The sequence below is a fragment of the Eulemur rufifrons genome, chromosome 27 (genome assembly GCF_041146395.1).
Source record: "Eulemur rufifrons isolate Redbay chromosome 27, OSU_ERuf_1, whole genome shotgun sequence".
Taxonomy (NCBI): domain Eukaryota; kingdom Metazoa; phylum Chordata; class Mammalia; order Primates; family Lemuridae; genus Eulemur; species Eulemur rufifrons.
In genome coordinates this window covers 27135467-27204548 of record NC_091009.1, presented here as the reverse complement: position 1 = coordinate 27204548, position 69082 = coordinate 27135467, and the positions used below count along the sequence as shown (strand labels likewise).

Below are 69082 nucleotides of genomic sequence, written 5' to 3'. Positions count from 1 at the left end.
GCAATGGCTACCAAGGGGAGGAAGTGGTTCAATTAAAGCAAATGTAGACCAGTCAAGAGCAAAGTACATGGCAACAGTTTTTTTTTTTGATGCTCCAGGCATTTGGCTTGCTGACTTTCTGGAGGGCCAAAGAATGATAACATCTGCTTATTATAAGAGTGTTTTGAAAAGTTAGCCAAAGCTTTAGCAGAAAAAATGCCAAGGAAAGCTTCACCAGAGAGTCCTTCACCATGACAATATTCCTGTTCATTCTTTGCACAAAACAAGGGCAATTTTGTGAGAGTTTTGGTGGGAAATCATTAGGCATCCACCTTACAATCCTTATTTGGCTCCTGAATTCTTGTTGTTTCCTAAGCTACGGCAATTAAGAGAGTGCAGTACAGATATATAAGGCTAGACATAGAGATCAATGAAATTTTATTGAGAGTCCAGAAATAAATCCTTATATTTATGGTCATTTGATTTTCAACAAGGTTGATACCACAATTTAATGAAGGCACAATACTCTTTCCAACAAATGGTGTTGGGACAATTGTATATCCATATGCAAATTAATGAAGCTATACCACTATTCATATCATATATAAAAATTAACTCAAAATGGATCTAAATGTAAGAGCTAAAAGTATAAAACTTATAGAAGAAAACAGTGAATCTTCATGATCTTGGATTAGGCAAGGGTTTCTTAGTTATAACAGAAAAAGCATAAGCACCATAAAAAAAATAGATTGGACAACAAAATTAAAAACTGCTGTGCTTCAAAGAACACCATCAAGAAAGTGAAAAGACAACCCACAGAATAGGAGAAAATATTTGCAATTATATCAGATCTAACTTGGTATACAGAATATGTAAAGAACTCTTAAAACCCAGTGATAAAGAGACAACCCAGATTGAATAGACATTTCATCAAAAAAGGTATATGAAGAGCCAAAAAGCACATAAAAAGATTCACAATATCATTAGTCATTATGGAAATTCAAATCAAAATCACAAAGCAGTAACACTACACACTCACTAACATTGCTAAAATATGAAAAAATAGACAATAATAAATGTTAATGAGGATGTAGAGAAGTTGGAGCCCTCATACATTAGTGGTGGGATTGTAAGACGGTGCAGAAACTTCAGAAAACAGTCTGGCAGTTCCTCAAAATGTTAAACATAGAGTTACCATACGAATCAGCAATTCTACTCCCAGGTATTAAAAGAGAATTGAAGACGTGCCCACAAAAAAACCCATACATGAATGTTTGTGTCATTCATAATGACCAAAAAAGCGGAAACAATGCAAATATCCTTTAATTGATGAATGTATAAATGTGGTATATTCACACAATAGAATATTATTCAGCAATTAAATAAAAATGAAGTACAGATACATAGTACAATATGGATGCACTTTGAAAATATTACGTGAAAGACGCCAGTCACAAAAAGCTACATATTGTATGATTCCATTTATACAAAATGTTTATTGTATGATTCCATTTATACAAATATTATTTAGAATAGGCAAATCTACAGAGAGACAAAGTAACCCAGTGGTTTCCACGGACTAAGGAGAGAGAAATGGGGAGTGACTGGTAATGGGTATGAAGTTTCTTTTCAGGGTAATGAAAATGTTCTGAAATTAGTGGTGCTGGTTGCACAACTCTGTGAATATACTAAAAACCACTGATTATATACTTTCAAAGGGTGAACTTTATAGTGTGTGAATTACAGCTCAATAAAACTATTGCTAAAAATTAAGATGAAATAAACACACTTTCAGATCATCAAACATTAGGGGAAAGTAGAAATAGTTACTTAATGGATAATGATTTTAGAACAAAATGATGTGACATATTACAAAATCATTCCATTCTCATCTACTTTCATTACTACTGTTAATTAAAGAAGAGCTTGCTCAATTAATTCTGGACTTGAAGTCTTCATACTGTCTTCTCATATGACTTATTTTAGGACCAAACTCCTGTTACCATTTTAAAGCAACTTTGAAGTCTCCCTAATTGTTTCTATCTGGGGTACTAGTGTGACCATATTATCAGGTGTTTGTCTTTTAAAATCACATAGTTAAATGGTAAAAAGTTGTTTGTAGCCATGCAGCCTCTCTGATCCAAGCTCTTTTAGTTAGGGAAAGGCACTGAGTGTGACATGGTAATATATAAAGTAATAGTAGCAATATTTTCATAATAGCTAACTCTTTCTAGGATTACTGATGTATCAGGCTTTCTTTCATGTACTTTGTATGTCTTCTCTCATTTAATCCTCACGAATACGTATGAGGTAGGTAGTGTTGTTATTCTCACTCTACAGATGAAGAAACTGAAGCACAGAGGACTCAAGTAACCTACCCAAAGTCACACAGCTAGTAAGTTGCAGAGCCAGGAATCCAAATATAATGGGTGACTTCATGGACTGCATGTTTTCCAGAGCACCTTCCTGCCTCCCAGATACCTAGCCTTGGAGATGGAAACCTGGGATCAATTCTAGGTGGTTCCATTTTCTAACTCCATGAGCTTAGGCAAATCACTAAATTTCTCTTTGCTTTGGTTTATTAATCCATGAAACAGAAATAATGATGTCTGCTCTCTCTGTATCTCATTGGGTCTTTGTGAATATCAGATTGTACAAGCAATTTGTAAAGCATTACACAAACAGCTGGATTATTGGACTAGAGCTGAGACTCCTGCAGCTCCCGCCTCAAAGAAACTCAGCCAGCAGAGCTAGGCAACACCCCTGCACATGAGTATTTGTTTACCGCCATTGAATTACAGTGAGGCTGAAGAACTTTCTGGGGAAAAGGCTGAAATTCTTTACACCTGGGGTTCAGACTTTCACAGACATAGCTCTTGGGCCAGAGCATTTAGAAGCCAGATTACAAGGGGGTTAATGACAATCCGTACCCCTCAAAAATGATTCACCCTGAGAAAGAAAGGAGTCTGGTGTAGTAGGTTGGGGTCAGTAATAGGAATCAATGTCACTGATATTGATGAATTCCAGAGTCCCAGCTACCAGAAACTACCCTATACCAACCATTCGGCATCTTGGGGCCAAGAAGGGCTCGGAGTGTAAATTGAGAAAGCTGTTTCACAGAACCCTGTAACACTCTGGGTCCAGTTGCCTCATTTGGGTGAGTGTGACCTCACAACAATTTTTGGCCGGAGCAAGTTGTCACTGAGAAGCTGGGAGGAGAGTCCCATTCTCACCATCATGGGAACAGCAGTTGGAATTTGCAATAGCTGGCTTGGCCAGTTCTGAAGGCACAGACGAGTTCATGAGAACGACCCCTTTGGGAATTCTCAAAGCATTCTAGGAAGAGACTCTGCAAGAGCCTGTTATGTTTATATGAGCAGATGGAATCACAGAACTTCAAGATTTTTCATTTCTAATTTTTCATCACAGGCGATGGAAAAGTGAACATTCAAGTTATGCTATCCCAAATTATTTTTATTATTTTATTGTGGGAAAACAGAATTCGCCCAAGCAGGATTAAGCAACTAAATCTACTGTCTTGGGTGGCCATCTCTCTGGGATAGTGACTTTTCACGTCAGGAAATACTCTAACATTTTCATGAGTAATACGTTTTCCAGGAGCATATTTTTGGGAAGGCGAAGGCAGAGTGTATGTGGAAAGCCCCACCCACTATTGCTGGAAATAGTTTCTAAGCTTCATCATTTCTTTGACTTTTGATGCTTTCCTGGATCTAATCATCTTAGCTGGGGGCAAAGGCTGGAGGTGAGGAGCCAAAAGAAAAGGAAAAATTTAGTGTAAGAACCTGAGTCATTTTGCATTTCAAGGATTATATACGTAAGCCTTTTCTAAGACATAATCTCTAGTCTCTCTTATTCTGGGGCAGGCTTAGACCTGCCAGGCCTTAGCCTGCCTTTTTTTTTTTTTTTTTTTGCCAGTTTTAAAATCCATGTAGTAAGTGTGTGTGGTGTTGTGTGTGTGTGTGTGTGTGTGTGTGTGATTGTTTGTTTGTCCTGAACTTTTTACTGACATCTTAGGCCATCTTCGTAAGTAGAAGATCCTCTACATCACTCCCACTAAGGACAAAAGGCTGTTCTGCAGATGAGCTTTCCCTCTTCCATCTTTCACCCATTCTGGAACTGTTGTCCCCATTACATGACCCCTGAGTGACCTGAGCAGCCCCTTGCTGAGTCCCAACATGGTCAGCATCGTGCCATAACCTGAACTCGCCTGCTGACTGCATCGCTCACACTGTGCTCCAGGAGAAAGCAGTGCTTTCCGCCCCTTTGCAGATCTTAGTACAAGAGAAAAAGAGAGAGAGACAGAAGTGCCACAAAAGAAGTTCACCTTGCTACAGTGTTCAGGGGTGACAGAAATTCCTTGCAGCTTTTGGGAATGGCATCAGGAAACAGGTCTTGAAGAACTCGTAAAATTTCTAATGCAAATCTCAATTTCTCTTTCTAAAGTGGTAGGTGTTTGTTGAGTTTTTCATGCAAGTTATACAAAATAGTTTAAAGATGAAAATAAAAGTCTGCCCAACCTGTAATCTTTCATATGCCTCCAAAGTAAGCATCTTTAACAAGGTGTGTGTGTGTGTACATACAACATACATACACAGCTTATACATATGTGCATGTACATATACATAGACTTGTATATGCAATCTGCTTTTGACAGTCAACAACATGTCCTTTGCTTCTGTGTCGAGGTGATAGAGGGTGGTTAGAGTTTGGCAGGTGGTAAGGACATCCCAGATCCTGCTGAGCAGAGGTGCAGAAACACAAGCTCAGATTGGCTGGCAGCACGGTGTGCAGAGGTGTGGGAAGAGAGAAGGCTGGGAAGGTGCATGGACAAGGTCTCAGAGGATGTGCTGCGCCAGGTCAGGGAATTTCAACAGTTTTCAGTGGGAAATAGGGAAACTAAAGATTCATTATTCATTAAATAAATCTTTAAAAAGACTTGCACATTATATAAAGCTTGGAAATATATAGATAAACTATAAAGAAGGAAAACTCCCATTATCTCACCACTCAAAGATAATCTTGTTAACATCTCGGGATTTATGTTTCTAGATCATTTTCAACACATGTGCCCATTTTATTTTTTGCAAAAATGGGATCATACTGCATATGCCATCTGTAACTTGATTTCTTTTAACATAAAATGTTATGAGGTTTTTTAAAAAGAATATAAATATAAATTATTTTTAGTGGTGGAATGGCATTTCATTATATGGACTTTTACCTATAGAAATAACCCGTGGAGGATTACATAAAAGGAAAAAGCAATTTAATTATCTTCCCCCTTACATACATTTCATTTATTTGGTTTTGAAATTAAGGATTGACTTGTGGACAATCACATTTGATGAGTACCTGGTAGGCAGGTGTCTCTGTGCTAGGCACGGGTGGTGGGGGGTTACAAAAATGGAACGAAAGAGCAATGAGTGGGAGTAAGTGTCTCTCCTTGCCAGAAACCAAATATGATTTGGGGGCCAAGGAATAATATGATCAGAGTTGTGCATTTAGAAGAATCTCCTAAATGTGGGAAAGGGATTTTATATGGGATGAGACTACAGGAGAATCTATAAGAAAAATGAAATAGGGATTGTCTTCCTTCTTGACAGAATGGGGCAGGTGGCACAGAGAAAGTACGTGACTTGTTCAAGGCAGCAGGGTGTGGCAGCTCTAGGGATAAGATTAAGATGCTCTTATTCACAGACCCAGGACTCTCGCCTATGCTGGGCTAATCACAGATTCTGTTTCCCTGAGGTTCTATGTCCAGATGGGTGGTCATGGCATCATTTGTGAATTTGTATTCCCATGCTAGGGGCACGAGGAAAGCTTAATAACATCCCTGGATGCAGGCCATGTCTCACAGCCTGTGTGCATCGCCTGAGCAAACAGAAGGAACCCTTGGCAAAAACCTCTGGACAAATAGCCTGGGAGACAATTTGACCTTGTATATAATTAGATTTGGGGACCAGTCTAATTATGTAGTACTAACTATACTACTCTACTCACATTAATACTTCTGGCCGCTAAATATGTGGTTTTTTTCCCCCACACAAGCTAATTCTCAAATTCTCAGTGCCCTACAATTCAGTTAAGCTCCAACACTATCTACCTGGAGACAGTGACGGATCCCACAGTTCCTCAAGACTGCTCCCACTTCAGACACCAATCACAAGTCCAGGTTACCACCTGTGCTTCTGCCTAAATAGCTATCCATCGGAGGTTCCCATGACGCCCTCCTCTGGTTTGATCAGATGCTAATTCTAGCTCACAGAGCTCAGGAAAATATTAATAATTTACTTACTAGATTACCAGTTTATTATAAAAGGATATAACTAGGGGCCAGCCAGATGGAAGAGATGCATAGGGCAAGGTATGGGAGAAGGGACACAGAGCTTCCATGTGCTTTCTGGGTGACCCACCCTCCTGGCACCTCTACATGGTCACCAACCCCAAAGCTCTTTGCGCCCTGTCCTTTAGCCATGGAGGCCTGCTCACCTGGGCATGACTCATTAAATCATGAGCCATTGCTCGTCAACTCAACCTTTAGTCCCTCTCTGCTCCCTGGAGGTGGGATGGGGTGAGAGAGGGGTGTGGGGCTGGAAGTGTCAACCCTCTAATCATGTAGTTGGTTTCCCTGGCAAGCTGTCCCCATCCCAAGACTACCCAGGCAACCCCAGCCATCAGTCATCTCATTAGCACAAAAAAGACACTTATCACTGTGGAGATCCTAAGGGTTTTAAGAACTGTGTGCCAGGAAAGGGAGGCGGTTATGTCACAACGGTTAATAAAATTCAGTTATTCAACAAATGCTGACTAAGCTCTTGCCATGTGCCAGGTTCTGAGGGGAATTCTGAGATGGATAAAACTCAGTGCTGGTGCCCAGGGAGTTCACAGCCTGGTGAAAGGAACAACCAGGTTATAGGGAAGGATGACACTGGTGCCATCAAAGAGGGACCAGCAACTCTCCTAGGAGCACAGGAGGAGCGGAGATTAATGCTGTCCAGGAATCTAAAAACTCCTTGTAGGTGTAGAGAATGGATCTGGACAGGAGGAAAGGGAGCCCCCCTTTTAAAAAAAGATTCTCCTTCAAAGCTGGGCATGGTGACTCATGCCTGTAACCCTAGCACTTTGGGAGGCTGAGGTGGGAGGATCACTTGAGGCCAAGAGTTTGAGACAAGTCTGAGCAACATGGCAAGACCCTGTCTCTACAAAAAATAGAATAATTAGCCAGGTGTGGTGGTGCGTGCCTGAGTCCCAGCTACTCAGGAGGTTGAGGCAGGAGGATTGCTTCAGCCCAGGAGTTTGAAGTCGCAGGGAGCTTTGATGATGTCTAGCCCAGGCAACAGAGCTCTGTCTCAAAAAAAGAGAACTAAACAAAACGAACAGGAAAACCCAAACAAACAAAAAATAAAATAAAATAAATTATTTTCCAGAGAAAGCAATCTTGGGTTTATGAGAGGCAGGGATCCATTAGTACCTGAGTTTCCCAGCCAAATGGGGAGATAAAGATTTGTTTTATCTTAAAGATTAAGCACAATTCACTGGAAGAAAAATGATGATGTAACTTTTTCTTATCTTTTCACTTTCAGGAAATTATAATTAATAATGCTTATTACTTCTGTCTTGTAGGGTGTTTGCGTCAGAGAGGGGAGATTCAGGTGTAAGAGTGAGCTCTTTGTTGCGTCACCCAGAAGCGGAGAAGGGATTCTTCACCGTGATTCAGTCTCTTTCTCTCTATCTAGGTTTAGAGGAATTTGTAGGGGATGTGGAATGCAAGTAGATTTATTCCCCAAATGTAAAACTCAGACGCTCTGGAGAGATATACTGGACAGAAGTGGCATGAGATTGTCAAAATAAAATCCCTAAATCTAATAAAGAGTATTTTGAAAAAACTGGCCTGTATGTGAAGATTTATCCTTAGATGAACTTTTCTCCCACCCAATATTTCTGTTAAGGAAACTCCCCACGTTCTATCTTTTCATAGAGATTAGAAGAGCTTCATATGTTGGTCTGGTCCAGGATGGAGTTTGGATAAAAACACATGGACCTGGACAAAAGGAAGAGCCCCACTTTCTCCAATCTCTCAAAGTCTGAGACTTGGGCCTTCCCCAGAGGTGAGCCAGCAGTCCAGGCCTGAACCACCTGTTCCCACCTGGTGGCCTTTGGGCACTTTCTTTCAACTTGCCATCTTGTTTTTTCCACTCCCCAGCCATCTCATCAGTCCACTGCCTCCCCCTCCAATAAGGGTTATCTTCTTACCTGTTTCTGTTCTGATTCCAGCTTATACCCCACAGCCATGGCTTCCCTCTAGTCCAGGGCTGCTTAACCTCAGCACCATTGACATCTTGGGTCACATAACTCTTTGAGGTGAGAGGCTGTCCTGTGCACTGTAAAATGGTCAGAGGCATTCCTGGTCCATTCCACTAGATGTCCATAACACCTCCTGCTTATGACAATCAAAAATATCTCTAGACATTGGTCAATGTCCCCTGAGGGCAAAGTCACCCCATTGAGAACCCCTGCTCTAGTCCTTTCTCCCTTTACTTGGAGCTCTTGTTCATTAAGCATTTACCCCGTGGAAGACACTGGGTTAAGTCCTTTGAGTGTTTTATGCAGATGCTTCTCAAAATTTAATGTATGTAAGAGTCACCTTGGCAGTTTCTTAAAATGCATATTCTAATTCAGTAGTTTATGGGAAGGGCTTAAGCTTCTACGTTTCCACCAAGCTCCCAGATTGTGCTGTTGCTGCTGGTTCATGGGTCACACTTGGTGAGAGCAAAGCTACATGTCTTTGGTGAGAGCAAAGCTACATGTCTTTGCGTCCTTCTGGTCCTAGGAGGACTCTGTTTTACAGGTGAGGAGGCTGAGCCTCAGACAGCTCAAAAGCAGCCCAGTGACATTTTGCACCCAGGTCTGCATGCCTCCAAAGCTGTGCTCATAACCAGAGTCTCAGCTGGTGTTGGCCCAAGGCCCCTGAGTTCTCTGCTGCCCTCCCTCCTTAGGTGATGATGCCATGATAAGCTCCTCGGAGGCTGAGGCCCAGGCACGCGTTCGCCTGGACTGCCCACGTTCGATTACTCCTTCCTCAGACAGTGAGCTACTCACAACCAGAGGTGTACCCTGGAGCCTGCAGAGGTGTAGCCATGACCTCATGCCTCTGTCCTAGCCTGCCCCGAAACAGCTCATCCCGCCTGCCCTCCTGCCTACCAGCAGACAGTCGGCTGGGATTGCAGCTGCCCTGGGGGTTCATTTTCCTTCTCAGCTTCCTTCCTGAGCTGCCTGTTTGCTCCAGCCCTCTCCTGCCTACCCCTCTCTGTTGCTCCAACACTCTTACCCGGTCTTCCTTTCTGTCTTCTCACTGCCTCTTGGCGTCCTCTTCCCCCACCGGTTAGGGACTTTTGGTAATGCCCTAGAATAGATTCTAAAGGGGGAAAAAGTGTGCTGTGGGCCCTTGCCCAGGACTGGAGGGCAAGACTCAGGCCCTCCAGGAACAAAGTCCTCACACTGGTGGCGGCTACAGCAGAACAGGCTGCTGGCCAGGCATTGCACGCAAGTATTTTGTTCGCTTAAGAAACCACGCAACACCGAGCATGCGATGGAGTGCCGGGTGCTGGTGCTTGAGGCACTGGCAAGGATCTGCTAAGGGCCTTTCCCACCCAGTGTCCCCTGTTCTTTCTTCTCCACTGAGCTGGAGAAAGCTGCCCTGCCCCTCACATCACATTCTCTTTTTTTCTCCCTGCCCATTTCTCTTGCCTGGACCCAGGTTGAAGCAAACTCTCAGCGTGGTTGTGCTGGGCCGGGGCAGGGTGGGGGGTGCATAGAGAATAAACATTTTAGGCTTTGTGGGCCGTACAGTCTCAGTCACAACTAGTCGTCTCTGCCATTGTGGCACAAAAGCAGCCAGAGACAACATATAAACAAATGGGCTTGGCTGTGACCATTAAAACTTTATTCATGGACGCTGAAATCTGAGTTTTGCATAATTTTCACGTGTCAAAAAATATTGTTCTTCTGATTTTTTTCCCCCAATCATTTAGACATGTCAAACCTATTTTTAGGTCACAGGGCTAAGCTGTTCTCAACTTGGCAGTGGCAAGCTGGTCTGGCCCGGGGCCTGCAGTTTGCCAGTCCCGGATTCAGAGTCCAGCGTGTCCTGGAATGAGTTCCTCAGGGACAGGGGCAAATACTGGAAATGCTGGATTAGGCAGAGTCAGACACATTCCCCTGCTCCCCACTGGGCTTCTCAAAGTCTTCACTCTTCTCCGGAGCATGGTATGTTTCCAGGAGGGGCCAGCACACGCCAGGCTTCTCCAGTCGACCTGACCAGGAACTCATTTGTTTCGTGCAGCGTCTCGCAAGACAAGCACTCCGTGGAATGTGCTTTGGGAAGCCCTGCTCTGGCTCATGCCCTTGTCTGACACACAGGGAAACGGAAGCCCGAGCTTGCTATCTGGGGATGGGCTCAGAGCGCTTGACGGCTCTGGCACTCCTGATACACCCACATTGCCTGTGTCCCCTGAGTGGCTCCAGGCAGAGCCACACAGTCCAAGGCTGCCCCAGCAGGACACCGGGGCATATTTTGGTGGAGTGATTATAAGCCTAGGGACTGTGGGAAACACTCCTAAAATTCCTGACCCTGACGGATGAACGGAGAGGCACTTACAGGCTGTCCTTAGCCTCCGGGCTACTGTCCCATCACCCACAGGGCATAATTATTAAGTGATTTTGACAGCACGGAGCCTGTTGCACGCTGCACAGTAATAATGTATTTATGTGCATACAGTTTACAAAGCACTTCCGGGTTATTTATGCATTTGTTCTCTACACCTGCCCTCTGGGGAATGTGGAACGAATTTAGAAATTTTATTTTAATAGATGTAAGACACTGCGGCTCAGGGAAGCTAGGAGACTTGCCCCTTGCCCCTAAGTGGCAGAGTCTGAACTCAGACCCAGGTATCATCTCACCTCAGAGGCTGCTTTCCCCATTGCCCTATTGTCTTAAAGTGAAGGGTGACTAGGCAATGAAGTAATTCTCTAGGAAAGCATGACCAATTTCCCTGTCTCCACCTCCCTCTTCTTCCTCCGCCCCTCCCCCCAGCCCCCATATATACTGACAAATCCCCACCAAGCCTTGCTTGCCTGCACACCTTTGCTTTTGAAACGACCTCCACAGCAGGGACAGGAATTTCCCAGCCACAGTGACACCCCTGATGGCTGAATGGTGAGAGTGCTGGCCAGTCTTCCCCTTCTAGAAAAGCACTAGCCACCTGCAGACAGCCGCCCTCGAGTATCACTTATAGGACCTGAGGTGAGCGATGGGGGATTCTTTTTTTTTTTTAATTAAGTAATTTATTTTTAGAGCTAGGTCTCACTATATTGCCCAGGCTGGACGTGAACTCCTGGGCTTGAGTGATCCTCCTGCTTCAGCCTCCCGAGTAGCTGGGACTACAGGCGCCACCACACCGGGCCAGGGGGAATTCTTGAGTACTCCACTTTGACGCACTGGACTGCTGCCTTATCTGGGAATGGGGGTTGAGGGTGGTGGCAGAAGTCACTTTTTTGAGTGTTTATGTAAAGACAAAGCATGACTGTGGGGGAGGAGGCGCTTTCTCCAATTTCACATCAAGGAGAATTGAGGCTGGATTGGAGGGAGGCCAGGAAGGTTATGAGAACCAGAGAGAAATTTTTGAGAGAGGCTGTAAAACCTATGGAGTTTGGAAGAACAGAAGGAAAAGACTTGGAGAGAGATGCAGAAGCACAGACCCACGTGACGGAGGATAGTGGGTGCCAGCCCTGGGCACCGCTTCCTAGCCCAGGTGTGGGCAGCCATCCCAAAGACAGGTCTGTGGTCCTCCTGCCCAGTCTGGGGCGTGAGACTGGTGCTGGGAATCAGAAAGGTTCTTAAATGGTTGTGAAAGTAAATAAGAAAGAAAAGGAGGACGCCAGATGAGAAGGAAAAGAGCAAGCTAGGAAGAAGGGAGGGAGGCAGGCCAAGGGCAAAGGGCAAAGAAGGCACTGGAAAGGAATCCTCTGCATACAGTTATGATAAATAGATAACGATGTTAAGTTCCTCCAGCTTGGAGGCTCTTCACACAGTCATCCCAATGGACATTCCAGAGGAAGGTTTTAAAAGTGACTCATCTGGAGTCTTATTCAGTTACTTAAAAAGTGAATTTTTACAGTGACGTGTGAGTCAGTCAGTGGAGGTATCAGAGTGAGTGTGTGGCCCCTGGCCTGCCCTCCGCGCCCCTCCCTAGGGACCAGGACTAGCCCCTCGGCTCCCTGGGGATGAGGAGTCAGGGATAGCCGCCTCCTGAGAGGGACAGAAAGACCTGCCTGAGTGTGCCTGGTGACTTGAGGCACAAGCACACGCCTAGCTAAGCTCTCCATCCTCCCGAGTTTGGGCTGCCCAGACAAGTTCTGTGGCACATTGGGACCCCCCATTTCTTCATTCTGCTGGGTCCTATTCTGAGTAGCACATTGAGGCCAGAAAGCACCGTGGCAGACAGGGAAGGAGGTGCAGGGGATGCGGGTGAGGATGGGGCGGGCAGGGGAGGGTGGGCAGAGAGACGGCAAGACCAGTGGGCATGAGCTCGAGGGGCAGAAAGCCCCTCCGCCCCACCCCAGGGCACCCCACCAAGGCCACAGGTTTGCAATTCTCTAGCCTGGGGACCCACCCCAGTCTCAGGATTCCCGTCTGTGTGCCCCGAGGTTGGCCTGGCAGACCCAGGCAGAGCTATTCTGCAGTCGCCTCAGGGGCTGCCTGCTTTGTCTCAGCAGACCCTCCGTCCTCCCTGCCGATGGGCTCGAGAATGCAGGCGGCTGCCCTCCCTTGCCTGAGCCTGATGCTGCTTCTCTGGAGCCAGCTGCCCGGGGCCCGGGGCCAAGAGTTCCGATTTGGGTCTTGCCGAGCAAAGGGGGTCGTTCTCCAGGAACTGTGGGAGGCCTTCTGGGCCGTGAAGGATGCTGTGGTAAATACAATAAAGTGTGCTTCGGACCCAGCCGCAGGGGTTGTCGTGGAGGAGGGATGATATTTTGTGACTACAGAGCCCTCTGCAGCTTGCTAATCAGCTTCCTGTACAATAATGCTGTGAGGTCAGAAGGCGCCACAAGCCCTGCTTCACACGTGAGGAAACTGAGGCTCAGAAAGACGGGGTCAGCCTCTAGGAGGATAAAGAGAGCCCAAGGGAAACACAGAAGAGAGCTTGATTCATCCAGGCTTCATCCTGGATGGACTCTTCGGCTCTAAATCCGAGAGCTAGAATGAGTGGCTGGGCTGCAGAGAAAGCAGATCTGGGGGACAGCCCGTCCCCCCTGACACGCCTCCTCACCATGAGGAATATGGAGGTGAAATCCTGCCCTAGGGGTTCTTAAACCCAGATCAGACAGGCCTATTTCCTCCCGTCTCAGATGACACAGGAAGTCACAAGCTCTCTCATCAAGTTGGTGTTCAGGCTCTAAGAACTCCTGGGATCCCACTGGCCCCTGGGAAGTCAGGCTGGCTGGTCTTCCGTGGCTGAAACCTTGCAACCCCTCCCCAGGGGCCAGCTCAGCACAGCCCTTCCTGGGTCCTCCTTTGGTCCCTCTGGCTTCTGAGATCTCCCGGGCGGGATAGATTTAGGGGTCTAGGGAAGCAGCGCATATTTGCAGGGTTGGTTTCTATGCTGACCCCTAACCTGGAGACATCTTCTCTTTCTGTCCCCAAAGCAAGCTCAGGATAACATCACGAGTGTCCGGCTGCTGCGGCGGGAGGTTCTGCAGGACGTCTCGGTAATCAGACCCTGGGGAAGGACAGTGCCTCCCTCTGTGGGGCTGGTCTGCTGTGGGTGGGGGTGGGGCTGCCTTAGGGGAGGCTGGCCGGAGCCCTTCACTTCTGCCCCGAACTGACCTCACACGGGAGAGGGGCAGGCAGGGAAGTCGGCGTCCGTCCGGGGCTATCGCCGTGTGCTGTGCGTGCGCTGTGCGTGTGCGGTGTGGGGAGCCGGTGTGGACTGGGGCTTGTGAACATCTTTCTCCATTTAGCCAGAGAGTTGGCACCAACTCTAATTTCTCTTTTGCTGTGTGGGCCCAATGGGCATCTCTTCAGGTTCACCTCCCTCTGCCCTCTCCATCCTTTTGTCTCCCCCCTACATCTCCTCATCGCCCACTTTGTCAGTGAGTGGGCACAGCCAGCTGAGCTCTGACCCCTGAAAGGTGTCAAGCTTCAGGAGCTTGAGGGGGACAGAGGACGTTCCTTCTCCTCATTTCTTCTTCTCCCAGTCATCTTCCGGCCAACTCTCAACCACCAAGTCCACGTCCAAGTCCAAGTGCTTTTCAGGGTTCATCACCTCCCCCATAGCTATTACAGAGGCCATGCGGTGTAGAAGAGAGAGAATATCAACCAGGTGGGCGACCAGGAGTCCTGGGCGCTAGACCTGTGTCTGCCCCTGACCTGCTCTGTGTGACCTTGGGCAGGTCCCTTCTCTCTCTGGGTCTGGGTTCCTCTTGTAAAACAAAGGTGCTGCTAGAGTAGCCCCAAAAGGCTCCTTCAGATCTAAGGCTCATTCATCTCCTAGAAGATCTCTGCCTCTACTGTGCTTATTTTGCCTTGGGTGACACGTGGCTGTTCCTCCAGGGGGCCGGGTGGGCAGAGGTCTTGGCCCCAGAGTGACCCAGATCCTCCCCAGGATGCTGAGAGCTGTCACCTCATCCATTCCCTGCTGAAGTTCTACCTCAATACTGTTTTCAAACACTATTACAAGAGAGCAGTGGAATTAAGGACCCTGAAGTCATTCTCTACTCTGGCCAACAACTTTATTGTCATCAAGTCACAACTGCAGCCCAGCGTGAGTAGAACAAGAACTAGGAGCCGCGGGCAATGGTGTGTGTTGAGAATTCGCCCCTCCCCTTATCTGGTCCTGGCTTTGTTCCTCCTCAGGGAGTCACAGGTGTCATGGGAAAGAGCACAGTCTCTGGACACCAACAGCTCTGGGTTCAAGTCTGGGCCTGCTTCTATTCGTAGTCAGCTAAGGGGCCCTTGGCAAGGTCCTCAACCTCTCTGGACTTCAGTTTTGTTTTCTGTAAAGTGGGGATGATCACTCCTGCCTGGTGGGACTGCTGTGAGAATTAAAGCAGGCAGCCCCTGCCACAGGGTGGGAGTTTGGCTATTTCGAGGATGCGGGACTCAGCCCTGTCCTCTCAGGCCTTAGGAGCCCCCCTGGCATCGCCAGGAAGAGTGCGGGGAAAGCTGGCCTCTGCTCCTCCCTAACGCTTGGCACAACTTTCTGTCCCTGTTATCCAGCAGGACAACGAGATGTTTTCCATCAGTGAGAGCGCGCACAGGCGCTTTCTGCTGTTCCAGAGAGCGTTCACACAGGTAAGGCCAGGAGCGGAGAGCTTGCCCACCTAGCAGAAGTAGGCCAGCCTGAACTGTCACATGTTTCTGCCTCAGAAACCTCACGCAGAATTTAATGTAGGGGACCCCACTAGGCTTGCCCCAAAGCCACCTGACTTAGCAGGAACACAGGTATATTTGCATCGATTACCATATATTTTGTATAAGCATCACAAGCTAAGTGGTCTTTTTTCCTGCCAGTTTTCAAGTTAAAATGCTACTATATTTCCCTGCAAGATTATTTCACTGTCGAAGACTTTCCCTGTGAGAGTGTTTTATGGGTACTTGGGCTGAGGAACTGAAGTCAAAAGTGAGGGAGAAAGAAAGTAGATGCTTCATCCCCATCCCATACACATCTGCGGTATTTTCCATGATGTGCAAATGGTCTAGTTTGTGAAAAAAAATATGAGAAATTATATCACCTTTTCCCAAATTAAGACAACAAAGAAAACCCAAATTTAATGCCCAGGCCTCCTCCAAAAACATATGATTTTGATCACTTTTTTGAGGAACAGATACATCAGCCTGTAAATAAATGGTGAAAACAATAACGTCCGACAGGAAGGGGGCACCTGGGCTCATTTCCTCGGGGGCACAATGGGCGCAGGTGCTGGGCCTCCTGCACCCCATGCTGGAGGCTGTGGTCCTGTTGCTGGGGCCACCGTCTGCTTCCCCGTCCTTACCCACTGCTACTCACTGGCCCATTTGTCCTCACCCATGAACAGATAAGCTTGTATAGATGGGGGACAAATGATAGAGAGGTGAGTTCATTAAGGTCATCCCAAAGGTGACCCAGCCCATGACCTAGAGTCAGGCCTGTTTTGGGGAACACCATTCTCATAGCAAACATGCGTGGCCTTCAATTCTCCTTTCCTTTTAGTTGGACATAGAAGCAGCTCTGACCAAAGCCTTTGGAGAAGTGGACATTCTCCTGACCTGGATGGAGAGATTCTACCACCTCTGATGCAGGGACCAGCGTCCTCTCCGCACCTGTTCCCTGTGTCATTTCAAATGGGTGTCCCTTCCTGCGCTGTTCTCTGGGCACTCCACCCCCTTGGAACAGGCTTGTTATCAAAGACATTATTCTTTAAGCAGCCCCAGCGACAGTCATGGAAGGCGCCTTTGGATGCTGTGAATAGTTCACAAGGTGGATTCCCGTATTTATTACAACTCTATTTAATTATTGCCAGTGTTTGAACTGAAGTTATATTTATTTGTGAGACTGTAAGTTCCACGAAGGCAGCAGAATACAGTGCCCCGTGCTTCTATTTTGTCCCCATGATCCTTGCCACAGTAGGTGGCAGTGGAAGGGTACTCAGTAAATATTTAATAAACTGGGTTTTTTGCTTGTCTTTGGATTGTCAAGGAATGATGGGGGATGCTGGGATGACGTAAAATTGAACTTTGGGGCATGGAAACCACACTGTCTTATGACATCTGCAGGGACAGCACTGGGATGGGGATGAGGGACACCAATTTGAAAAGTAAATGATGAAAGAGAAAGTATAGGTTAACGTCCCCGGCATGAAGCAGATACCCACTAAACATTTCATGTCCTGCCCTTGCTCACCAGCCCACCCCACCGTCCCTTTCCTTTGGGTGCCCTGCTGTTCTCATTCTAGGCATTCTTCCCTTGTCTGCCACTTGAGAGGATGCCAGTGTCAAGCTGACATTGCTGATGGAGTCACTGTACCTGGACGTACTGTCCAATCTGCGATGACATTTCCTGTTAATAAAAGGCAACACAACTCAAGTCTGGCAGCCTTTCCTTTCTACTTCTGGGCAAGTGCCCAGGGAGACTGTGCTGTCTATCTGGGAAAGGCCTTCTTCCCAACAGCAAGACTGGGCATTCTCCAGCCTCAAGCTCTGGCTGAACTTCGTAACTGCCATCAATCTAAAGCTATAATGTCCGACTATGACCTTGCTCCAAAATCTTAAGGGAAAGAGTATATGTAGGAAGTGAGATGTCTCTTCTTCCACAACATCAGTGCTACTGCAGAGCCCCTGGCCCTCCAGGAAACCCAGATTGCACTCCCTCCCCACCTTGCTATATGTCGTCTGCAACTGGCAAAGAGATGGGGGATATTTCGAAAGCAGAAAGATGCAATGGTTTGGGATGGTTAAAATCAACCAAAGTTTAGATAAATGCACAAATGTCAATGCCAGGCTGTGGAAGAAGGATAAGGGGATGACAAAGATGATTTCTAAAAGAGGGGAGATGCCAAGGTCAGGGTACTTATGTGCATCAAGTGAGGGGGACAGAGTAAAGAGGGTTTGTGGATATATACGTATATCTCACTAACACTAATGAGCCTGGTTCTGAAAATTTAGAATGCATCATCACATCAGAATAAATTGCCCTTACCACAGAAGCTGAGATGAGTAGAAGCTCACTAGCAAGTGCCAACTTTTGGATCAGAGCAAAGATGTTCCCAGGAGTGTTTTCATGCCAGGCCCTCCCTAGCTCCTGGGGCTGGGCACGTCCTCATGATGCAGACCGAGAGCCTCCTACTTGTGTGAGGCCTGGGAAGGCCCCTGAAGCAACAGCTATGTCTCTGCTCCAGCCTGACGCCATGTGACCTAGAGCCAGTGCTGCAAAGACCCTGTGATGAAAGACATTGAGGAAACACTCTACGAATCCCATAGCCTGTCAGTTGGTTTGGAAAGGAAGCCAGCGGCACTGGGACAAATGCTCTGCATACCCAGAACTCCCCTGACAACCACAGGGGGCTGCAAACGTGTGTAAGAGGAGCTGAAGGCAGAGTCATGCTCAGGGCACAGATACATGGGGGTGAGAGTTGAGGTGGGGCATGGGAGGTGATGAGGGCTCTGAGGACAAATGGAGCGGATATTGGAAATCAGCAGAGAGAGAAGACTCATTGGCAGCACTGTCCGGGCCCGGGGGGACAGCCGGGGAGGTGAGTAAGGCAGGAATATTGATGTAGTCATCTGAATCGGTGTCCTCCATCTTGGCATCAGGCAGGTGGTAGAAACTCACATATTCACAGCTGGTCTTCAAAGACGAGGCGTGGAGCCAGGGAGCTTCAGAGTCCTGGGGAAAACCAAAGAAGCATCACTGTATCTGGGCTGGGTGATTTTTTCTCTCCTGGTGGATTTCCACAGTGGGCAATGGGGCACATGGGCATGGTTGCTGAGCTCCATCAAGTGGGCCAGCCCTGGGGATTTGCAGCGTGGTGTCTCACCCTGGATAACTGGAAAACAGATCTAATGTGGGCAGGAAACAGCTTAACTGGGGCTCAGACTAAAATCACGTGGCTAAGCACAGGTCCGAAGGAGACCCAGCTGCCAGAGGAATATCCCCTGGAGATAAGATGATGTGACTTGTGGGATAAATATGCATCTTCTTAGGGAGTTATTCCAAAGTAGGGTGAGTCACCCTCTGCCCCTCTGTAAGGGCTCACAGAGGCTGTGATGTGGCATGACAGTGCATTCCAGGAAGGGGCCGGGAGGTGAAGGGAAGGAAGATGGCAGACCCCGTGGGCACACTGGTGCTCCTCTTCCCCAGACAGAAATTTCAGGATCATCCACCTTCAGGATGGTCAGTTCTCAGATGACAGGGCTGTGCCAATGGCCCCAACATGGCTCAATGACTGTAACATCCACTGAAGGCCACGGTGGGGACCATCATGTATTTAAACACAAGCTCTGAGAACCAGAAGTCCAGCACCCTGAACATAGTAGGTATTCAGTATGTATTCACTGAAAGGAGCTTTTACTTTTTATATTTTACCAAAGAGGGAGGCAGCAGCAGCTTGCTTCAAAAATGTATCTTTCCATCAGCCAAGGAAATAAGAAGCCACAGAATAGAAAGGAAAAAGAAGAGAAAGGTGAAAAAAAGAAGTAACAGTGAGAGCAAAGAAAACTGGAAAATATAATAGATGGGCCTGGTGAAAATGTCAGAGAGGACAAGGCTCAGTCAAGTAATGAACAAAAGAAGCCAATAAGCACGAGTGGGCACCACTCTACATGATGACGTAGGACCACACGGTCAAGGAAGACCTGGATCCCGGAACAGCTCAGGAGGTCAGACTGAAGCAAATACATAGCACGTAACAAGAGAAGAAATGACACACGAAGTCGGAGGCGAGACAGAGAAAAGAGAGATGACCGAGATGCAGTTTCCAGAGTGAGAAGTACGGGTGGTAATAGCCGAGCTTCCTTTTGAGGCTGAGGATGGGGAAGAGGACGAGACAGCGGAAATCCTTGATGTATGATGTGATTTTTTGTTTTGCTAAATTACATGAATGTTGAACAAAAATGAGCAGGCCCTCTGTTAGTTTTTCACACTGTCCTCTACTATGTTTTAACTAATTTTTTTTTGTCTGATAATAAAGATGGTTTTAGGTTTGTTAAAGCAAACAAACGGAAATCTATCTTCCCCTGTCAATTAGAGTTCATCATTTGAGATTAATTTATTTGGCTTAAAAAATAAAAATACTCCCTGTGAAGACTAAAATAATCAGTCATTAAGCGTATGTACCATGTTGTAAATGTGTTCCATCAAGTTTTTTGCCCCTAATATTGGGAATGAGAGTTTCAGGGAGGGGAGGCAGGGAAAGCTCTGAGCAAGGCCCAGGCCCAGGTCTGTGTGGTCACAGGTGTGCTCACAGGGCATCCCAGAGAAAAGGGTGGTGGGAGGGTAGAGCAGACAGGCACCGTTGCACTGTGCCCAAGCTGGGGTGAACCTTCTCTAGCAGGGGTGGGGAAGGGCAAGCTCGAGAAGCTGGAGGTGACAATGGCAGAACTGTTACTTGTTGCTGGGTACCGTTCTCCCCTCTTTAGCAAGGCACACGATTGCCCAGACAGGGACTACATTTCTCAGCCTCCCCTGAAGATACTCCGCTAAGTTACAGCCAGTGGGATGCGAATGGAAGTGACGCGTGAAAGTTCAGGGTCAGGGCTTAAGGAAGCAGCTTTCTCTTTCTCCCTCCTGTGGGTTGGGATGTGCACGTGCTGCTGGTGACTGAGTATTGACCACGGGCCAGGTGAGACTCCAGGGCATGGTGGAGCAACAAGACAGAAAGAATTTGGGTCCCTGAGTGACCACGTGGCTCAGGGCACCTCTTCCTGTCCCTCTGCGTCTGAGCGCCTATTTGGGAGGAAAATGGGCTTCCATCGTGTGAGCCCTGTCTTTCAGGGTCTGTTGCATTGCTTAGTCCACATTCGAATAAAAACAGGGATTTTTGCCACACTTAGCTTTTTTCTGGTTCCTGAAGTAATAGTGTTTTAGCCACTGTGGGCTACTTTAGGGAATAAAATGCTTTCTCTTCTTAACTCAGGAAAACAAAGATGACGGATACAGGCTTTCCCCGTCCATCAATGGCTACTGACGGACACACGCCTTCCCTATGTCCATTATAGATTTAAAGACGAATCTCCCTCCCCCAAGGTGTTGAAGCCCGTCCATATCGCTGCCCCATCGTCCTCTCGACCAGGCCCACCTGCCTCCGGAGATGGATAAACTACCTCCTCTCATGGGCGTTCTCCCTCGTAGGAAGGTGAAACTGTCCGGGCAGCTTCCATACCCTCAGGACCTCCTAGAAATCTGGTCTCTTCCACGTGAAAGCCCTTCGCGTAATTGTGGAGTTACCATCTCTCCCTCTCTGCTAAGCTGCCGGCACCCAGCACCCGTTTGCCCCACGACAACTGCTGGGCTAAAAGCCACGCAGCCAAGTGTCCCCCAGCTCCTGCCAGTCCGTCTCCCGACCTCGACAAGGGAGGAAACTGAAGCAACGTGTTTGCCGGCTCCCAGCCCGGAGCGGCGGTGGAAGAGCCGGCGAGCGCCAGGTGCACGCCCCGGGCTGCCAATCAGTGGCGGGGCGGAGCTCACCTGCGGCGGGGCCGGGGGCGCAGAGGTTCCAGGGCCTGGGACGGCGGCCTCCCCCTCGCCTAAGGGAACGAGAGGGCGGAGATGAGGGCGTGGCCGAGGCTCGGGCCCCACCCGGCCCCACCCAGCCCGACCCCGCGGGATGCCTTGGGACCCAGGCGCAGGCCCTGCCGCGCCGCGCCCGGCGTTCCCGGGGCCTCCGCGCTCACCTGCCGCGTCCACCGGCCGGGCGCGCCGCGGGCAGGCGCTGTACACGTTGTTTTGGGAGCGCAGCCGCCGCGACGTGCCGGGCCTCTGCGCCAGGGGCCGCTGCGAGGCCTCCAGGGCGCGCATCCTCAGGGCCAGTCGGCGGACTCGCCTGGAAAGGGCTTCTCGACAAAGCCACAGGGACAGAGGGAGAGAAGAAAATGGCATCAGGGGCCCGTGGCCCCCGTGGCCCCCCTCCCCGAACTAAAGGCTGCCCCCTTCATGCTTGCCAGTGTCCGACGTGGGGATGCTCCGTGAAAGTGTGCAGAATGTACGAGGCACAGCCTTGCCTTCCAGCGAAGACCAAAGGGCCCAGGCCGCGTTCCTCTCCCCATTTCCAGACCACTGACCCCCATCCCACTTCCTTACACCCCAGGCTGCCCTTCGAAATGTCCCTGGCTTTTCCCTGAAGTCCGACTGGGGGTCTGAATGCTCTGGGCGCTTTGGGCAGCTCGGCTCTCCAACCCAAAGCCCGAGCCCAGGCGCTCACCTTTCCTCCTTTGAACCGCCCTTTTCACCAACAGCCCCAGAAGGACCAGCAGGCAAAGGCCCAGGGTGGTCGGGATCAGGATGTGAAATCCTGGGCCTTCCCTCCCAGACTGTGAGCCACGGTTGGGTGCTCTGGGGAGGAAAGGAAAGGGAGAGAGGGAGGAAGAGAAGCTTAGTCAGTGAGGTAGGTTAAGGAAGCGCCAACGTTGTTTGGCGATGACTAACAGGTGTGTCCCTTCGTTAACAGAATTCACCCCACTGTGCCCCCAAAAACTTGCCTATAGAATCAGGAAACTCGGGTTCAAATTCAGGCTCTGTCTTTTACTGGCTGTGTGATCTTGAACAAGTCTCCTAACTTCTTTGAGCCTTATTTCCCCATAAATGGATAGTAAAACCTATTTCACAGAACTGTCACAAGGATGAAACAAAATAGCAGATATAAAGGATTTAATGCACCAGGCCCATAGCAGCGTTCAATAAATACCGGTCCCCTTCCAATGTTTGATTTCTTCACAAGATTATTCCAAATATTGAATGAGCTAATTCCTTTCTCACAGTGCTCCCTCTGCCTAGGAGGTCTCCCCTCCGCTCCATTTTCTCTACATATTGAAATCTTACTTTGCTTAAAGCGACAGTGCATGAGTCCACTTTTCTTCCCCTCCCACAGTAAACCAGAATCAATTTTTTTGTGCTCTGTGTTCCTAATTCTTCTGCTCATGCCCTTGCAAATCTTATCACAGTCAGACATATGTTAGTAAGACCAGGATATTGCATGTTTTCAGTTTTTTACATCTCCAGAAAATAGCACAGTGCTGGGAACATAGTAGAGACTTAGAATATATTTGTTGAAATTTTCCTGATACCTTCTCCACTGATAGGTTGGTGTGATTTACTGAACTAGGAATCAGGAGTCCTGGTTCTGTTTGAAACCACTAGCTCTCAGGGTTTCAGTTTCCACACTTATAGAACCCAAATGATGTTGGAGGTCCCTTTCCTCATAATGTGTTTGTCTTTGCTTTTGCAAAAATAATTCCTGCCATTACAGATTTTCTTTGGAGTCCGCTATAATGCTGCCCCCTAGTGGTTTGTTTCAGTACTTCCTGGACTGCCCTCCAGCCTTAAGACCAGTGCTGTCCAATGGAAATATGTGAGTCACATATGTAATTTTAAATTTCCTAGTAGCCACATAAAAAAAGTAAAAGGAAACAGGTGAAAGATAATTTTAATATTTAAGAGTTTCAGAGTTAATTTTACTTTTACCCTCACTTAGTTCTTCCCCATCAAAACAGATTTGAATGAATCTGAGTGACTGAAAGACTTGGGTCTCACTTCTTTCTACAGGGTCAACGCTGGGGCATGGACAAGTGTCTCCTTGCTAATGGGACTAATGAGTTAGTTAGAGGCCATCTAGAGACAACGCCAAGGAGGCTCTCTAATAGTGGACACTGCAGGAAGGTATCAATGGGTCTCCCAGTTCCAGCCTCCTTTGCCCGAGGTCTGGCCCATCCTCTGTGGACTCTTACCTCTGCCTGTGCAGCCTGTTGTGGTGGTTGTAGCTGGCCGTCCGAGGCCCGAGCAACCTCTCCTGAGCTGAGGTCTTTGAGGTTGTGATGGACGGTGGGAGGGTTGGGGGCTTGGTAGCTGCTACTGAAGATGCTCTGGAAACTCGAGGGTGGTGGATGATTAGGGTGGTGGGGGAGGGGTGGTGGACTGGAGGGACCTCAGTCCTTTGAGCCTGTGTGGTAACTGGAGGAAACAGCAGGATAAAGTGATCTTCCATATATAAAGTCCAGTCTCCAGCAGGAGACTGTCTAGACCATCTCTTCCTCAGTACACCCTTCCCTTTCATTCAGACTACCTTTGTTTTTGCAGTCTTCATGGCCTGAAACACCTAGTCAACTCCAAGCATATTTACTTCCAATACCATTTCTTCCAGGAAGCTTTCCCTGACCTCCTAGGCAGAGGAGCTTGCCCTCCTCTGAGCAGGGGTGGGGGGAACCTTGTTTGTAGTTCTGTTCCCACTCTGCTTTGTGCTGTATGTGCGTGCTTATCTATTCTCTCCCATCCTACACCTGTCAGCCACAACCCTGGCTATGTGATCTGCTCAGGTACACCATCCCTCTTGGCCCCCAGCAGAGTTCCCTAGCGTAGTGATGTTCAATTAATGTATCTACTTCACAGGGTATGTGGGAGGATATGAAGGGAATATTGCATATCAAAATGTATTTAAAGCTGGAAAATGATATCTAAATGTAAAGGTATGGTTAATATGATCATCGTCAATCTTTTAGTTGCAAAATAAAGTTGTTAAAAATCACTAGACACCAGCAGGTAGAAGACAGCCCTAGGGCGAGCAGGAGGCGTGATGACCTCCAGCTGGGAAACGTCTGCCCAGTGTTGGTTTCCACAGTCATTCATAAAAGAGCAAGATTTGTGAATGGAGCACGCACTTCATTGCTATGGTGCCACCTGGTGGTGATATGTAAGTTCTGCGACTAGGGCCGCGTGTCCTGGCTGTAGGGTAGGCTTGAAGGGTATGGAAAGCAGACTCCAGGGAGGGACCCTCTCCGAAGGCAGGGAAATACACATCTGAGACTCAGCGCGGCTCTGCCAGCCACTCTGTGAACTGAACACACCCTGTCCTCCGTTCTCACCATGCCACAGCATCTTCCCCACCTGTCTCACCCTCGCTGTGTGAACTGACCTTTGGATATGAATTTGGAAGAACTGGCATGTGTAGGCGCCTGGAACCAAGGGGGCGAGTGCAGTTGCAGAAATTTATGAAACCATTTTGGAGGCTCGGGCATCAGCTCCTCTTCCCAGAATGGCTCATACTCTATTGGAGGCAAGAGGAATATGTTGGTGGTCTGGGGGGGAGACCAAGTCTTGAGGAAGGGACTGTTGGCGCAAGCTGAAGCTCGCTCAGCAGGGGTGGATGGCAGTGAGGTGAGGAGGGCAGGGTCCACCAAGAGGGGCAGAAAAGGAACTGAGCTGGAGGCTTCCCTGAAGGAAATACTCATCCCCCCAGCCCAGTTGACATTCCCTGCAAAACCATCGGAGGCCGCTGGGATTCCCAGGATAAGCAGACACTCTGGGGTTGAGTAAGTGCTGCTCTGGTAGGGAAGTCAGCAGAGGAAAGGAGAAAGGTGGGTTCAGGGAAATAAAGGATCAGACCACAAAGTAACAAGTTTGGCTCACAAATGCGGCTTGATATATGGGCATCTTTCCGTTATATTCATCCCTGTAATTGTCCCATTTCTCATGGGACAATTACATAGGACAGTTATGTCCTTTTGCTTCCAAGTTCCTCCTATCTCAGAGCCTCTCCCCAACCTCAAGCCTGGAGTAGGGTGGGCACTACAAGGAGAGCACACATCTTGTTCCTCTCATCCACTTTGGATAGAAAATTCTGTGGACCATGAAATTAATGGACTATGAGGTCTCAACTAGGTGGATCCTAATTTTGCAGCTAATATGGCAACAGTGTAAGAGTCCGGGGAGTGCTGCAGTCAGATGGCTGAGTGGAAACGTTTCGGGGGGAAGGCGCTGAGCCTGCAATCAGCTGAGGTACCTACCACTGTGGATGCTCAGGGTGACTTTCTGGGTCTTCCCCTTGTCTGTGTTTCTGCCCACCCCACAGGCATAGTCTCCGCTGTCATTTTCGGTCAGCTCTGTCACCTCCACGAAGAACAGATTCTTGTCTGGGCACAGCTCCAGAGTGACTCGGTCCCTGTATTCCTTCTTGATGAAGTTGGTGCTGGACACCACAGTACTACATATACCAGAGCTACTTGTCTCCCGGCACAGATATATCCTCACTTCCGTTTTAGGAAGTGGGCACTCGATGATAACGGATCCGCCCAGCTCCCCCTCCACGTGGACTTCTGGGAGGATCTTCAGAGCCCCAGATACTGCAGGGAGAGGAAGTTAATGCAGAGGAAGCTGCAGCGACAGCTATATCCCACCCCCGTCCACTTCCCCAGCTTCAGCCCTCCCTGCAACCCTAGCCCAGGCCCCAGCCCAGCCCCACGAGTCCTAGCCTCAGCCCTACCCTCCTTTCCACTCTCAGCCTCAGCCTCAGCCTCTTCCCATCCCCAGCCCTACTTGCAACCTCCAGCCAGCTCCACGTCTGTCGCCAGTCCTATGCCCAAGCCTTAACCTGACATCAGCCCATCACCAAACCCAAGCCCATGTGGACACAGACACCAACCCCCTGAGAAGATAGTCAAAACTGCAATGCCCACTCCAAGGAGAGATAATAGGTCTTGGGTGACCCCAAACAGCATATGGCCCCCAGGTGACTTCAGCGTGGTGTGGGGAGGGTGGTACGGTCCTGCTGCAGCAGGCTTTCCTTTCCAACTTGGCCTTGCTCAGATCCATCCCTCCAGCCATTCATCGAGAGTTCTATTTACTAAATCAGTCAGCAGGTGTTCACTGAATGCCTGTCCTGTGATAGTGAGCTAGCTGGCGTCCCTGCCTCGCAGCGCGCGTCGTGACGCGCAGTGGGTGGTGCCAGTACACGGCCACTGCAGCAGTGGATAAACCCCATGACAGATGCGGCAGGGGGCTCCTCGGAGGGAGAGAGCAGGCGCACCTGATCCCGCTGTTGCCGGCGGTGTAGCTGGAGAAAGGCTTTCTGGAGGGGGCGATATCTGGGTTGAGACCTGAGGAAGGGGCTTAAAGGCCAGCTGGGAGAGTGACACAACTCGTCTTGGAGGCAGGGAGCACAGGAGGGAAGCAGGGCGAGTCAGAGTGTGTGCATGTGTGTGCAATTTGCGCACACTGCATGCGTGCGGGGAGCATGTGGAGCCGGGGGGGATAAACGACGTGGTTCCTGAGTCCCTGACATCAAAAAGCTCATGCTTTGGGGGACAGAAGGCGGGTCTAACAGACCTGAGCCAGCTACAGAAGAGGGTAAGCCCATGTTCCATCGATTGTCAACTAAGTGGGTCCCAGTAAGTGTCTGCTTGTTTCTGGGAAGGGGGTTCATAGGGTAGAGCGTGTGTGTATTGAGGTGGGGCTGGAGGGCTGGGGTGGAGGAGGAGAGAGTCCTCCAGATGGCAGGGACGGTCCCCATGAAGGCTGGGACATGCGAGAGCACATAGCATGTCCATGGGTGGAGAGAAGTTCACAAACGTGCTGAGATTTATCCGCAGACCACGCATTAAGAATAGCTGCAAGGAGTGCAGTCCCGTGAGAGTCAAGGAAAGCGTCAAGAATAGGTGGGCTTGAGGCTATGGGATAAGGGCGTCGTAGGCAGGGGGAAGAGTGCACATGATGGCAAAGAGCTAGAAACAATCGTGGGAGCCGGGGCGGGCCTAGGGGAGGGCGGAGAGGGGCTGGAGAGGGGCTGGAGAGGGAGCACTTACAGGAGCACGTCGAGATGTAAAAGTGGAGCTGATGCTAACGTGGTAGGAAGAGGCCACCCAGAAACACAGCTTTGACACGGACACCCCCACACGAAACTCCAAGCGCTGCTTTCAACCTGCCAGACACTGAGTCCTGTGGTAGCCTCACAAGTGGAACGTGGCCACGGAAGGGCGACTTGTTCATAAAGTGTCAATCAAAAGACAAAGACCCAATCATGGGGGTGGGTCGGGGAATCACCATGTGCGTCCAGACAGCCCCACCTGTGTGGGAAGCTGAGCCCTGAGGGTGGACACGCATGGAGGTTTTTGAATGAGGCTAAGCCGGCCAGGGATGGGGTGTGAATGCTGCTTCCCCAAGAGCAAGGTGTTATCGAGTGAGCAGGGGCAAGACAGCAGAGATGGGGGACATCGCCTACGCAGACGCCTCCTGTGGCCTCAGTCTGCTCAGGGTCGAGCTTTGGGTGGATGCCTGGCTTGTCCATCCACATCCTCCACTGCACACCTGAGACTAAGATGTGATGACCTGGTCCTACCCTTAGGCATGGTGATTACATCTGTCTAGGGCGGGGCCTGATTTTAAATGAGCAGTCCATGTTCCCTTGCGTTTCTGCAATCCTGGGCTATCGAACTACATTTACAAATGATTTGAGGGAAGAAAGGGAGGGGTGAGAGAAGGTATCTAAAGGAACCAACCTGTTCAGTATTAATATTTTAGAGAGCCTACTAAGTAAGTGACGTTAATGTCTGAATTGGTGACTTGATTTTTAGTGGTAATGGTAGGGGAGAGGGAGCTATGGGGTTTAAAGAGTCACTGTTAATATATAACTGGATGTAAATATAAGTTTGGAACATAAAAAATCCCGTGATTTTCATAATGCAAAATAAAGTCAAGGTCCAGAGGGCCTTGGCGGCTGGGGTTGCTCTGGAGGTCGACTCTGGCTTCCTTGTAGTGGTGATTTTCTAGAGGACCTCATCAACTCAAATCAGAGCAAAATCTTGTGAAGAGGAGAGGTGTCCTGAGATTTTTGTGTTTATCAAAAGGGGCGTGGAATTTTTCTTTTTTTTTTTTTTTTTTTTTTTTCAGAAAAAGGATGAGGAGCATCCAACTCCGCTTCCCACATCCATATCCAGCAAGCTGGGCGTATGCAGCCTGCTGAATGAAGTGTCCACCTCCTTTCAGGGGCCGGTCCCTCCCCCTGTCTCCCAAGTCCGTCCTTCTCGCCTGTTTTAGAACTTCTCACCTGCAGTGCTCCCCTTTCTCTCCCTGACCAAGGGATGCTCCTCTCCCAGCGTTGCCATAGCTTACACGCATGCTCCGGTACTGCCCATTTTTAAAGACACCCCAGTGACCTTTTCCCTCTCCTCCACCTGCCAACCCACCTCTCTGTTCTCTTTCTCAGAGTCATCAAAGTCACTAAATCAAACTTACTTCCACACCTCCTAATTTCTTTTCAATCTACTGCCATCAGAATTTTGTCTCTAACATTCCATTGGAATTTGCTCTTGTCAAGTCACCAAAGTTGCCCTGTTGCCACATTCGTTGGTCCCTTCTTTGTCTCACTCACCCTGCCAGCCGCAGTTGGCAGAGTGGAGCCCTCCCGCCTTAGGACACTGCCTGTCCCGGCTTCCCTGGCGCAGGCTCAGTGGCGGCCACCTGTCAGACTCCATCTTCCTTCCTCTCTTCCACCTCGCCATGTTGGGCTAGCCCAACGCCTGCGACTTGGGCCCATTCCTGTCTCTGTGCGACTTGGGCCCATTCCTGTCTCTGTCCTCCCTCCCTCTCTCATCTCACTAGCTAATGTATTCCCGTGGGTTTTAATGCCAATTCTATATAGATTTTACCAAAATGTGATCTCTGGTCTTATCTTACACATTCTGAGCTCCAGACTTGCCTCTCCGACCTCTCCACATAAATATCTCAGATATATTCCAAACTTGCACGGCCAGAAAACCCTTTGGATCTCTCTTCCCAAACCTGTGCCTCCACATGTTCCTCAATGGTACCATCATCCACCCAGCTGCTGATGCCCAGAACTCAGCCCCATAATAAATTTTAGGGGGGTGTGTGTGTGTTTGTGTGCTGAGTCATGACATCAAGTGTATGTATTTGGTATTATTATGAATGTATGTATGATTGTTGTGCATCAAGGTGAAAAGCTTTGGAAGTCCACACCGAGAGATGCCGCCCTGCTTTATTATGGAACCCCACACAGGGCTCCAGGCAGGGCTGGAGGTGCCAGGCAGCTCCCCACCCTGTGGCCAATTCAAACCTCACTAGAAGCCTGAAGTGTTTCCCCATGGTACTCACCTGGTAGGAAGTAAAGTGACCAAAGCAAGAGGACCATGGTTCCTTCCAGAGCAAGGTTGCATCCAGGAGCCCCTGGAGAGGGGGACAGAGGCCCGCTGCTCACCCAGGAATCCTTCACAGTCCGGAGCTTGAACAAGACTGCCAGCCCCCACGAGGAGCGAGGCTTGAAAATGAGGAAATGACAATCTGGCATGTTTGCTTATGCGTCTCAAGCTAAAAGAGAGTATGTGCAAACCACAGCGGAAGTCAGGAGTGGAGAAAACATGTTGTGTTCAGTGACAATGGGTCGCCCGGTTCAAAGGGCCTCTAGGAAGTTCCTCAAGACTCTTAGCAACTACCAGGCCTGATACTTCTTTGCCTTGGCACTTTTTTCTCAGAGGGGCCTCCTGTGCTGTGTATTAACGTATATATGTTATCACCGGCTCCCCACTGGCTTTCCCCACCTGACAAAGGCTATGGACAGAAGCTTGGCCCTGGAGTCAGAAGATACTGTGTGGAGTCCTTACCGGTCACCAGTGAACTCATATTCACAAATGTTTTACCACCTACTCTGTGGGGATACTATATTTTGAGCAATTTACTACTGTCCTCTTTTCTCTGAGCTTTGATTTCTTTATCTAGAAAATAAACGAAGGTGGGAGTAGCGGATCCCCGGCCTCCCTCCTGCAGAACGTTGCTCCTCATCCCTCATCCCCCCAGCGTCTCCGTAAGGCGCTGTCCTCTGGCAGGGCCCAGGCCTCTGCCCAGTGACCACAGGGGCCCAGGTCACACGCAGCTCTGCCTGAGGTCACAGCAGATGGGCAGTGCCGTGCCTCAGGACCCTGAGGGGCCGAGGGCGAGGCTCATTGTCTGGTGGAGGGAGGGATGTCGGGGCCACAGGGTGTCACGGAAAGAGCTTTGGATTTGAGTCAGGAGACCTGAGTTCTTGTCCTGGCTTGGCACGTTCCAGCTCTGGGCAAGCTGCCCTGGCCTCTGTTTTCTCATCAGCGAACTAGGGCTGGCCCCTGCCCTGCGGACCTCGCCTGGCTCTCGTGAGGCCGGGCAGAAACCACACGCGTGGTGGTGCGAAAGAGCCTTTAATGCGGAGACCCGCAGGCTGTTACTTAGTGGAGGATGTTTCCTTCCTGGGCCTCGGTTCCCAGGGCCCCATCCCCAGGTGCCGCAGCCTCTGGTGCCCGTGGAGGGGTCGGGCTACTCCCACGCTGTTGCTGGGAGGCTGCTGCTAACAGAGCCCTCACCACTCCCCGCTCGCCCCCGCATGCCGGGTTTGTCACATGCTCTCCAAAACACACAACAACAACATCCGGGGTGGAAGGCGAGGGTGAGGCGCGGAGCAGGTGCAGAGGAAGCGTGTGTGGGGGCAGGCAGCCTGCCCTGTCCCCTCCCTAGCTGGGTCCCCAGTGGCCCAGAGCAGCTGTGGTTGTGATGTCTTCGAGAGGGCAGTCTCGGGACCCGGTGGTTGGAGTGACTGCCCACCAGAGTTTTCAGCTGGGATCAGCGGGGCCTTAGAAGCATTAACCTTTACGATAAGCCTGCTTATGATTTTCTTCTACAAGAAATGGCAGAACTTTGATGACTAAGATTTCTTTCCTGAATATGGCCATATTCCTGTTGGTGTTCTAAGGTTAAAACCCCAAATATGTGGGAATTTGGGATGAACTTTAATGCGATTTATCAGCAAAAACCTAGACTATTTTTATTGCAGAGACTCCCCTCGTAGAGTTAATCATTTTATGGAGGCGGGGGTGGGGTGGAAAATTCAACTTGTTTCTCTGCCTTGGGGACCAGCTTCATAGACCAGAGCATGGTCAGTTCCTCTCTCTGCTGTTTAATAGTCTTAGGAGAGATACTCAGTCGTGAGCCTTTGGAAAAGTCTTGAACAAATTAGAGATCCTTCTTTAAGCTCTATAAAACAAAATCAATTGCTATAAACATATTCCTAACCACAGTTGGGTCTTATTAATCTATGGCCATATAGTTACATAATGGGCTTTTAAAGAGAAAAAAAAAATCGAGATAATTTAAGAACTTGGGGAAGATTTCCTTGCCATCAAACGTTTAAGTAGTTCCCTGAATGCTTGCTGGCTGCTGAGCATTGTTATTCGTTTATCATCGTCAATGCTACAGTTGCTTGTTACTCCCCTGTACTGGCTGAATAGTGTCCCCCTGAAATTCATGTCCACCTGGAACCTGTGGACCAGCTTTCTTCTTTAAAAGGGTTTCTTACTGCATAAGGAACAGGTGGACTTTGGGCAGTACGTTATTATACTTCCTTTATCCATTAGGAATAACGTAAGGTGCCTGTGCCATTAGTGACATCTCTTGGCTGGTGATTCTAGGGACCGGCATAGGCTACACGAGCTCAGGATCAGCTTGCTGGTCATTGGCATTCACACGGAAGTTGCACCTTAATCCGCTACCATAGGCGCGGCCCTTTGGTAGGTCAGAGAGCAGCTTCCTGGGGGGTGAAACTGTGGTAGGTTCTGACACACGTTGTAAGTTTGCTTCTCCTGGAATGATTTGCTGTCATTGCATGAGAAGCTAGACACACATCCCCATCACAGAGAAGAGAGAAATGAACATTCCTGATGACCGCCTCTCCTGGCTGGGGAGGAGCCCAGGCTCTGACCATGTTGTGCCTGAGAATTGGGACTGGGCACTGGGGTTGGTGGGCTGCAGGGGAGACCAGAGGAGGACTGGAGTCTGAGTCCTAGGCAGGGGCAGGCTTGGGAAGCACACGGCAACCAAGGCATTATGTTCAAGACCCGGGTGGGAGCGAAGGTTCACATCAGGCAGGGTGGCACCCTGGGGAGACCTCTCTCCCAGAGAGAACTCTCCACACGCAGGCCCTGTGGAAGGGTCTAGAGATGAGACAGGGGAGCAAGCTGCCAGTGGGCAGTGTGGACATTCCTTAGAGGATGTGACATGGTTTAGTGCCAGAACCTGGGCATGATCTCAATAGACCCTTTATCTAATCACTGTCCACAAAAGAGACTTTGGATTCAACCAGTCTAAAACCTAAGTTATCATTTAACTAGCTTCTAGTTGGTAATCTTGTAGAAAGAGTTTATTCATTTGGTTACCTCTGTTTTGTTTAGCAGCCTCTTGATCTTGGAGGGTACCACAGAAAACTATGAGATCAGGGTTAAGTATTCCATTTATGCTTTACCAAGGTTGTTATTCTTTTTTAATGCTCAAGAAGAGTACTGGCTGCCCAGGTGCGATGGCTCACACCTGTAATCCCAGCATGCTGGAAGGCTGAGGTGGGAGGATCACTTGTGCTCAGGAGTTCAAGACCAGCCTGAGCAAGAGCCAGACTCGTCTCTATTAAAAACAGAAAAATTAGCCGGGTGTGGTAGTGTGTGCCTGTAGGCCCAGCTACTCAAAAGCTGAGCCAGGAGGATCGCTTGAGCCCAGGAGTTTGAGGGTGCAGTGAGCTATGATGACGCCACTGCACTTTACCCAGGGTAACAGAGCAAGATTCTGTCTCAGAAAAAAAAAAAAAAAAAAGCACTGTTTACAGCTATTTTCGGTTTATTCCACTATTCCTCTACAAATAATCTTAATTATGTTCTATAACAGAGAACTTTGGGTCTTTGGGTCTTGACCACTGGAGTAGACACAAAACTCTTCTCTTACTGAAGGTAACCGTGGTTCCACCTTTAGGCACTCTCCTAGCCCCCTCAGACCAGCCCTGGAGGTGGGGGAGCCTTTGGTTTACAGACACATCCTGGGATGACTAAAAGTGGGACCAAAGCAAAAGGCTCTGAGAGGGCCGTCTGGGAGACAGAGTCACGGGGAACAAATGCAGCCTGAGCCTCCTCGGCGGCAATCATCGTCTTTAATTATTCATTAAGTCACATTTCTGATTCATTAGCAAGTGCCAGCTTGTAGGTGCTGGTTGAAAGACAGAATTTAGAGGGAAAAAGACATTAAACTTGAGCTCTTTGGAGAGCAGCCCCTTCCTGGCACCTTCAAACACCTTCTTTTCTTCCCTTCTACTTGGAACTTCTCAACTGTGAGGGGTTGTGAGGGTTTGGCCGTTCTTTAGTCTTAGGACCATGTGAGTGGCAGGAAGGGAGAAAGGATCATCTTCCCTGAGCTGGGACCTGGGAAAGATTAGTCTTCATTTCATTTTTCTCTTCTCCCTCCTCCGTCTTCTATTCCAAGACTCTGCCTCCAAGGGAGCAGGGGCTCTTTTCGAGAGACCCCCGGCCAGGAGGACAGGAGATGCTATATCTAGCTCCTCTCACTGGGTGCCCTTGAGAAAAATGTTTCACCTCCCAGGACCTCAATTTTCTGACCTGTGAAATGGTAAGAATGTGTGCGTATAACTACCTGTGCCCATCATACACGGCCCCTAATGCCTTAGGGCTGCAGGTATTTTATGCTGTCTCCCAAGAACGGCAGAGGTGAGCACACCTGGTGAGGATTTCAGGCCCCAGTGAGCATAAATACCGTGAGAGGAGCTTTGGTTCTTTCCGTGATGTTTACAGAAGTGCCGTGAGCGGGGTTTGTGGCATGTCTGTCTCAGCATCTAGCAGGGCACCTGGGTTCTAGTAAATATTCAAACACGTCTTTTGAATGAAGGAAAGAAGAAGAAAGAGAGGAGGGGAGGGTGGGATGGAGTGGAGGGGAAAGTCCCACTGACATCCCATAATAAGGGTGCAGAGAGGCTGTAAATTTCTGTCCTTTCTGAAATCAGCTCCTCTGTGGGAAGCCTCTTGCTTTCGGGAGGCCCCACGAGGACCGTATTCTCTGTGCCTGAGGGTCTCCCACTAGAAATAAGCTGCGGGCGGAACGCCTCACGCCACCCAGCCCAGCAGGAACAATCAGGCCAGACTTTGATGCCACTGAGGAGGGGACCAGCACGCCTCTGAGGACAGGTGGGAGAAGCCTAGGTGGGTGTGAGTGCAGGCAGTGGAGTCCCCTGGAGTGAGGGCCCCAAGGATCATTGTGATTCTGCAGGTGATTGTCACAGGTGGAGGGAGAGTCAGCGGCACGGCCTAGGCTTCCCTGGGCTTGTCCTGGGCCTCGGCGGCCACATTGCTGGCCTGGAGCAGGAAGGCGGTGTAGGCCATCTCGGCTTCCTCCTTGGATGACTAGGGGGCAACAGGACTGAGGTCAGTGGTGGGGGCGTTGGCTCAGCGGGTGGAGCCAGGAGGAGGGATGCTCTCAATATCCTGAATCCATGACCTTGGCCTGAGCAACACAAGCCTGTGTGGCCCACTGTCCTCAGCCCAGCCCCCGCACTCACTGTGAGCGACAAACTCTGAGAAATGGAAAGTTGCAGCCTCTAAAAATATCCCCCTCTGTCTCACTACCTCCTTCCAACAGACGAAGTGGAACCATCTCTGTTGCCTGGGCCTGTCCCCGGAAGCTGTGCCCACTCAGTCCACGGGCAAGGTGGCCTGGCCTAGGCCGGTGTCAGCTGAGGTGGTCTATGTTTCTCTACTGACCCAGAGAGGTGCTTTTCGGCACTGCAAGTCCCGAAAGGCCGTCTCCAGGACTAACTCATTCGCCTAATTGTGCTGCATGCCAGGACCTCTGCTGTTTCAAGGGCAAGCGGGTGTGATGCAAAACATCAGGGCCTCCGACGAGAGGCACAGGTGTGGTCCTTTTCCGGCCCCCGGGCCTGCGGGAGGCCTGAGAGGGTAACATACAACTCAGAGGCAGGTCTGGTAGGATTTCAAGTCGTGTGGCACTTGGTTGAGGTGGGCAGGGGCTTCAGTGACCATCAAACTACCCACTGTGAGCGAATGTCTTTCCGGCCCCGGTGAAAGGCTGGTCCTGAGCAAACCCTCGAGGGAGGATGGGTGGCTTGGGGTCCACGGTCCCCTCAGGAAGAGCACCCACGTCATCACAGCACATTTGATCTTCCCACCTGTGACTGCGTCTTTCATGCGCTGGCCTTCCTCACTTCCCAGTCTCGCCCCCTCCTGCAGACTGACAGCCTATAAATGCAACTCACCTCCCTCCTCAGCCTCACCCACACGTCAACACCCCACAATCGGTAAGATACGTCTCTCCCTCAAAAAGTCCTCCTGAAGCCTATTTACCCCACCTTCCCTGTTCTGTTCCCCACATTGAGGCAGTTCTTCCTGATGCCTGACTGCAGTCCCTCATGCTGCATTTTTTTGCCACACAGTGGGGCCCTGTTTTCCCTCCTCATCCTCACCCTTTTTGCCTTCTTGGGTTCTTTGGTTTCCATGCTGCTCTCAGTGGTGGTGCTGAACTCTGTGTAAAGAGAGGGGGTTTGTTAGCCCTTGATAGCTTCCTATTCCCACCCTAGACGTGGGGTCAGGTCCAGTTCCGTTTTCCCAGGGACTAAGCATCCCCTTGAGTGACGGACGTACCATCCTTTCCCTCGAGGGAAGTCTCCTGAGTGACTGCAGAGGCTCCCATGTTGTCATTGGCTCCAAATTCCCTGGAATTCTCGAAGTCCGACATGCTGATGTTTGTCCTGTAGCTTGCAATGGAAACCCGGTCTGTCGGGAGAAAGAGGAGTTGGTGGAGGGATAGAGCCCCGGGCCTAGGAGCCCAGGCGGTGCCGCTCCTCTCGCGGGAGGGCTGAGGGGAGCGGGCCTGCGGGAGCTCACCTCCGACCAGGCCCCAGCAGACGGAAAGGGTCTGTCTCCTCCCCAGGCCCTTGCCATGGGGAATCGAGACACGACAATCCCTGACCTTAGATTATTGCGCTGTGACCCACAAAGCACAGCCCCTCATTTGGCCCTCACATCAGCTCTGTGACGTGGTCATTATCATTCCTGTCTTGAGCCCTGAGGAAACTGAGGCACGTGGCAGGGACGCTCCAAAGTCACACAGCCAGTGACTTCTCAGACTAGGTCACAGCCCTGGTCTTGCGAATCCTGGTCTCCTCGTCCTGGCGGTGCCGCCCTGACCTTACACCCTGAGCAAGGGGAAATGGCTTTCCAGAGACAGCGTCTGGACGGCAGCACTGAATTTAAGTTTTGGGTGTGTGTGGCTTTGTCATTCCCCGCGCTGCTTCCTCAGAGTCTTTGGTTTGGGTCTATGAAAAAGAAAAGACCATGGCAGCCTCCTCTAAGGGCAGCTGGGCCTGGACTGCGGGCTTGGGCTTGGGGGCGGGGGGCGGGAGGCGTCCCAGGGACTTACCCACGTTCTTCCTGTGCCGGGCTCTGGCCACCCCCACAGCCACAGCGCCCAGCGCCAGCACCAGGGTCAGGGGCACCAGGGTGGAGAGCAGCACCTTGTGACTCCCGCCTTTTCCCTTAGAGCTGGAAGGAGGAGCAAGCCAGTTAATCAGTGGACGGGAGCGCTGGGGGCCTCAGAACGCGCCTGGCTAGTTTCCTCCCGGGTTTATACACTGTGTCCTCCTGATACAGCTCCCTAGCTCTGTTCTTCTAAGAAGCCAGACACGGCAAAGGCAAGGACTGGGCCGTCCCTGCACGGTGGCCTGGGACACTGAACTGAATTGTACGCACTGCCGCAGCCATGGGAGAAGGGCAGGGGGTGCCACGGGACCCTCCCAGGCACAAGCAGAGCTGTCAGGGCTGCCCCCCTACTGTCCCAGAGGTGGACAGGCCTCCCTCCTTGGACCTGGTGGCCCAGCCTCAGGTCCTCAGCCTCTAGGGTGTTCTCTGAGGGGACAACCCTGAACCCGTCCTCACCTGCTGGTATCCGCAGATGCGCTGCTCCCATCGGCTTGGTCGCCCACATCCTCCACCACTCCTTCCTCGGCAAAAAGCCTGGGATCCTGAACGGCTTTGTTCTCAGTCTCCCTGAGCCTCGGCTCTACCACCTCCTCATCCGGAGCAGCATTTGCGTTCTCTGGGCTGATGTTGCGGGACTCTGGAGCAGAGCAGGGCGGGGGCTGGGTTATGGGCTTTTATCTGCATTCTTACTCCTTGAGGTTAAGGAGTCTAAGGAGTAGATTTCACTAGGAATCACAGGGTCAGGGTTAGATTTCAAGGCTGCAGGGGTGGAACCCAGGATGACAGAAACCGAGCAGTGAGGGCCTTCTCTGGCGTGTCGCAGAGGCTCTCTGCCCCATTACTGCCAAATTCATTTCCACCTTCAAGGCTCCTTGCCATAGACCCAGCTGTGCGTCAAGGCTGACCCTTCACTTAGGGCTGGGGAGATTTTTCACAGCTTTGGAACCCTGCCCCAGGCGTCCTGGCTGCAGCACTGGGTGTGACAGCACTGTCCCCAGGCAGTAGCCTGGCAATACCCCCACACTCCCCGCCCCACAAAGTGAGCCATACCAGGGGGACACAGACACAATAGGACTTCCAGGGGGACTAAAAATAGCCTCATTACAGGCAAAGCATTTCATGTGACATTTTCAAAAGACGTGAAATGCAAACTTACTGGATGCAGTTGACTTAATTTTCCTGACCAGACCTTGTACATGAGGGTATCTGGCTCTCTTTCGAGAGAGAGCTTTGGCAGAGGGAGGGAGGATGAATATATTGCGTATGATAGTGACTCTGAAAGTTCTAAAAATAGAAGAATATCTCTAGATATAGAAGGGACTTCAATCTGGTTTGAAGGGACAACTATGGGACTTGTCTTCATCCTGAGGTTAAACAGCAAACTCTTTTGACTTAGTTTGTGTGTTCTTTTGGGATGTCCTTTTTGGAAGGCTCAATGGACTTTGTGGGGGCTAAATCTCCCCCCTCCCTCCCACTGCCCCCTTCTTGTAGCTGAACCTCGGGCCAGGCCTGGTTGAGAAGCTCTTAGGCAGGGGCCTTCGAGGAGTCTTGCCTCTGAGGTCCCATGGGGCCCAGGCCTGGCCCTCAGAGACTCACCCTGCACCTTCTCCTCAACTGCCACATAGACAGCGGCCGTCTCTCCGTAGTGCTGGCCCTGCTTCACCCCACACCAGTACCAGCCCTCGTCTGCCTTGGTGACTGGGTTCAGGGTTAGGGAGACGATCCGGCTGTTCTGGTCGCAGTTCACAAAGGCCTGGCTGGGGCCTTCGTCTTCGGTGGGCAGGGCCGGGCAGCCCGTGTTGCTCCACTTGCACCAGTATTTTTCATGGGAGTAGAATTTGCACGGGAAGTGGCAGGGCAGCTTGAGGGACTCTCCCAGCACAGCAGTGACATTCTCTGGTACCTTCAGGTTCGGTTTTCCTGGAGCAGGGAGGGAAGAAGAAATAGGCACAGAAGTTGGCACCTGGAGATGCTGTAGGGAAGTGACTATCGTGGGCACCTTTGTCCACATTTCCTCTTTGGAGAGCACTGCAAATAAATACATTATTCTGAATACCCAAGAAATGTAGCTATGTGCTTAAGTGATAACTATTGTTGATGACCTCCACGGTCAATCCAGAGCCTATCACAGAACATAGAGCCTTGCACATCGACGTCGGTTTGCTTTCATTCCTCTTCCTTCTCCTCTAGACTCCATACAAAGAGCTACCTTCAATGCTCGACTTCAGTTGACGCCTACAGACTGCATAAAAGAGGCCAGTGTTTTTGATAGTAGGAGGTGCTATGTGTGGTGTATTATATGGAAGAGCGTGGGGTGCTTCTTCCAGGTACGGAAAAGTGACCTCTGGACAGGTAGGCTCCTTCCTGAGGTCTGTGCCATCAGCACAGATGCGGCTGAGAGGGGAGGGAGGTGGGCCGGGCTGTGCTGCGGACTGCAGAGGTCTTGGGGCTTCCTCCCGTCCCTCTTGCCCCAAGTCAGCTCTTACCTTCAATAACCTTGAGCTCCACAGTGGTCCTCCAGCGAATGTCGCCGTTGGTCAGACACCAGTAGAAGCCGGCGTCCTGCGCGGTGAGCTGGTTGAGGATGACGGTGTAGGTGCCGTTGCCCGGCTCCTCGTGCAGCGCCAGCCGGCCCTCGTATTCGTCCCGCACCAGCCCCTCACTCTCCACCAGCAGTGGGCAGCGGCCGTTCTGAGCCCCGTCCCAGCGACACCAGTACTTGAGCAGGCTGCTTTCCTTCGGGTTGTAGGGGCAGAGCACGGCCACGGAGCCGCCTGCCACGCCCTTCACCACGGAAGCGCTGCGGGGGATCGTGGTCTCTGGAAGCACAGACAGAGGTGGGATGGAAGGGTGGCGGCGACACAGGACTAGCCTCGGACAACCTGGGCAGCCGCTTCCCCAGATCCCAGCCACGGCAGAGAGCGAGGTTTAGGCGAATCACCTCGCCATTCTCAGAAAATGAGAAAGAACTTTCCTAATGTCACAGAGCCTGTGGCTGGAGCCACCAGGACCAGACTCCAGTGACTTCCACCCTCTGCCTGGATACCTCGTTCCTTCCCTTCACCTTATTCTAGGCAGAAAACGGAAGGTGTTTAAGGAGAGAATGTCAGCTCTTCTCCGCTGGCTTCTTACAAAATCGCCACATCAGTTTTTGTCTATTTATTAGCTCACCCCGCTAAAGTAGCCAGACACATTGTTTCCAAACCAAGGAAACACATTTAGAATGGTGTGGTTTAAAATGGAAACTATGTGACAGATAAGTTTAATTGTTGAGCACTTGCCACAGACACCTGGTTTGGAAAATAAAAATGGTTGAGGACCCTGAGGGGCACCTCAAAAAGGACAGCTGTCCCCAAGCAGCTACAGTTGAGGTCTGGAGAGAACCCGGGGCCACTGAGGGCGCACGGGACTGTGGTGGGGACCAGAGCTGGCTGTAGAAACGCTGTGCAGGGAACACGAGTCCCTTACAGAAAAGTCACAGGGACGGACACTTTGAACTGCAAGTCCTGCTTTGCTGCTTCTCCTGAGGGCGGCTCCATGCAGAGTGCTCCAGCGGGGGACAGAGCAGGGACGTCATTATTCCACCGTGTCACAGCTCGCCAGCGTACAGCTGAGTGAGCGAGACGTGGGGAGTGAAAAATAAGCCCGAGAGATGTGCGTGTGCAGAATGCAGGGGCCGCGGCCCTTCCTTCCCGGGAAAGCTTCGCGAGCAAGAGAAGCCAATCCTTTTCCCCCTGTGAATGTGAGGGACGAGGCACCATCTGCTCAGGCCGCAGGAGGGGACAGAGGCCCGTCATGAAACCCGCACACTCTACCAAGTCTTGCTTCAAGCGGGAGCTTTGCTCTCCTTGTTCTTACTAAGCAGGGAGAGCCGTCAGAGGGCCCGTAGGAGCTTCCACGAGGCAGAGCCTGCTTTTCGGCTGCCTGGGCTGCATCCAGCTCAGGGCTCGTGGGGAGTGGGTGCTGCCGACTGACTGACGGATGTTGGTGGACAGACCCCGGGAGCTGAGCGAGGCTCTCCCCTGCTCGGCTGCCCCACCTTGCCCTTCCCCCGGCTCACCTTCATTGACGAAGAGCTGCCAAGCCTGGATGGGCCAGCCATCCTGCAGCAGCCCGTCAGAGTGGGCTCCGCACAGGTAGCGCCCGGCATCCTCCTTCCTGAGGCCTGTGATCAGCACACTGAATTCGCCGTTCTTGTCCTTGGGGGTGAGCAGGATCCTGCCCTCAAAGGACGAATCCCTCGTACCCAGGGTGTTGATGATCACATCGCAGTTTCCCTCCTTGCTCACCCGGCACAGAAATTTGGCCACATTTGCCACCTCAGAGCCCAGGGCACAGTCAAAGGACACCGAGCCCCTCAGGTCCCCATAAACCAGCTCAGGCTCGGGCTTAAGCACTTGGAGGTCAACGTTCTTCTTATCCGCACTGGAACCATCCCCGGCCTGGCAGACGTACAGCCCAGCATCGCTGAGCTGGAGTTGTTTGATGGTGATGGCGAACACTGATTGACTGGTACCCTGAATCGTGAGGCTTATTCTGCCGCTATATTGGGAGTTCACATACTGATTGGTGTCGATGATGAGTAGGCAGTTCTGGCCTATCTGCTTGCACAAGGACTTCTTACTCTGAGCATTCGCAGACTTGAAAGGGCAGTTGATGGTCACTGTTCTGCCCACGTCTACTGTGTGGACTTCAGTGTCTTTTAGGAGCCCAGGATCTGCAGGATGAGGAGCAGGGGGACAAGTTGTGATTCCATTCTCTTGCAACATAGAGCTATTTGTTATTCCCAGTGAGGGTCTGGGTGGGCCCACACTTGGAATGCCCTCTTTCCCAGGAGGGCACTCTCAGAATATGTCTCCCAAGGCCCAGCTTGACCGCCGCCTCCTCCATGAAAACTTCCCCCAGCTGGCGCCAATCTCTCCCTCCTCTGTGCTCTCTTAGTACCTATGTCTGCTTCACTTACTACATCCAGTCTAGCATATGGTTAATTATGTTCTCCATGGACTGGAAGTTCCTTGAGGGCAGAGACGTGTTTTTCTCATGTGTGACTCCCCTGCTGTGACAAGCACAATGCCTATATGTAGTAGGTTTCCAAATTCACGGGTGTTGAAATGCATAGAACGAATATAAGTACAGGGTGGTGGATTTCAATGTATTGCAATAGAATTTTCGAAAAGTTACAAGTCCAGACATGGAATGGGCTATTTTGCGATGCAGTAAGTTTCTGGAACATAGCTGCATACCCATCGTCCACAATGTTCTTCTAGACATCCAAGTAGAGTGAACTCTAAGCTCTCTTCAGCTCTTAAGATTCTGTGGTTTTATGAATCTCCACCACCACCCGAATGACCTCTTCATTTAGTCCACAGATAATAGTATGCATATCCCAAAGGAGCAAAACATATCTTTGGGAGTCCCTCCAAATTTCCTCCCTTAAGACTTCCTTCTCTTTTAAGTTGCCCATGACTATCTAAAATGCCCTCGTTGCTATATCCTTGTCAGAAAGAGCTTTCTCCCCTTTCTCCTTCTTCAATTAGAACAGGCCTTTTCACTGACTCATCCAGGTCAGACCTTTAGGATCCTGATCTTTGGTCAAGAACTGATAATCTAATTTATGCTGATAGTGCTGATGGGCTAAAAAGATGTGCATTTTTAAAGATGCCTTCTGATAGTCCAAGACTTGATCTAAAGGTGTGTCAATGGTAGGAATTTACGGATCCCTAGAAATGTCTCCCTGCCTTTTCTGTCTCCTTAGGCTCATAGACCTCCCTTCCTACATGTAACAAACACAGGAGAAGTTGTCCTCCTAAGCTAGAGCTTCAGTAAAGCCCTAAGAAGGAAGACCCAGAAAGGTTTACCCACTGCCTCCAACTGGCCTCTCCTGTCTTGTTCCCATGTCCTATTTTAAAAAGTCTTTGCCTGGGGAGGGAGGAGCCACCTTCCGACCCCTTGTCAGGACACCCTTCCCTGTCGGGACGTTCTACCTCAAGCCCTCCCGTGCACCCAAGATGATTTCCTTCTGCCTTTCCCCCTGAAGTCCAAGGAGCCTGGATCCTTACCCTGGCTGACCTCCAGGCTGACGTCAAAGGACAGGCCTCGGTTGTTGAGGCCCAGGCCACATTTGTAGCGCCCAGAGTCATTCTGGGATAGTTGGGCAATGTCCACCACAAATGTGCCGTTCTCCGGGAAGTTAGTGAGGCTGGCTCTGCCCACGTAGTCGCTGGAGACGTAGCCCTCCGAGGAGATGAAGGTTGTGCAGCGGCCACTGGCTCCCTGCCGGCACCAGTACTTCCGGGTGTGCCGGTTGACAGAGGTGGGTGGGTAGAAGCACGTGATGGACACTGAGTTACCTTCCACACTACTCACCTCCTGGGGACCAAATATGGGACTCTTCATGGAGACCACTGTGGGGAATAGAAGACAGAGGCTTTCTGAGGCCCGTGGGAGGCAAAGCCTGCCGAAGGAAATCTAGACAGCCCGCCCCGGGGAGGCGCGATTGTCTCCCTGACACCCAGGCCCTCTGTGGACGGTTTTCCATATGCTACAACTGGAAAATTGCTGTGCCTGGGTGAAATGATTGCTTTAATCATCATTAAATTCTAATTGTGATGCATTAATGATAAACATTTTAAGGACGATGGAATGACAAACTTATGATATCCCTCGTTTCTTTAAAAAAAAAACGCCAATTTTTTAGGGTATTATCTGTTATTCCCTTATATTTCTAAAAACACTTTGTAGAGATGATTTTCTTTTTTTCCCAGATAAAAATATTAAGAGCAAGGAAGGATGAGAGATTTCCCCCAAATTCCATAGCAAGTCATAGAGATGCTTGGTTGGAGGTCAAGGTCTTTTTATTTTATTTTTGTAGAGATGAAGTCTCCGCCTGTCACCCAGGCCGGAGTGCAGTGGCATCATCATAGCTCACTGCAGCCTCAAACTCCTGGGCTCAGCGATCCTCCTGCCTCAGCCTCCCGAGTAGCTGGGACTACAGGAGCACCACAATGCCTGACTAATTTTTCTATTTTTAGCAAATGACTGGATCTCATTCTTGCTCATGCTGGTCTAGTTTATTTTATTTTATTTTATTTTTCTTTCTTTCTTTCTTTTTAGTGAGACAGGGTCTCACTATACTGCCCAGACTGCGTTTTTATTTCCAGAGAAGATCCTTCCTCAGACCGCTGGCCTTGCGGTTAGAAATCACCATCCCTGGCCCTGACTACCAATGCTCACCCACCTATTTTCAGACATGGCCTTTCTGCATTGTCTGTGTAACTCCCCCTCAAGGGAGCACGCCTTCTGAGAGGGACACCCTTTGGGATGAGTCTGGTTTCAGTGTCCCCAGGGAACTGGACCCTGGAGGGGGCTGGCATGAGGGGGTAGAGCCCTGCCGAGTTGGCAGCGGGCAGACGCACCTGGAAAGGCAGCCAGCAGGCAGGCGAGCAAGAAGAGCGTCATTGCTGGTGGCTCCTGAGGGGACTGTGCTGCCCAGGCTGACTTCTTGTGAGACGCTGAAAGACAATAACCACAAGGAATTGAAGCTCCTCTGTCTTCTAAGACTAGCTGACCTTAGAGTTTCGGTGACATCGGTTTGGCTTCGTGTCTCCAGCAACTGACATGAATCCTGTTGAGCGAATAAGTGGCTCCACGTCTCCTGTGATGGCTCAGTGTCCCGTCATCCTACAGCACTTACTGCTCCTCGGTACTCACAGGCAGCTTTTGTCTTCTCAACTGAGCTGCGGGCTCCCTCAGGGTAGGGACATCAGTGTCATTTGTTCTACATCCCTGCCCAGGGGTCGCGGTCCCAGGCACACTGTAAGACCTCAGAAGTGGCTCTCTGGATGGTGGGTTACTGCCAATATGTGACCCCATCTTTCTGTTTCAGCTGCCCTTCCTGCACCCCTGCCCTCCCTACACCCCTGGAGCGGCTGACATATTTCATGATGTGTTCAGATGGGGAAACTGAGACCCACGGAGGAGATCTAATGATCACTGAGGTTGTAAGTGTGATGAGAATGCTCATAACCCCACCAGTTGCTCTCTTACCCTGTCCCAGGCACTGTGTCAAATAGTTTACGTGTGTTATCTCCTTTGAACTTGGTATCAACCCTATGAGGTGGGTATTCTTATCCACATTTTGCATCAGAAGAAACGAGAGCTTAAAACTTAAGTACTTTCCTCAACGTCACACAGGGGTTCAGTGTGTGGTGTTGGGGGTGGGCAGAGCGGGGGTGGCGGATGATTTGAGCCCAGCTTCGTCTGACTCCAAAGTCCACGTTCTCAACTTTTCCACTGTGCCGTCCGTGCCCACCTCAACCACGACAGAACGCTCACACCTAGGCTGGCTCCTGTTACCTGCAGAGCCCGGCTTCTTATCAGAGCCCTGTCGTTTACCCTAGTTTATCTGAGTTTTATAACTTCCCTTGAAATAAGATAAATGGATACAATCACGACCATTTTTATGGATAAGAAAATTGAGATCTGGAGACATTTTGAGATAACTTTGGCTACATAATAGGCCCCAGGTTTCCCAGCTACTTGGTTATGGGGTCAGGGTTAAAAAACGTAGGTACTATGTAGTCTTATGAGTCCTGCCTGCTGAGGCCGGACAGACAGCGATGGAGAATCTAAGATAAGACCCCTCAGAGGGTGCAGCCCAGTGGGGTTTGTCACCACCCCGGACACAGCCCAGGGCGGGGGAGGCTTGGGGGCCCCAGGGCCCGGCCTGATAGCAGCTGTCTTCAGAACCCAAACTACAGCCTAGAGGGGAGGAGAGGAGGAGAGAGGGGTCCCCACTCTCCCACAGACTTTGACACACTTTAAACTTTGGAGTAGACTTGACAAAGAGAGTGTGAACCTGTAATCAGGCCCATAAAGATAAGGACTCCAGGCATCCGCTCCTGCTCCCAGAGCCTCCCTCGATGGCCTGAGCCAAGGGCAATAGAGTTGTTTATCTTGGTGATTTCTTTTCTGCAGGGGGATTTCCCAGCAAAGAACCGTTTTATTTCCTTGTGGAGATAAAGGTATTCTGTTCTCCGGTTCTCTGGAAGTGTATAAGTGGAGGGGGTAGGGAGAGATAGGGGTGTCAGATGGCAACTTCCAGGCTCTCTTGAGTCTGGTTAATTGCCCTAGGTTTTTCTCACCAGGACAATGATTAACCCCCGGAGTGGGGCCTTAGCCAAATGCCAGTTAGCCCCACCATGAATGCACTCAAGGGACCCTAGACGGGGTATCACCTGAGTGGGCACCGCAGCAGCTTCCAGCAGGCTGGGAAATCTGTCTTCTCTGCAACAGTTGAGATGGGCTGGCTGCGAAGTCCTGGGGAGTCTACCGCTTGTGCTGGCCCTGGGTGGGTGCAGTCACAGGTGGGAAGACAAAACACGCCTGCTTTGAAGAGCCCAACCCAGCAGTGGCTATCCTTGCTTCTTGTCCCTGTCCTCACCTCTAGATAAGCAAGCTTCCTAATATCTCTGTGAGACAGGAGGTTGGGGGGGGGGGCTCTTCCCATGGGCTGAACTGGGGGATGAAGCCCCTTCTCTGGATCGGTAAAGTGACTTGCCCTGGGTTACAGAGTCAGATGCCAGGTGTTCCAAGGTGACAGTCCTGACTTTCATCTCAGACTTCTCATTCCGTGGCATGTGTGGTTGGCTCTGCTTGTCCACATAGAGGGGGGACATGTGCGTGGACCCATTACCCTTTGCACAGTCTCAAGCCAGGTTAAGAGCATCAGTGTGCACAGCTGGAGGGGCCAATCTGGCAGAGGGTGACCTTGGCAAGAACATGCACGGTCAGTCCCAGGGGAGATGATGGGCAGAAGAAGACCCCCACGCTCTCAGGAACTCTTCTTTGCCCGAAGCTAAAACTTGAAGCACAATTTCTCTGGTAGCAGCTGAAAGGACCCTGTGATTTGAGAATCCTAAGAGACCCCTTCCTCTCAAAACCAGACTTTCTCCCCAAACCCAAGGGATTCAAGTCTCAGGGGGGGCTCCAGTTCCAAGTTGACTGGAGCTTGATTTGAAAGATTTACTTAAGGAAGGCAGAAAAGATCATAACATTTTAGGGGCACCTGCTATGTGCCAGATGCTTTGCCAGGTTCTTTTTTTATGTGATTTCATTCATTAGCACAGCAACCCAAGAGGTAGATGTTATTGTCCTCATATTACAGGTGGGAACTCTAAGGGTTAGAGAGATGCTTGGCACCAAGACCCACAGCAGAATTGGAATTTGAGATCAGTACCCCATTATCTCTGTTATATATATATCTGTTATATATGCTAGTATATCATGCATGAAGACACCTTTTCTGCTTCTTAAACTAGGAGTTAGTTGTTTTTTCACTTGTGAGGCTGGGATATGCTAGATCATTCTCAGTTTACTAAGTTAGAGCCCCAATATATTTATAACATATATCCCCATGATCATGGATTGGGGGCGGGGTATAGGCTGTGCTGGAGAATAGAGTCTGTCTTCTTATAAAATTAACTTAACTAGCTCCTCTTCAGTTGAAGTGACTGTGCTTCAGCTCTTATGGCCCAGAGTCCAGACCTTTGTCCATCCAATCTCAGGTTTCTTCCTTTTTCAGAGGAAGAAGGATCTCCTGGACCCTGGTCTTGGCTTGGCTTCTGATGAGCCACGTGGCCTGGTAACCTTGCAGCCATTCTGGTCGTTTTATCTCTTTGGTACCAAGAGACGGTGAGTCCGTCAGCCCCCAGGGGCTTCAGAGGGGACAGAGAGCATTTGCTAAGGAGACTTGAAGCTAAGTCAGCAGCTTCTGACAGTCTATGAGCATGAACTTGGAGGAGCAGGAAGATCTGGAGTTCAGGAGTTGGAATTGGCTGGCCTGGCTGGGGAGGGGGCTTTCCTTGGCCTGGACAGAACAGCTCCTTCCCCTACTTGCAGGAGAGACACTGCCCGACTCCACTGGGGACTGTCACTCTCATCTCCCGTGGGTGGAGGGCCCGAGCATAGACTAGAGTAAGCTTGGAAATAGCTGCATGAGGAGGAGCCGTGAGGATGGAAGAGAACCTGGGCTCCCGCATCCTGCTCTGCCCTGGGCTGCAGGGGGAGCTCTACCCCTTGGGCAGAATATGCTGGCTTAGCTCCCATGTCTGTAAAATGGGCATAATAGTCCCTGACTCTCCTAGCCTGAAGAGCTAGTGCAGGATGAGGGACTATGGAGTGGGATAATGGAACAGTGATATGGAAACTCCTTAAATAGCATAAAGTGCATCTCAACTTTTCAACTGAGCAATTACTCTCAAGCACAGCAGGGTAGGGGTCTGTGCACTTGACTGAGAGTGGCACAGAGCATTGACCCCTCAGCCTGGCTATCAGCTCTCTCACTGGGTGGCTGTGTGTTTGGGGGCAAGTCATTCAAACTCTTTGGAACCTGCAGTGCCTCATCTGTAAGCTGGAGATAATCGTACCCAGTATAGAGATGAAATGAAACAACATATGTAAAGGCCTTAGGATGGTGTCAGAGGAAATGTTAGTTCCTTTGTCCTCCCCTCTCTAAAATCAACACAGTCTTCTCTTTTGTTCCTATCACAGAGTGAGGGGAGAATAGAAGCCTGCTTGCTGGGTGGCCTCTGAAGACTGGGAGTGAGCTCTTCAGGTGGGACCATTGCTGGGAGGAGGCATGCACTGTGTGCTGGGTCAGAAGAACATACACCGAGTTCTTTCCAAGTGCTTTACATGTGTTTAACCTTCCCAGCCAGCCCATGAGGTAGGATAGCCCATTGTTCAGGTGTAATCATTGAGGTTCAGAGAGGTAAGAAATTTGCCCAAGGTTGCACAGCTGCTAAAGGGCTGAGATGGGATTCTGGATCAAGGGCATAGGCTCATGGCCACTAACCTAAACTTTTGTACCCCCATAATATGCTGAAATAAAAAAAAAAAAAAAGAAAGAAAGAAAGCAAAAAAATAAATAAATAAATAAATAAAAACATAAAGTCTTGCCGGGAGAGGAAGGGGCAGGACATCCAACATTAGAGGGAAGAATGAGTTCAGTTCTCTCCTCTCCACCTTTCACAGAAAAGGCAGTTCCTGTGAAGAGGACTGAGAGGTATGTGCCAATAGAGAAATTTCTTCCTGAAAAATATTAGCTGCTATTTATTTAACACCTACCATGCATAGGGGGTGTTACCTTCATATCCTATAACCAGGCACGTTGACGCCAAAGCCCCTTTCTACTCCGTCACATTGGGTCAATGCCAGTGACCTGGGGACCCCAGCCCACCCAGGGAGAGGGCAAGACATAGATGAGGGTCTCTGTTGAGCACGGTGCATGAGTAATAAAAAATTTTTTAAAGTTAGGTAATTTTTTAGGTGATATCAAAATGTCCTTATGACCATATCAAAATAGCTGTACCCAAATGTCATTCATACTCACTGGGTAACTTTGCATCACTCACATAAACTCAAAGTCTTAGTTTCCGCAACTATAAAATGTTATCACAATACGTACTCTGCCTACCTCCCGGGTCTGTACCAGGTGGGAATGAGATGACACGGTGGAAGTCTGGGTTAGTGGATTTACTCAACAGAAGCCTGTGGGATCCCACTTTTATAAACTAAAACCACAGAGGTCTGGAGGTGCTAAGAGACAGGCAGACCGAGCTGATTTCCTGACTCCTGGTTCAGTGTTCTTCCCGCTACATCACCCCATGCAGGGGCAGGGAGAAGGATGGATAGAGAATTCCAGCTCTGGCTTTGGGAAGACCCTCTACATCCTGCCACAGATAGCTCCCTTCTACCCAAACCCCTGAGTGTGGCACATCCTCTATCCAGAGGTTAAGGAACCTGTAATTCCCCTGGGGAAGGGAGGGACTGATGGCAAAGTTGTCTGCAAAACGTGAGCAGCTTGGGTGGCCCTAGGCACTGTGGCACTTGCACAAAGGGGACTGGAGGCTGGAGATGGAGCTTAACCAGCTGCTGCCCCTGTGCAGAAGGTCCCCCAGCTGGCTTGGGGTGCTGTCGGAATGGGCAAGGGGAGGGGAGGGCCATGTCTGAGGCTTCCTGGCTGCACAGCCAGGAGAAGCATCCGGAGTTGGGGATGCTGCCTGTGCCTGGGTGGCTCTGCCCGCCTTTCTCAGTGACCCTGTGAGGACCTCATTTTTCCTGCCTGTAGCATGGGCAGGATGACATGATGATACACATTGATGTAGCAGGTGGCAGGAATCTGCTGGAGCAAAGCTGGGTTGAAACTGGAAAGGATTTCAGAGCCTCTTAGAAGCCCAGAAAAAGGGGCTGAACATGCCCTGGCCAGAAGTCGGGAGGAAGAAACCCCAAGCACTGGATGAGGACCTGCTGCACAGCCCGTTCTCGCATCCTCCGAATCCCGGTCAGTCCGGTGCTCACTACATCCCTGAGTAACTGGGCTAAAGTGAAAATACCGAATAATCCCTATGTCACGGTAGAGGTTACAAAGCTGTTTCACACATGTTTTCTCATGGGTGTTATTTATGCCCCTGTTTTACAGATCGAGAAATGGTCTCAGAGAGATGAGGTGGCTTGCCTAAGGCCACACAGTTAATGAACTGTGGAGGAGTCAGGGCATTTGGGGACCAAGCTTAAAGAGAAGAGCTACATACTCTGACCACAGATGTTCCTTCCCACTGCTGATATTTTGCAGAAGGGGTGGGGGCTTCCACACACCGTGTCCTTCCTTGTCCCACCGGCGTACGTGCCTCCACTCCCCACCACTCACGGTCACACGGCCTGCCCCCCGTCCCCGTCACCCCACTGTCTGCGAGACTGGGAGTTGGGAACTTAGGGGATTGCCAGAGCCACCATGCCCGGGGCCCTTCCCAGGTAGCATCCCGTCCCCGTCCCGCCCGGGGATCCCAGACCGGTCACACTTACTTCAGCCACTTCCTTCTCTCCCGCTGATCCGCTGATCCCGTTTCAGGGGCAGCCGGTCTGTAACCCCTGCCTCTCAGGAAGCTGCCAGCAGGGCACTGGATGCTTCTGCCAAAACTGAAAGTCTGCTCAGTGCTTGACCCACACCTGAGCTCTTAAAGGGCCACTCTCCCACAGGCAGCATGGCCAGCCGGTGGCACGTGACTCCCCCAGGTCTCCTGCTGTCCTTTCATTTGGCTTTCCTGGCTGGCTCCATGTGCTCTCCTTTGACCTTGGGAAGACTCTGTTCCTTGGGAATCCTCCGTCATGGCAGCTGCGGGGTGCAGGACAGAGCGTCAACAGGGAAGATCCTGTCCTGTCACTTTCTAGCTGCGAGACCTTAGGCAAGTCCCCTTCACTTTTTTTTTAAGCTGGAAAAGAGGGATAGTAATGCCAAATCTGCAGGTAGAGGATATAGCCAGATATGGGGTGTAAAACGCCTGGCCCAGTGCTTGATATGAAGTTGACAGCATTCGACGGGTGGCACAAATGGCTTAGTCATTGGTCTCACATCCTAATCACTCGGGAACCCCTCCAACCCCCAGGATATTTAGCCCGGACTAGGCCCACCCTTTACACACCTTCTGCAAAGCCCCTTTTACCAGCCCCAGAGCTTCCAGAAACCAGCAGGCAGAGTTTCCAAGAACCGGGGGGACCGTGGCTCTTCCCTTTTCACTCCCTGGAGTAATTAAAGACCCTGGTGCTTCTGGGCTCCCCCGAAAAGGGCCGACCTCAGAGTTTTGTTAAGGCCCTGGCTCAGCCCCACAGCGAGGAGGGTACCGACCTGCTGAGCTGGAGGGGCAACCTCTTTCCTGCCTGGTTAGTCCACGGTGGTCTCCCAGGATGTGACTCCCAGGTGCTCTCCAAAGGATCATGACGGTCCCGTGTTACCCAAGTGAAGCCCACCCCAACAAGCACTCACGCACACACACACACCCCGCTTCCCTCACCACAGCCCCGGCCCCATCCTACCCGTGCGGGGCTGACCCAGGCCTTCCCTACAGAGCCCTACAGGCAAATCCCAGGAGAGGAAGGAGAAAATGAGAAGTGGAGCCCTGGAGAAACACGAGGCACTCACAGCCCTGGTCTTAATTTACGTAGTCACTCGCTCACTCGGGGGTGTTGATCCACAGCGACAGATTTGGATGGTCAAAAAAGAAAACATGTTTTCTATTATGAAGCTTAATTCCAGACCTTAAACCCATCACCTGACTGATGTAAGAAAAACCATTACCAGGCACTTCCAGGCAAACTCAGTCTATTTCAATGATATCTCAGTGACTTCACTCGGGATTTAAAATTCAGTCACATTCTGGGTTTTCCTTCCTTTTGGACGCCCTGCTCTCCTCTCGTGCTTATGGCTTGGGAGAGTGGTCACGGGGGAGGGGTGGCCAGCGTCACTGTTGGGGCAGTGAGTAGGAGCGACCCATTGTTTTGGTCTTGCTTTGTCATGGTGCTATGTTGGCTCCAGAAGGAAAGAGTTTTGTCTACTGAGATGTATAACTTGTCCTGCCTGGTCAGTGGGCCTTTGTCCCTGGTCTTCTTGCGAGGTCTGTGGTCCACTCCGGGCCCTCCCTGTCCATGCTGCTGGCCTCCTTTGGGTAGGAACTCGAGGCCCTGGGCCCTCCCTTGCCTTGCCTGTGGGTGCCGAGCAAGTCTGGCCCATCTGCATCCTTCTGAGGCCTTTGGCAGATCCCGCGTCGTGGAGCCACATTTTCCCAACACCCCTCGTAGCCTCCTGTGCTCCAGTGGTCTCATATAATCGAGGGTACCATGGATATGAGTGGGACAGTGGACCACCAAGTTCAAGGTGGTTCACTTGTGGACCTAGTTCTATACCGGGAAGGCAAGGTGCAGGCCCTCGGGGCGCTGGACTTTCCCAGCCCATCTGGAAGTCTCTGTCAGCATTGATCCCCTCTCCTCTCTACTGGACTCTGCCCCGCGGTGGCGCGTGGAAAGGCACCAGGACTCAGCAGCAGCTAAGCTCTCTTTCTTCCTCGTCAGCGGTCTTTCTCCTCTTCCCTTCCGGGATTGACATCAAGTGGGAGGACGTGAGGGCAGATTGAGATGTGCAGGGACAGGGATGACACGAGCCTGGCTCTGCCAGATTATGGCTCCTTTCAAAGGGTTCCCTTCTTACACCTCTCTCCGTTTGAACTCAATGGTCAAGACATTTGCAGGCTTGTTTTCTTATTTCTCAGTAATCTGCTTTCCCCCGAACAGGGAGTAACTTGTGTCTCGTTGTCTGGGCTGGCGCAGGGGTTAAGGGAGGCCGACTGAATACTGGCAGAGAAATTTGATGAGCGAAGGCTCGCGGGGAGGGCGGGAAGAGCGCCCATTAAATCGCTGCTTCCCACTCTGCCTCAGCGGGGTGGCTGGGGGTGCATCTGCTTCCTTGCTTCATCATTACACGGTGGTGGGTAGTTTACTAGATCGTGTCCTGGTGCACATTTGCAGCAGATTCCAAAACTGTCTTAGCAGTGTCAGACACACATGCATGTACACGCACACACACACCCCCCACATTCCCGAAGCCCACCCCGCCCACTGATCCAGCTTGGGAGAAGGGAAAAATGAGAAGTAGAACCCAGGCAAGAGCCAGAAAGTAAAAATCCCACGTCACATTTTGGGCTCAGCCATACGTTGGTGGCGTGATTGGAGTCACCAGCTTCCCCTCTTACACTGTGGCTTCCTGTCTGGAACCCACTGGCCCTAAAACAGCCCCTGTATCTCTGCGCTGGGGGAGGAGGGACTGGCCCAGAGGGTCTATCGCCCAGCTCAGTGACAGCAGGAATCCCCGTGCCTTCCGCCTGCTCGAAAGTCTTCCGCCTTTAAAGCAATAATACCATAAAATACATAATAAAAAGAGCAGCTTCTCATCCGACTTTCATGTCTCTGGGACTCGGTATGAGTCAGTGTATGCAAAATCGGAGTGACTGGTCTGGGGTCAGAACAGTCGTGTCCTGGCCCTGGCTCTGCCTCTAACTCGCCACCGAGTGACCTTTGCCATGTCACTTACTCCTTCAGGCCGGCAGGTTTTCCACCTGTGAAATGGGATGGCGGGGCCCAGTGGTCCCCGCGCTCTTCCAGTTCTAGGAGTCTGTTTTGCTCGAGCACTGTATTGGTTTCCCGTGGCTTTGGTGACCAATTATTACAACTCTGGTGGTTTAAAACAATAGAAATGTATTCTCTCTCAGCTGGAGGCTGAAAGTTCGAAATCCAGGTGGCAGCAGGGCCACCTTCCCTACGGAAGCCTTGGAGAATAATATGTCCCTTGCCTCTTCGAGCTCCAGGTTGGTGCTGTCACTTCTTGGCATTCTTTGGCTTGTGGCTGCATCACTCCAGCCTCCGCCCCCATGGTCACACTGCCTTCTGTGGGTGTCTCAAATATCACTCGGCCTCTCTCTTATAAGGACACTTGTGATGGCATTTAGGGCTCACCCAGATAACCCAGGATGATGTCCTCATCTCAGATCCTGAATTTGATCACATCTACAAACGCCCTTTCCAAATAAGCTCACATTTACAGGTTCCAGGGATTAGGGTGTAGACATATCTTTGAGGGGTTACTTTTCAGCCTACCACAGGCACCTGCTATGACCATGACTAGCTCCAGGTCCAGGAGATTTGAGACGTGCAAGATGCGCATCCCTGTTCCCCAAGGGCATGTGGTCTACTTGAGGACTCATCACCCACACACAACATTGTCAGGGAAAAACACAAGCCAGGAGGTCCCAAGCATGGAGAGGCGGTGTAGCCTTGTGGAAAGAGCACGCGCTCTGGAACTAGACAGTCCTGGGTTTACAGCCAGGCCAGGCCACCTGCTAGCCAGAGGACTTTGGACAAATGATTTAATGTCTCCAGGGCAAATTAGTCTTACTGCATAGGTATGTTATAAAGATTAAGTATAATATGTGCAGTGGCTGGCATCTAATAGTTACTTGTGATTCAGCGTCAAATGGATGGGACAGTAAAGGCTTTCGGAACTGAGAGTGATTCCCCACTGAACCGTGGCGAACTGAGGGCAGAGAAGCGAAATGACTTGGCCAAGTTCACGCAGTGAGGTGATGGCACAGATGGGTCTAGAGCCAAGGTCTTCTCGCATTGGGCATTTTCCTCCACTTCCCAAAGCCCTTACTCTCAGGATGAATCTTCTGGATTGTTGCCACAGGCAGCAAGCAACTTCCACTCACACCCTCGGTTGACCCAGAGAAGGCCGGAGGGGACCAAGCCCACGGGCTCACACAGGCTAGCGTTACTAGCCGGCTGCTCTGTGGCCGGGGGCTGACCCCATCATCAGTTGGGAAGGGGAGGCCACGCAGCCCTTTCCACTCGCCACTGCCCACGGGCATCCCTCGGTATGGCTGGTTCTGGTGAGTGGGGCTTTTGCCAGACAAGTGAGATAATCGTGGACAGATACGCTGTTTACTGCCAGCTCTCTGATCCTGGGTGCAGATCTCCAGCCACGTCAATGTTTAACCCCTGTCTAGAGTCAATGTTTAATCCCAGGCCAGCCAGCCAGCCTTGTAATCTGGTATTCCCCGTCCAGCCTAGAATATAGAGTTATGTTAGTATCAATCACTGGAAAATAAAATCGTGACAGTGAATCTGCCAAAGCTAAATATCATCTACCCGCCGCCAAAGGGTATTTATTGGCTGTTTGGGATTGTTCATGCCTGTCCCCAGTAGCAGAGAGTGATGTAGTGTTTCCTGACCCTGGCTCTTCCTGTTCCAGTTCTGGTTTTTGGGCTGGGGGAAGAGAGCACGGGTGGGACCACTGCCCTTGGTGCTCAGCTGGCCATGAGGGTGTTGCTAGCAGGCACCATGATCCCTAGAGTGGTTGCTGTTTGGAATCCACTCGGAGAGCTGGAACTGGAATAGTCTGGCTGGATGGGCTTAGGCAAGTTTTGTGGGAGTTTCTGAGTCCAGACTTATATTCAGAGGCCTAGGCCTTTTCCCAGGTGAGTCTCTCTACTGGAGGAGAATTAATTATAAAGATCCCATATTTGCCTGACTATTGGTTGATTCCATGGGGGCTCCCCAGGGTCCTTCCTAAGGAGCTCAGGGCACAGCATCTACGATCTGGCAGCATCCTGCCAAGGCCAAGAGCAACCTTAACAAGGGAAAAGTGAAAGGATGGTCAGGTGGGTGGTTGAGGGTGGGGGTGGGAAGAGGGAAAGAGGGTTGCTGCCAGAGTAGCGGCTCTGATCTTTGGACAGGGCTGGAGAGAGGGTGACTTACTGGCCAAATGTATGCACGTGAGCCTCAAATGTTTCTTTGTGCTGTGTGAACACAGGGAGCCACCTTGCCTCCCTGCATCACTGCCCTCACCTGTTCTCCTAGCTCAGCTGACTCCAATCGGAGAGTGAACACAGCATTTCTTCTGGGGCTTCCAGTGGGGGTGGGGCTGTTGGTGCCCTTTTATCACGTTGGCTGGTGGAGGAGTGAAGGCAGAGCCCCCGGGACTGTGTGTCTGGCCTGCTCCCCAGGAGGAGGCTGTCCCGGGGAGCAGGGCATGGCGAGCTGAACATGCAAGGCCCTGGAGGAAAGTCCCCTCTCTCAACTTCCCTTTGGGCCTCGTCCCCAGGCCTCACAGAGCTTTTATTCTCTGGTTCTGAGAGGCAGGGACAAATGAGCAAACCTTTTCTCAGGTTACCAAACCACCATCCTGCCCTCTCTTACCTCCACACCCTGGCTAAGGAGAAGCGGAACGAGGAAGAATTTTGGAGTAGACATCCAAAATCAACAGGTGGAGTGTCAGGTGACAGGGCCCAGCCCCTCTCATAAGCCATCGGGGTCCTGCTGAAGACTCGCTGTTTCCTTGTTCCTGGTCTGAGTCTGGCCCTTGGCCCAAGGCTGCCTGGCTGGCAGCCATTGAAAAAATAGCCCCTGTGATCCCCTGTAGCCTCTGCCCATCTGAGCCTCAGTGTTCTCGTCTGTAGAATGGGAGTCTGTTTCTTTCTGATGATGTCTACTGGGATTAGTGTTTGATTTTCTGTACTACTCTGTTGGAATTGGGGGAGTGTGCTGCAAAATGAAAAGTTTAGACCAGTTGCATTGACTAATTGGTCTGACCTTCCCATGCCAGGCCCTAAACAAGCACACTCCCTAACTCCCTTTTCTTCAACTCTTGTCTGAAGTGAAGTGCAACATCTTTGGACAAATTGTGGAACATCTTGGAAAATGCCTTTGGGCATGGTAGTCCTGGCTGTCTTCCTCTTCTCTAAAATACCCAGGGTTGGGAAGTCAGGAATTTGCAGCTCAGGGAAAGAAGTAGCCTTCGTTTGACCCTCTGTGCTCACAGCTGAGCTGGTAGACCTGGACGGAGGCAGCAGATAAGTGAGGAGCAGGAACAAGGCCAGAGGCTGGAAGAGGCAGAACATAGAAGAGGCCAGGTTCTGCCCAGTGACTGTGTCTTTAATGCAATGCAAGCAGAGGTAGATGGCGGCCTGCTGGCCAGGGCCTCAGGGCCTCAGGGCTGGTGATTTTCACAGGCACCCAGAGGTGTGGTATGGGGTCCTCCCCTGCAGCTTCCCCCTCTCTGCTGTGCACCTGGGTTTCAGCTGGCCCCTTGGAGAGTGGGCAGTGTAGTGACAGGTCACTCTCGTGCTGACAGTGAAGGGAACAGGCTGGCCTGGGAGGGCCAGTGTCTGTAAACCAAGCCACGTCACTTAAAGAAAAATGGAGAGCTTGGTGGCCCTGGACCCTGCATGCAGGGCCACCCACGGAGAGTCCGTTTCCACGTTTGCCAAGCTCTCAGCTCTGGGATATCTGCACCGGTGGGGACGGCCTAATACCCCAAGTCTACGCGGCTAAAATGCACACGGGTTTTTCTATGAAGGTAACTTCCTTTTAGGGTGTGACTGAGGCTGTTGTTAAATTGATTCGGTATTTCTCAGACCACACTGGCTGTTGGAGGTAGGGAAGAAACCCCAAAGTGTTAGCGGAGAGCAATGAGAAGTCAGCTTAGGGTCAACATTTGCCCTGAGTAACCTGAGTTAGCTGGATGTGCCCACAAATACAGATCTGGGCTCTCTTTGTACAAATGTCAGCAAGGACCTCAGGGCTGGTGCCTGAAGTTTTGGCTCTCAGTTCTGGCTCCCTGAACTTTTTTTTTTTACACTTCACTAGGCCAGGACAGGAATAAGCTAGCGAGGTGACTAAAGAGAATGAATTCCTGGAAATGATTATGAAACCTTCCATGCATGAGCCTAAGAGAGAGAGAAAACAACAAGGCTTTAGAGCTTTAAAGAGGAAAAGATCTGATCAGCTACCCAGCCAAGCAAGGGGCAAGGCAGGGTGGCAGAGTGACCAGGATGTAGCCGTGCAGGTGGACCACTTTGCATTCACCTCCCAGCTTGCCTTTTCCCTAGTAATGTAACGACTTAATTATTCTGAACCTCAGTTTTCTCATCTGTAAAATGGGAATTATCACACCTACCTTACAGAAATGTCGCATCAAGTGAGATAAAACATGTGAAAATACCCAGGGCCCTGCCTGCTATGTAGACACGTTACCAAGCAGTAGCAGCGTTAATAAGGAGAAGGGTTAGGAGCACTGGAGTGTGGTGCCGGAAGGAGCGCAGGAAATTTCACCGCAAAATATCACTCTTTGGTATAAAGTGAATTTTGAATTAAAGGCCTTTAGAGACCAACAGGCCTTGGAAGGGGCTTTCCCTCTTTCTTCATTAAAAGTAAACAGACCCATCAAAAGGAACAATTGACTTCTCTAGAGGCTCCTTAAGAATGCCAGACCTGGCCCAGACCATTTTAAAATAATACCTGTGTCTCAGGTTAATTTAGTTTTTGAAGAGAATCATTTGCAAGTCAATCTTTTTCCCCCCATCCATTCATTCTCCCAAGTACCTATTCATCCTCCCTATTAACCAGGTATTGCCCCTCAACAAAATTGCCTATATTCCTCATCTCCCCTTCCTCTTTAAAATGAAGGTATGTAAATTTCTGGACCCCACTGGGAAATTGGGTAATGACTCTACGGTTCTTGGGCAGAGTAAATAAATCTCTTTTTCTTCTTTAATGTGCCTTATTGTGAGTTGATCTTTCAGTGAACTCCCACATGCCCTAACCGGAGAATCTGCTGGATCATATGAAAATCAGTGGCTTCTCTGTGTCGCGGATTAGAAATCGCCATGGAGACTTCCCTGATTCCAGCCTGGTGGTGGACATTTCCCTGCCTCTCATCTCAGTGCTGCGGGCATCAAGCTAGCTGGGGACAGAATATGAAAAAACAAAAGCACCCACACTACCAACTGGTGGAGTCGGCCTCCTCTGCCTGTTGTGCCTCTGGCCCTTTAAGTCACCCCTCCTGTCCCACTCCCTGCATCAGTTAGCCCATAAAGCAGAGCTGTAAACACTCGGGGCTGCCCCACTTCCTTCCTTGCAAAGCTCTTACTCAGATCTTATCTCTGTCCCTCCAAACTCTTGGCCCTGAGACTCTGCTCTGGCCCTTTGAACTCTGTCTCCTCCCATTGGTGGATCTTGGCTTTCCCTATAACACACTTACTCCTGGAACTGCTTCTGGCCCCAGCCACTTGGCCCACACCCTTGCTGGGCTGGTCCCCTCCCCCCTCCCCTCCTTCCCTCAAGATGGGGTAGTTAGGATGTCATAGCTGCTAAATTCCAGATAGAAAGTACTAGAGCAGTTCAGAGGAAAGAGAGGTCCCTGAGAGGGGTGGTCAGGGAAGCGCTGGAGTAAGAGTAGGGTCTGATCCTTCAGATCAGAGTGGAGGTGGGAGAGTCATATATGGCTTACGGCTTGGTGCAGGGGTTGGCAGATTATGGCTCAAGGGCCCAATCCAGCTGCCTCCCTCCTGTTTTTGTAAATAAAGTTTGTTGGAACACAGGCACAGTTGTTTGTTTATGGATTGCGCCCGGCTGCTTTGTGCTATAAGAGCAGAACTGAACGTGGCCACAGAAACCATTGGAGCCGCAAAACCTAAAATATCTACTATCTGGCCCTTTAAAGAAAAGCCTGGCCAGTCCCTGGTGTCCTGCATCAGAGAGTGATCTGAGGAACTCCAGTCCCCTGAGATTGCTTCACTGAAATGGGACGGTCCAACATGCCTGGGAAACGGGTAAGGCTCCCCCCCCGCCCCCCCCTCCGCTCCCCGCCCCCCACCTGGGCTTATTCACAATAAGCCTTCATATGTGAAAGGCTCTGAAAAAGCCTACACAGAAGCATCTGTTGTTTCACCCAGCATGTCCCGAACTTCTTTAATCTACCAAACCTCCTTGTCCTCGGAACACCTCTTCACATCCTGAGAACCTAGTGTTAGGAACAGCCTGTGTTCCTATCCATCCCTGCCACCAATGAGCCCAGTGGCCTTGGCTGAGTCACGCCCCTCTCAGGGCCTACTTCCCCACTGGTTGCATGGGACAGTGGTGTCTGTCCTATCCTCCTTATAGGTTTTTTCGCAGGTCACTGAGAGAGTGGGCATGAAAGCCATTCAGAGGGATGACTATGGTATCACTGATTTTTGACAATCAGTTTTGCTCTGATACGTTGCTTAGCAATGGCAAAGTGGAAAAGGCTGCAGGCCAAGGTCGTGAGTTCTCTTTTCTAGTCCTCACTCTGCTATTACTAACTGGGTTAACTGAGTGACTTTAAGCAAGTGACTTCCCCCACCCCTGAGGAATTTAGATTAATGTCTAAAAATCTATTAGCTCTGAAATTCTATGATTCCACTTGGTCAGATGTGTGCAACTTCCCCGCTTTTCCAAAACGACAGCCCTGACGCCTGCATCTCCCTGATTTTCCTGCTACAGTGTCTTGGCTCAGGACCGGATAAGAAGAGATATTACTGAAGGATTTCTGATGCTGCTGATGGCTTAGAAGGTGGGGCTGAGCCTTCTGGAAATGTCTACCTGACAGTTCTCAACTTGATATTGGAGCCTTTCTTTCCCTTTCACCTGCGTTGCCCAAATGCTGCTCCGTCCAAATATGAAGTCCAGACAGCTGCCAACACTACTGGCGAAGGAAAGAGCAGATGTGATCCCTGAAAAGACAGTGGGGCCTGGGGCAGAGCAAGGTCCCCAACAAGTGTGAGGTTATAAAGGCAGAATCCACATAAAATTCCTCTCTTTTGTCCCCTACCCCACCCCCAAAACCATTTTCCAGCTGCATCCACAGTCGTTGATATGAAGGATTTATAAGCAGTCGAACAAGAGGAACTTCATGAAGGAGATGAGACTCTACTGAAAATACCCTTCTCCTAGAAAAATCCTCTAGGAAAATCCCAGAAACTCTTGACTAGGTCAAAAAGTCTACAGCGTAATGAGCATGGGGCCAAACGGGGATTGCTGTTGTGCGGAACAGTGTTCCTCCGTGTGGTCTGTGCGCAGAAACCACCCGCCCATGAGGTCATCTAGAGAACTCCCAAAGGCAGGGGCAGATGCCCAGGGGGATTCAGAGCTCTTGCGTGGGCAAAGTCCCCAGAGGCCACGGGGCCATGCCCTCCCCATCAGCCAATCAGCCACAGATATTTACTGGGGTCCTACTGAGTTGGGAGTTCTCTGGGGACACACTGAGATGGATAAAACACAATTACTGTCCTAGAGAAGCTTAGAATCTACTTGAGCAGCAAGACGTTATACATGAATATGACATGTGAGCAGCAGGCTGAGTACTAACATGTCAGAAAGCGGGGTGCCCAGCAAGGGCTGGCAGTGGTGATAGAGAATTTGTCATTGTCCACACTGATTGGAAATTTTTTCTATTTTCAAGCATCTGGAAATGGAAATTCCACACTTTGCCTAGGTGACCTCTTTTTCCTGAAGCCTTCTTCAAGTCATACTGTCGCCTTTGGCCATGGACAATGCTTGAGCGTCTTGGGCCCACGATGGTCAGCCTTTGCCTCCCCGGTTGGAGCTCCAGCTGCATCAGCTCCTCTTCACGCAGGTGGAGGAAGGATGCTGAGAAGAGGCTGGGGTCTTGGAGGTCTTCGGCCATGGTCCTCCTTCCATGGTGACCGAGTGGTTTATCTTTCCATTTCTCGGGGCCCCGGGTCCTTCTCTGGGACAGTCAGGCTGGCTTGGGCAGGAGGAGAGTCAGCCTGGAGCATCTTCCTTTCCACAGGGGGCAGCTGGTCTGGTTGGAGACTTGGGTCCAGGAAATGTGTCATCTGAATCAGGGTGACCCCTGGTGCGCTTTCTGCCTCCTGAGCTGCAGAGACACAGCAGGCTGTGAGGGTCCTGGGCGTGGACAGCACTGAATTTCATTTCCTGAGAACCACCCCCACCCACCACAAGTGTGTGACAACTTCCCGACTCAGAAGACTGGTAAGTGCCAGTCTAGCCCAGTGACTGGGCCCAGCCTTTGGGGCCCTGGGTCTGATAACCTTAGTCTCCTCCACTTGCTCCTAGAAAAATCTCACCCTTCTTTACTAGGTCCAACACCACAGAGCACTCATTTTAAGAGTACTTAAACCTGGGCACATGGCTATCAGAGAATTTCAGCAGGGCCATAAAGAAGGGTGCAGATGCCCATGTCTGGGTCCCACTCTCCTGCTCTCTGCGGCTGGATGGCTTACGTGGCTGCAATGCCTGTGGTTAGCATGTATCTTGTAACCCTTCACAAGCTTCTCCTTAAGCTTTGGGATGCCGCTGAGTCGTAAGTAACAGAGATGATGTTCCCATTTTATTGATTAAGAAACCAAGGCCAAGAGTGGTTAAATGGCTCAGACTAGAATACGGCCCTTCTACATTCAAAAGTCCTGACATGACTTTACCCCTACCCAGCTCTGAGGGTGTCGGGTGGCAGCAAGCGCTCCTCTCCCTGGCCTTGGGGCCACTTAAACTCAACTCACAGGTCGTCCTTCTCCGGAGCTTCCTTTGCAACAGAACCAGAGCCGCAAGCATGAACGGGGCCAGCACGGTAGAGACAGGAGTGAGGATGCGAGCGCTGCTCTTCTCTGGAAAAGCACTGGAGTGGGGACGGAAAGAGCACGGGAGAGAAGAGGCTGGAGCCAGGCAGGAGATGGAGGGTCGTCTGGCCCACGCCCCTCATTTTATAGGTGAAGAAGCTGAGGCCAAGGCAAGTTGGCTGCCCTGGTTCCCACAGCTGGTTAGTAGCGGGGCTGGGACTAGAACCACTGTCTTCAGGTTCCCAAGCCCGAATCCTTTCCCCTCCTCCACCCTCCTGAGTGTGGGCCCCACTCATGCCACAGTGAGAACAAGGACCAAGCGGGAATTGGGGACGCCAGCCTCAGCATTTGTCTCTGCCACTATCTTTCCTTGTGGCTTCAGCGGGTCACCTCCCCTCTCTGGAGCTTCTGGTCTTCACCTTAAAAAAGAGAAAGTCCTGAGGTTCCAGCCTAAATATTCTATCATTCTATTGTTTAGATTTCACTTGAAAACCACGTGAACATACTCAGGGGGTATTCTCACAGCACGGCCCCAAGGGAGGGCAGGCGACTGATGTGCATGTCACTGTCCTGCAGGTACGAAGGGAGAGGAGGGAGCAGAGCAGAGGCGCCTCCCTCTCATGTCGGGGGATGAGACAGATGTGGGTCCCCGGCTGAGAGGAGGGGCCTGGGGGTTACCTCTTCACAGATGACTCTTTGCCGGGGGGCCTCAGGGGGCCTGCTGCTGGGGCCTGGCTCGGTGTTGCTTGGGGACCACCGTCTCCAGCCGCAGTGTCCAGGTCCCCTCCTGCGCTTCCCTCCACAGATGCAGTCTCTGTGCTGGCGGTTCCCAAGGTCCACACTCCTGCAGCTGGGGCTGTTCCTTCAGTGGGGCCCAGGAATTGTTGCTTAGCAACTGGTGTTGCTTCCTGGAGGGTTTCCCAGGGCAGTTTTTCTGAGACCAGGGCTGACGGCCTACTGGTTCCTATGACCTTTCTGGCTATATCCAGAGATATCCCGGCCCTCTCTGTTTCCACCCTTGGCCTGTCGGCCTGGGTGGTTGTCCTCTCCCTCCTGTCCTTGCTGACAATAGCCCTGTTTGTCATTGAGCTTCTGGTGCCCCACATCCAAACACCTTCTGTTGTGTTGGACATGCTGTTGGTTGTTGAAGCTAGACTCTCTGGAACGGGAACTGTTGCCTTGACAAAAGCCTCCGCCAAGATGCCTGTCCCTGCAGCTGCTGTCCCTGTTGTTCCTGGGGTGTGTCTTCCCTGAGCTGAAGCTGTGGCTGTGCTGGCTCCTGGAGTTGGAGCAACCGTGTCCCATTCTGTCCCCTGTCTTTCTGTGGTCTGGGTGGGTCCTGGGGTCCATCTGTTGGCTGCTGGAGATGCTGTTCCGAAGGATGTCGGGGTGAGCGCCCCAGTAGCTGAAGTAGCCGTGGAGAAGGTGCTGGAAGGACCTGTGTGAACGGCAGAGGGAGGCCACGTGGGAAGCAGCCAGGTTGCTTGCTGGATTTGGCAAAGGACGTTGGGTTTAAAAGCTTTGCCGGATGGAATGCAACCTCACTAGGAGATGCAGTCTTTGGCTGACAGGTTGGATAAAATTAAAATTTGGGCCAGGTGAGGTGGCTCATGCCTGTCATCCCAGCAGCTTGGGAATCTGAGGCAGGAGGATCGTTTGCGCCCAGGAGTTCAAGGCTGCGGTGAGCTATGATCATGCCACTGTACTCCAGCCTGGGTGACAGAGCAAGACCCCATCTCAAATAAAATAAAATAAAACAAATATTGGGGAACCCAGCTGTACTCTCTAATCTGCCACATCATTGACAGGTCGTAGTCCCATCTCCTTCTCCCACCCCCACATACTCTCTAGCCAGCTGTCCAGGATCCGCACGCTGCCCCTGTCCCCAGAGCCCCGTGGCCCAGCAGGCGCTGCTCTTCAAAAAAGAAAAACAGAAACATTCCAGTTCCAGCAGAGCAGCCAATCGCAGCAGAAGGCTGGAGAGCTGCATGGAGTAAAGCTAACCTGCCCTCAGGCTGCCTGCTAGCATGGCATCTCTTCTGTAGAGTGGCCTTCCAGAGCCTGGGTGCCCTTCCTGCACTCCGGGTGGCTGGCTCTGGATCAGCTCTCTGGGACCTGCCGCACAGGACCTGGCCCTGGTAGCTGTCACATGTCTGCTGAGAGGCTCAGCAAGGGTCTGTGTGAGGAAGAGGGCAGTTGCAATTCTTCTGTCCTGCTTGTCACGCTCCTCTGCCGTGCTACCCCTTGTCCGCAGGTCTGATCGTAGAGCCATCAGGACCCCAAGAGGCCACATTAGCCAATTCACTACCTCCTTGGAACTATCTCCAAATATGTCTTCCACACACTGGGCGGGTGGATTATGTATACTCAGCTGGGAAGTTCATTCTAATATCTACCTTCCTTCTGAAGGTAGCTTCCCTTGGAAAGGAAAGCCTACTTCTTAAAGTCTTTGCCTTGCCCCCAGCTTGCCACCATCCCTCCCCTAATGTTTAAAGCCCTCTTGGTTCTCTGAACGTTCTCTTGCGCCTTCCCCCTCCTACCATTCACTTCTCCAAGCGTGGCTCGTCAGACGTCAGCTCATACCTGCAGAGACGGTCAGATTCATGCTGAAGAACAGCATGGTGCTTCCGTCTCCAATGCCGCAGTGGTAGCATCCCACATCATCCAGGGACAGCTGGGACAGCCGGACCACAAAGAAGCCTCTCTGTGGAAAGTCCGCGAGAACCACACGGCCGCGATAGCGGTGGTGAGTGTAGTGGTTGCTGGACACAATGGTGCGGCAGAGCCACCTGGGGGGGTCCAGGCGGCACCAGTACTTCCTCTGGCGCCTGTTCACCAGGGAGGGGGCATAACGGCACTGGATGGTGACGGCCCCCCCGGGCTTCCCGGACACCAGCCTCGGGCCCCTCAATGCATTTGCAACTGCAGGCAGAGGAAACAGAGGAGAGGGAATGATGAGTATAGTCACCACAACAAGCTCTAAACTCTGCCAGAGTTAGGGGTCGGGTTAGAAAATCCCACTGTGAAAGTAGAAAGAGTCAATGTAGAAATGGCAGAGCTTGGCCACTGGGGAAGTGGGAGTGTCCCCAAGATATGGAATGGCGCTGTACCCAAGGCCACAGGGGAAAGATGAAAATGCAGCAGTAATCTTACCCACTACTCGGCTAGCACTTAGCGAGATGTGCTAGGTGTTCTCATACCAGTCCCTCCAGAGCCGGGGGTCATTCCACTGTGCACCAAGGCAGATGTTTAAAAAAGATGTCACCTAAGCTCATGCAAGAGGGCTGAGGCTACATCTGACAGGAGGGCCCCAGTTTGCATGGAGTGTGAAGGAGAGATGCTGACAGTGAGAACGTATCGGTGTGCCTTTCCTCTGCGGAGGAGAGGGTGCCCTGGAACGCGAGAATCCCGCTGTGCTTGGTGGGGACATGTCTGGGCCAGTGGTTGCAAAATTTTTCACACTGGCCACTTTTCTGTAGAAACAGAAACAAGCAGGTGGCCCCATAAAAGCCCAGATGATCAGTATTGGGAATGTGTCTGCTCTGGCAAGAGGCATAGACAACTCACGGTGGAACCACAGCGTGTGGCCGGTTTACTGAACGACTTAAATTGGATAGAGCACAAACGGAACAACGTTTACTCATTCTCTCACTGTCTCTTCATACTTTCTCTGTGGACTTCTCTGCTCCTTAACGAAATCTTAGGCATAAGCTTGCATATATTAATAGTAGTTTCTCTTGTATAATAAAAAGCCCAGTCTGGTCTAAAATTATGCACCCATCACAGTCTGATGAAAGATTGCAACTCCAGTCTCTCACACAATAGAGGCTTTTCCCATCTCCTGGCTGGGCTTGGAGCCTGTCATAGGGGAGGGGGACATGTTGGGGTCTCTTGCTGTGCTCTATACCTTCCTCTGCTCAAAGCTGCTGTTTGGGGGCCCCTCCAGGGTTAGGCATGGAGGGGAGAGAGGAGAGTGAATGAGACAGTTGCGATCTTCCCTTGGTGTTTTCTGGATAAGGCAAATGTTCAAACATGTCTCTGTTTTGCCTCCCCAGATATATTTTTGGTTGCCTCTGGCTACAATTCCGTCCTTGTGAGAACTGCCTGTCTTTCTGCTGGTCTTTGATAGCTACCAGCAAGCCTATGACTTCTGACTATCTCCCCTTCCTTTTATGGTCACAGTCCCTTCTGGGTGGCCCTCTTGGGGGAGGCCTCCCATTTGGTCACGAGCAGCATACCTGTGTCCTGCTGTGAGAAGAAATCTGGGACCAATGGTGAGCTTGTTGAGTGACTTTCCAGAAGTTCCTTCTTCCACTTGACTTAAAGTGAATGGAAAGCCATCCCTCCTGTCCCCTGGGACAGGGGTGGGGAACACAACACACTGACATCTCTCCCCAAAACAGTTCTCACAGTGAGCTCTTCTGCCCGCTGGTGACTCTCCCCCTTTCCCCATTTGGCCTGGGCAGCTGTGTGATGGGCTATCGCTGGAACCAGCTTGACGATCTCTTTCTACAGTCCTGTAGAGGTGGTTCAACATATTGCTTTAGGAGGTGGGTGCCACACACCTATCGATTTGTTCTATGTCTGAGATGAGGCCCTAAAGACATAGGAAGGTTCCGGAAAGTTCAGCTTAATAGCTTATTGCCAGGAACATCTAAATAATTTGTGGGTCCCAGTACAAAATTAAAATGCAGGACTCCTTATTCAATAGGTATTAAGAATTTCAAGATGGCATCAGCAGAGTGTGAAGCCAAGCACCTTCTGGGTCTGGGGTCCCATGTGACTGCACAAGTCACATGCCCATGAAGCCTGTCCTGCCGATGACACATGTCTGAAGGGCTAAGTATAGGAAAAGCAGAGGTCACAAAAGCTATGGACATATCAATATTCATGGTGGGTTTAATTAAACAACACACCCCAAGCCATGCCACTGATGATAAAGTTAAATGGTAGTTTATCATTGAAAGTCAAGAATATTCACAATTACAAATCAGGACCATCTCAGGACAGTGGTGATGCCCTGATAAAGTATTCGCTCCCCAGATTCCAGGGATTCTTGTGATCTACATGTGGCACATCTGAGAGGAGCACTGTTTCACGAGTCAGCAGCATGGGGTGGTCTCACTTCACAGTAGAAAGCTGCTTCAGAGTCCTCAGTCACTCTTGCAATGCACAGAATTTTTTGTTAGTATCAAAGTTAAGAACAAATACCTTAAGGACATGTTTGGCAGGTTACTGATAAGTAGCTCTTCATTATATGTAAGAATTAAGGGTTTTGGAATTTTATACGAACCAGCAGTGAGAACTAAAGAGCAGCCCAGCCTTTCAGGATCATTTTAGGGCTCACCTGGGGGCCCTGATGCCAATTCTCTGGCTTCCCGTGGAGGTGGGTGGGTGTCCCTGGCTCTCATCTCCCACTGTGGCTCCCACGAGGGAGGTGCGAGGGCTGCCTGCAGCCGGAGGGAGGCTGGCTCGGTCTGAGCCAGTGCAAGAGGTCTGTGGCAGGACCAAGGGGGGGCGGGTAGGGGCTGCACCTGCCAAGGAACTCTCCCTCCAGCACAGGGGTGACGAAGGTGTTTCACCGGCCCAGAGGTGGGTTCCGGAAGGGAGAGAGCCATCCAGCAGCCATCTGAGATGGGGTCCTCTGTGTGGAGGGGACAAAGAAGAACCTGCAGCAAAGGGAGGAGGGGGGTCATCAGGGGGCTGTCCGAGGGTCCACAAAGGCACCCACAAGAGGAAGAGGCAGAGAGCCTGCTTGAAACCCCTGCCAGGCCAGAGAGCTCCAGGCCATCCCCCAGGCGAGAGCTGCCTGCCCTCCCTCCTCTCCTCCCTCCCGATGCTACAGCCCTGCTGAGGTCCCAGGTGGCACCTGCCTAGGTGGGGAAGGGGTGGGGAGGGGCAGAGAGAAGGCAGCAACCACACCCCTTCCTGGACTGCAGGCCTTGGGAGGAAGAGGAGGTATATCTTTGATTGGAGATTAAAGTGCTGACCAAAATATTTAACTGGACAATTAAAATGATCCAATTGTTCAGGCACAGCGGCTCATGCCTGTAATCCCAGTACTTTGGGAGGCCGAGGTGGCAGGATCACTTGAGGCCAGGACTCAAGACCAGCCTGGGCAACACAGTAAGATCCCACCTCTACAACAAATTAAAAAAATCAGCCGGGTGTGGTGGTGCACACCTGTAGTCCCAGCTATTCGGGAGGCTGTGGCAGGAGGATCGCTTGAGCCCAGGAGTCGAGGCTGGAGTGAGTTTTGATGGTGCCACTGCATTCCAGCCTGGGTGACAGAGTGAGATCCTGTCTCCAAATAAAAATAATTTAATGTAGAACATTTGAGACTTAAAGCAATTAATTTAGGACTATTAGCTATACGTTAGTAGAAAAAACATGGGTGCCTGCCTGCGTTTTCATTTGGGGGCAGGGAAGCCTGCTCTTGATGGAAAATTTTAAAGGGAGTAGTGGGAGATTCAAATAAAGA

General features: G+C 50.7%; 4 protein-coding genes across 5 annotated transcripts in view; 1 reads left to right on the top strand and 3 right to left on the bottom strand.

The window, feature by feature from the left end:
* Positions 1–8035: 8035 nt before the first annotated feature.
* IL24 (interleukin 24) lies at positions 8036–16331 on the top strand. Its single transcript, XM_069459501.1, has 7 exons — positions 8036–8108; positions 8997–9086; positions 12775–12965; positions 13702–13764; positions 14661–14819; positions 15275–15349; positions 16248–16331. Exons 1-7 carry the CDS (start codon positions 8036–8038, stop codon positions 16329–16331), a joined length of 735 nt encoding a protein of 244 aa, XP_069315602.1.
* Positions 16332–18137: 1806 nt separating this feature from the next.
* On the bottom strand, positions 18138–29664 carry FCMR (Fc mu receptor). Its single transcript, XM_069459500.1, has 8 exons — positions 29628–29664; positions 25526–25861; positions 24655–24786; positions 23474–23696; positions 21952–22082; positions 21425–21583; positions 21219–21277; positions 18138–18419 (listed from the first exon to the last, which is right to left on the bottom strand). Exons 1-8 carry the CDS (start codon positions 29662–29664, stop codon positions 18138–18140), a joined length of 1359 nt encoding a protein of 452 aa, XP_069315601.1.
* A 3503-nt stretch (positions 29665–33167) lies between these two features.
* PIGR (polymeric immunoglobulin receptor) lies at positions 33168–50836 on the bottom strand. 2 transcript variants are annotated; one of them, XM_069459685.1, is made up of 11 exons: positions 46057–46151; positions 44236–44331; positions 42880–43224; positions 40881–41537; positions 39307–39639; positions 38417–38740; positions 37277–37457; positions 36762–36883; positions 35984–36115; positions 35806–35864; positions 33168–34729 (listed from the first exon to the last, which is right to left on the bottom strand). In XM_069459685.1, the coding sequence occupies exons 2-11, from the start codon at positions 44276–44278 to the stop codon at positions 34634–34636; spliced, it is 2292 nt and encodes a 763-aa protein (XP_069315786.1). In that variant the 5' UTR covers positions 44279–44331; positions 46057–46151; the 3' UTR covers positions 33168–34633. The 2 variants fall into 2 exon arrangements, with proteins under 2 accessions (XP_069315786.1, XP_069315785.1); XM_069459684.1 differs by lacking the exon at positions 46057–46151 and adding an exon at positions 50684–50836 and having other exon boundaries at positions 33169–34729.
* Positions 50837–61716: 10880 nt separating this feature from the next.
* FCAMR (Fc alpha and mu receptor) overlaps positions 61717–69082 on the bottom strand; it is a 10996-nt gene continuing 3630 nt past the window's right edge. The window contains exons 3-7 of the mRNA XM_069459499.1: positions 68136–68270; positions 65185–65523; positions 63280–64039; positions 62545–62660; positions 61717–61901 (exon numbers count right to left, since the gene is read on the bottom strand). Of these exons, the coding sequence (XP_069315600.1) occupies positions 61717–61901; positions 62545–62660; positions 63280–64039; positions 65185–65523; positions 68136–68270 (1535 nt within the window). The remainder of the gene's footprint in view (positions 61902–62544; positions 62661–63279; positions 64040–65184; positions 65524–68135; positions 68271–69082) is intronic.

What these genes read in the sequence shown, in the direction of transcription:
- IL24 (XM_069459501.1), top strand. Translation starts at nt 8,036, where the DNA reads ATGGACCTGGACAAAAGGAAGAGCCCCACTTTCTCCAATCTCTCAAAG. An exon ending in AGGTTCTGCAGGACGTCTCG is followed by an intron (nt 13,765 to 14,660) that starts GTAATCAGACCC and finishes GATCCTCCCCAG; the next exon opens with GATGCTGAGAGCTGTCACCT. An exon ending in TCCAGAGAGCGTTCACACAG is followed by an intron (nt 15,350 to 16,247) that starts GTAAGGCCAGGA and finishes CTTTCCTTTTAG; the next exon opens with TTGGACATAGAAGCAGCTCT.
- FCMR (XM_069459500.1), bottom strand. Translation starts at nt 29,664, where the DNA reads ATGGTCCTCTTGCTTTGGTCACTTTACTTCCTACCAG. An exon ending in GGCGGTTCAAAGGAGGAAAG is followed by an intron (nt 21,584 to 21,951) that starts GTGAGCGCCTGG and finishes TTTGTCGAGAAG; the next exon opens with CCCTTTCCAGGCGAGTCCGC. An exon ending in CCGGCCGGTGGACGCGGCAG is followed by an intron (nt 21,278 to 21,424) that starts GTGAGCGCGGAG and finishes TCGTTCCCTTAG; the next exon opens with GCGAGGGGGAGGCCGCCGTC.
- PIGR (XM_069459684.1), bottom strand. Translation starts at nt 44,278, where the DNA reads ATGACGCTCTTCTTGCTCGCCTGCCTGCTGGCTGCCTTTCCAG. An exon ending in AGTTGAGGAGAAGGTGCAGG is followed by an intron (nt 37,458 to 38,416) that starts GTGAGTCTCTGA and finishes GCTCTGCTCCAG; the next exon opens with AGTCCCGCAACATCAGCCCA. An exon ending in AACCCAAGAAGGCAAAAAGG is followed by an intron (nt 34,730 to 35,805) that starts GTGAGGATGAGG and finishes GTTGCCCCCTAG; the next exon opens with TCATCCAAGGAGGAAGCCGA.